General features: G+C 41.8%; 3 protein-coding genes across 10 annotated transcripts in view; all 3 read left to right on the forward strand.

Annotated features, from left to right (window-relative positions):
• The window catches only part of LOC121871825 (cell division control protein 6 homolog), an 11,161-nt gene extending 9,052 nt beyond the window's left edge, over positions 1 to 2,109 (forward strand). Inside the window, exon 10 of the mRNA XM_042374342.1 lies at positions 568 to 2,109. Coding sequence (XP_042230276.1) covers positions 568 to 696 — 129 coding nt within the window. The 3' untranslated portion in view covers positions 697 to 2,109. The remainder of the gene's footprint in view (positions 1 to 567) is intronic.
• Positions 2,110 to 15,500: 13,391 nt separating this feature from the next.
• Positions 15,501 to 41,386, forward strand: LOC121871826 (transmembrane protein 64-like). 7 transcript variants are annotated; one of them, XM_042374344.1, is made up of 6 exons: positions 15,501 to 15,637; positions 18,922 to 19,059; positions 27,160 to 27,324; positions 29,629 to 29,893; positions 35,927 to 36,581; positions 36,666 to 41,386. In XM_042374344.1, the coding sequence occupies exons 1-6, from the start codon at positions 15,542 to 15,544 to the stop codon at positions 37,681 to 37,683; spliced, it is 2,337 nt and encodes a 778-aa protein (XP_042230278.1). In that variant the 5' UTR covers positions 15,501 to 15,541; the 3' UTR covers positions 37,684 to 41,386. The 7 variants fall into 7 exon arrangements, with proteins under 7 accessions (XP_042230278.1, XP_042230281.1, XP_042230277.1 ...); XM_042374347.1 differs by having other exon boundaries at positions 35,927 to 36,203; positions 36,414 to 41,386; XM_042374343.1 differs by having other exon boundaries at positions 35,927 to 41,386.
• Positions 41,387 to 48,448: 7,062 nt separating this feature from the next.
• On the forward strand, positions 48,449 to 68,127 carry LOC121871828. Of its 2 annotated transcripts, XM_042374350.1 has the most exons (7): positions 48,450 to 48,668; positions 51,525 to 51,766; positions 60,255 to 60,323; positions 60,620 to 60,724; positions 64,927 to 65,076; positions 67,133 to 67,248; positions 67,863 to 68,127. In XM_042374350.1, the coding sequence occupies exons 2-7, from the start codon at positions 51,553 to 51,555 to the stop codon at positions 67,983 to 67,985; spliced, it is 777 nt and encodes a 258-aa protein (XP_042230284.1). In that variant the 5' UTR covers positions 48,450 to 48,668; positions 51,525 to 51,552; the 3' UTR covers positions 67,986 to 68,127. The 2 variants fall into 2 exon arrangements, with proteins under 2 accessions (XP_042230285.1, XP_042230284.1); XM_042374351.1 differs by lacking the exon at positions 60,255 to 60,323 and having other exon boundaries at positions 48,449 to 48,668.
• The last annotated feature ends 3,962 nt before the right edge of the window (positions 68,128 to 72,089 follow it).

Below are 72,089 nucleotides of genomic sequence, written 5' to 3' on the forward strand. Positions count from 1 at the left end.
CCCTCTCCCTCATTCATCCTTCTCGCCTCTGTATTATACTATTCCCCTCTAAATTATATACTTTTATCACCCATTTTCACTTTCCATGCTCTCAAAAAATTCCCAACCACCATAGCAAACACTGGTCAACCCTTAGCCTGACTACTCACGTTCATGTCTTGCTAATTTGTTATTTTATAGTACAGTATCCTGTTGCTCTTAATCATATCATTCTTCTTTGACAGTATTTGTGTGTGTACAGTACAGTGATTATTTATTTGGTCATTGTCATCACCAACACATTCCTCCCCAAAACTTCATACACTGTCGTGACTGTACTGTACTGTGAAGCCTCTGAAGACCAAAGAGTTAGAGAATTGTGCAGACTGGATAAACTAAGGTCTTAAAGGTCTTAAATGTAGACAAAGTTTAAAGATAGGAGACATATTTCTTCAGGGGACACATCTCTTGAGCACTCCACTTCCACCTCAACCCCCCACACACACAGCTTCCTTTTACTATACACCACCATCACCTTTATAGCACATCCTCATTGACTTGCCGTTACCTTTTGATATCTTCTTTCAGATTAACCTGCGTCTCAATGCAGAGGAGGCAGAACAAACCCTCGGTGACCGCACGCTCTTGGCCAGCACCTTGGACGACAGAGAAAGCTTAGGAAAGTTGTGTAAAGCCGCGAGTAGAAAGTTAAATTAGGAGGACGTGAAGTTACATTAGTCATTGTAACGTTACTTGTAAAGCATGAAGCATTCGTGTTAGTTCGTAGAGGCATTTGAAACTTACTTTAAGTTTTGATCAACACATCAGTTTTTCATTGTATATGTTCCCAGCATTATTTTTTTTAGATTAGTTAATGACAAATGTGTTCATGAATCACTGAATAATAGTCACTCATTTGTTTCATCATATTTTTTTTTTCTAGAATAGGTTTTAATAGAATTCTTCATTTTAGTTGCCATACTAGGAATAATACTTCCCTGATTGTGGTGATATAGATAGATAAATTTTAACAGATTTTCAGTGCTGTACAAATAATAAACCCTGGTGATATATTTTTTAATATTGTAGTTTTTTTTTTTTTTTTAAGTTTTTTAATACTGTAGTGCTTCAATTGATGACTGACTCAGCATGAAAGGATGTTTTTAATTTATGATTTATGAGTATTAACAGCATTGTGCTTATAAATATGTCGATGAATGATTTTGTGAATGTTTCCTAATACCTGTACCAGCCAAAGATGTTATTGTGGAGAATGTTAGTGTTGTTGTAGCATCTCCACTAGAAGTGAGACCTCTTTATAACTTAACGGACCTATCTTCCTCCATATAATCGGTTAGATAGTTTCATAAATAACGAAACCCTTGATATAACGGACTTTCACATCTATATAATTCATTAGATGGAGGTTTCACATCTAACAGACCCTCGATGTTACGGGCTTCCTCTCCATATAGTAGTCCGTTAAATAGAGGTTTCACTGTTGTTTTAGATTTATAACTATCTCTCTTATGATAGTGTTCGCTCTTCCGTTTAGTCATTAAATTGTCTAGTGAAATTTGATCAGATTGAGAACAATATTTTTACACATCTGATACATATTTACATTTACTTTGAGGTCAAATAATAAAGTACAGGAATTCTTTTACACAATTATACATGTTTACTTTATGAGGTTGAATAATAAAGTACAGTAATTCTTTTATACAATTATACATGTTTACTTTATGAGGTTGAATAATAAAGTACAGTAATTCTTTTACACAATTATACATGTTTACTTTATGAGGTTGAATAATAAAGTACAGTAATTCTTTTATACAATTATACATGTTTACTTTATGAGGTTGAATAATAAAGTACAGTAATTCTTTTATACAATTATACATGTTTACTTTATGAGGTTGAATAATAAAGTACAGTAATTCTTTTATACAATTATACATGTTTACTTTATGAGGTTGAATAATAAAGTACAGTAATTCTTTTACACAATTATACATGTTTACTTTATGAGGTTGAATAATAAAGTACAGTAATTCTTTTACACAATTATACATGTTTACTTTATGAGGTTGAATAATGAAGTACAGTAATTCTTTTATACAATTATACATGTTTACTTTATGAGGTTGAATAATAAAGCACAATAAGCCTTTTATAATATACAGTACTGTAATTTTTATTTTCCTAAACTACTGTAAATATTTGTTCTACCATGTGATTTTGGATTGATTTGCATAGGGTAGGAGGAGGGAGGTATATTCGATAGGTATAATGAGAGGCCTTGTTGTGGGCAAGACAGTGAGAGTGTATGATTTTAGTATCAAAGCAGGTACAGTAGAAACTTTAAGGAGAAAATTAAAGACTTGTGACATAATTTTATGTTATACATTGGGGCATTCATGACAGATCAGTAGTTCTTCGGCATTAAACAGGGACGATGTTAATCTCTTAATTCAGTGATGCAATGTTACCAAGGCAAAATTTATTAGATCACAGGAAGTATGTCAAGTTACTGGTGAAACGTCGACCAAAGCACAAGAAGAGGTTATGGAGGAACTCTTGTTTAAATTTTTTACGGGGATTCAAGTTTATTAATTTTCCCTTGTTGTTTGGAGCAATATTCCTTCCATTACCTGCAAGTGAAGGTGTGGAATCACAGATGTAGTCATATACAGGTTTTGTCTTATTTTGATACGTATAATATAAACTATTTATGAAAAATAAATTCCCCAAACTACTGTAATTTGATGTTCATCGTGTAGGCAAACCCGGTAATCCTTCTCCTGAGGTACAGTAGCCCATGAATCTTCATCTTTATAAAGAATTATGGTGTAAAATTACCGGGTAACTGGCTAAGACCTTTTACCTCACTCACCCCATTAGGTAAGTAGATCTGGGAAAATAATTTGTTTTTTGTCCCCAGAAAAGAATGAATTCACCATATGCCTTGTGTTGTAGAAAATCCACAGATACAGTTATTAAAACCCAATTGACCTAGCCATCAACCAGTATGCTGTGTATTCATGAATTATTGAGAAAAGACGCTTCTTCTAGCCGCCCATTCTCGTTGAAGAAGTGTACAGAGATGTCATCCCGATGCCTCGAACTATCAGACACCAAAAACGTAAAGCAAACCCTCCAGCAACACCAAACAATAGTGTGCAAGTTTACTGTAACAGGACTTTACTGGCACAACTCAACCAAAGATTTGATCCTTGACTCAGGAGTCTACTGTTGGAAAACCTTGCTTCCCTCTCTGTACTGTACTGTACGGTACTGTACGGTAATTGAGTTTTATGGAAAATGTCTTGGGGGAGATGTAGCTGTCATTGAAGCTGGATATTTGCTCTGGCAAAATTATAGGAAGAGACAAGAAATTAAGGAGAGGCCGGGAAATGTTCTTGAATCATTGTTGCATCAAGATTGTCCAAATGTTTCTACTTTACTGCAGATATTTGCAACACTTCCCAACACTACTGCCACCAACGAGAGTTTCTTCAGTGCTTTAACATACCTGGAACCAGACCTTTGGAACACTCTCGATGCTGTATGTCCAGACCTTAAGTTAAATCATGATAAAGATATTGATGAATTTTCGAATGGAAAAAATCACCTTGGCTGCCAATAATGTATAAAATCATAGTTATTACTCAGTAACTGATTCAGCGATTGTCTCTTATTTGTTTTGTAATAAATTCCTGATCAAACGACTAATTATACTTGAATAGTAAGCCGTTTTATTCTGAAAATCTTATAAACAAAATTCCACACCTGCATGTACTCTGGCTAAAGTTTGTCTGGTTACTGCACAAGGGAGATAATAAAGTACTGTACAAGTTACATTATCGAAAATAAGAGCTAATTCTCATATAGTCATTAGATACTTTAGATACTGTTTGCAAAGACAAAAATTAAGAATAACACCTCCCCTCCCCCCTCCCCCCTTTGTCAAGTTCTGGATGCGCCACTGGGGCAAAATATTGACTATTTTAGTACAGCAATTAATAATCATATGTACTGTACTGTACTGTGAAGGATCCAGGTTTGCACTATCCTAACACATTAAAAATATCGGGTGCTGACCTGACCTGACCTGACCTAACATAATCTAAACATCTTATAGACCGCACGCTTTAGTAGCACCAAATATCGTCTATATAATGTTAACAAGTATGCTATAGATAAGATATAAATTAAGATAATATGTGAAATGTAAACATTGTTCTATTATGAAGGTCGTGTATTCCCCAGAGCTACGTGTAGGTACAGTAGATAGTCACTGTGGCGGGAAACACCTGTGGCAGACAAACTATAAGTTGCCACAGAGACTATATCCTCGTTAATATTTTACGTTTCATCACTCTTTAAACGTATCACTGTATTCCTTAGACCTTGCATAAGATGGTAAAAAAACTAGAGGCAAATATTTAACCTTCCCAGGCATTGATTTAACTTGTATTGTAAAATTTCCTGTTCGGCATCTCACCAAGCTCCCTCAGCACGGGGGGAGGGTGTCCAGGTAAACCTCAGTGGGTGGTTGGCCGTCGTGGTGGGAGGACCTCGGGCGCTGACCGTAGCGGTGTGTAGCAAACGTGACGTGGTGGTTATTGGCTAATATTAACACTTAGATGGTTTAGTGTTATTATCGTGAAAGAAACTTATAGTCATGATTACTGCTCGAATGAAAAATAAACTTTCTTTAAACTACATTGTTTTCGTGGTCTGACACTTGAAAATTGGTCAAAATAGATAATTGATTGAAAAGTAATGAACCTAGTGAGTGTTTTCCCATATCACTAAGGTGATCAAAACGTTTCAAGAAACACTGGACACAAGTAATACTGTAACTCTTAAAATACATTTTATAACAATAATAAGGACACTCCGTAAAATACACGAGCAACACCACAAACTTTTAGGTTAACAACTTTGTTAACGCCACCACCGTCAGGGCTGTGGCAGCGCTCTGTGGCTGTGTGTACATTTGACTCGTACAGGGAGAACACTTACACGTACTGTAAACAACTGTAGTAGAGTACATTAAGATCTCTACCCACCAAGAGCTGTAGGCTACTGTTATACATGTGAGAATATATGTTAGGGAATATTATTACAGGGATGATGAGGAACATTAATATTTCGTAGATTTTGATGTGTTGATGGTAAGAGAGAAATTTTAGTTGATCAGAGTGAAAATACTTGTAACGTGTGTGTGTGTGTGATAAGTTACTCCTGATAACCGCCCGAACTTCCTCCCTGGAGACCCGCCACGCCATCCTCTCGCAGAAGGAACTAGCATACAAGTACTGTGTCTGGAGCAAAGTTTTAGGAGTTTCTGGGCAGTGATCAGTGGTCCTTGGATATAGGGAGGAGTTGTCTGTGATTATAGTGGATCTGAGACAGGCAGGAGAAGATGCAGGGGCGGATCCTAGAATATCAAAAAAGGGGGTCCAAGAAGTTGTGGGTGGGGAACATGGCGAGCACAGAAGCCCACCCAGTTGGGGGCTTTGGGTGGACATTTTGAGGCCATATGCACTAGATATTAAGAGATATTCTGAGGTCAATAGCAATTACTTTTTACGATACAAAAACGCCTGAGTACAATACTGCATTAAAGAAAAGTATTGGACCCAGCCCTCCTGGATCCGCCTCTGAGACATAATATAAAAGAAAAATCTACTATTGTTATTATTATTATAGACACTGGTATGTGTCAGTACCTGTATGCATGAACTATTTTAAACATAATTCAAAGATATTCTCTTTAGGTGAAACAGTTTGTGATTGGAATTTCAGGTTTGCAATACATGAAGCTGTGTCTTACGTTACTGGCGTATATGAAGAGCAGACGTAAACAAACAGTGATAAACCAACAATAAAGACATAATGTGTGATTGTTAAGGCAAAATTATATAATACATCTTTGAATTGATAAAGAAACTGAATATACATAGTACATGCATTTTACCTAGACAACAAATACTGAGACCAACTGTGCATTCGAGTTTGACACCAAAAATTTCACACAAGGTTTCCGTCGCTGTGACCACCAGATATGTAGGTGTGATGCAGAGAGTTGTCTGATCCAGAGTGACTGAGTGAAACCTCCTCCATAATGCGTCTCTTACCGAACTGGTGCCTTAAAAATCCCTCAGTGAATCCCTCCGCTGAGAACAATGGCGTGGCAGGAGGAGGAACAGAAGGAGGAGGATCGGTCTTCCTCGGCAACAGTACTCGGCTGGAGGCACTGGCAAACTTCACCAAGTCTAAAAGTACAAGGTGAGTTGTTGAAGATGGTTGTTATTACCTGAAGATTAGACACCCCAGTTTATTTTATCTGGTGATTAGGCAACGCTGACCGTCCATCCATCCGTTTGTATGCACACAAATTATTTATGGGTAATACATTCTACTGGCCGAGTTATAAACAAGCTTCATACACTATCGAGCTGGTACATATTATCAAGGGAAGCTATTAAGTTAAGTGAGTGTCGGTCACTAAGCAACACCCATAACAACACCTCATTATGGCCAGCCACCTCAGCGCTCACGACCCTGCAGGAAGGTGTAAAATATAATTCAATCGAGTATTCCATCTCTTCCCGTGTACTCTTCTTATCATTAGTAATATTATAAGTTCATAAAAACTACATAGTGTATTATGCTGTATTATAGTGTATGCGGAGGAATACACTTAGGTGAAGTCATTGTAACTACCTGTTCACTGTCATTGCTAAAGGTGGTAATTAATAACAGCATAATGACGTCTGTATTATACTTTAGTTAATATCGATAAATTAGATATGTAGTCACTCAAAAAATTTTCTATACCAAATTGTGTTGAAAAAAATATTTTACAACGGACGAAGGATTTTGACAACCCTACCGAGACAACAGGAGTCACAGTGTTCATTCTGGAGCTCATCACTCACCCCAAGAACAGAGTGTTGTGAGTGACTGTACAATAATCAATGTCACTTCACAATTATTACAATCACCCAGGCTTGTATTTAGTAAGTGTTTCAAGTTTTTGTATTATCTCTTGAGAACCACAACATGTAGTTTCATTCATTTGTTTTGATCTCTGCCTTCCTCCGCCTTCCTGCCTTCAGTTCTATTCATTTATTATCTTCCCTATTATCAAATTACCTCCAATTACATTAATACATTAGTAATTATTTAATGTTTTGGTCAAGATAATTAATATAGATGATTCTGGTTAGCCTCGAGTCACCATTATGATGACGTCAAAGGTTCAGTGGCTGCAGGTTGAGGGTTGTACTTCCTCCTTTAACTGATGACGTCGACGTGTTGCTTTATGTTGCTGCTCCAGTCCACTAACTCTCCGGGTCTTCTTTTACCAGATGTTTTGTTTATGTTTAACCTCCTTGTTCAATGTTTATCCAATATCTTTGTTCAATTGTTCAGTGTTTAACTAGTAGAATTATTATTTTTTACGATAATTCATGTTTATATACAAGGACGGTGTTATAGGTGATTATACTACAGATTATATTAGTGGTGGTGACCATGTTGTTACTTTTGTTGTTATGAATGGTGTTATACCACCGAGTTATTTAGTTTGATACGCTTCCTCTCCCACACAACAACTGCAACCACCACTAGTAACACCCCCGCACATCAACCACTGCATAACAACCACCCCACAACAACCAGCCCACAACAACCCACCCCTACAACCACACCCTTACTACCACACCCTTACTACCACACCCTTACTACCACACCCTTACTCAACTGCTCCACCTGTGTTTTTGTTTTTTTACGGTCATTAGCCCACCCAGGCACAGGTCATTTTTAATGACCCACATCAAGGCCAGGAGGGCGAAAATATAATAAAACAATAATAATAATAATATTAATACTAATATTAATACTAATACAAATTATGAATATTAATTATAATAATAATAATAATAATGATAATAATAATAACAATAAACCTTAAAAAAATAAAAAAATAAAAAAATATCAAGAGTGAGAAATGATATACAGTATGTATATTGTGTTGTTAACGTAAGAGCAACAATTGAGACCCTGCAATTGTGTGTAAATGAGGCAGAAAATCAGATCAGCAACCTGAGACTTGGTCACAATTTTCGTGATGCCATATGGCATCAGGGTCTACCATTAGACAACACATTATGCTTCCAATATCATCCCAGGCTGTAGTACCTCCCTGTTTGGCAGCTGCCTACTACCTACTGATACACCCTATCTCAATAACCACCCCACACCACCACCCCACTAACACACTCTCTCTCAACAGGACGCACTTGACCAACGCCCTGGTGACTGTCGTGGGAGTAGCGGTAGTGGGTGTGAGCGCTTACCTCTCCCGCGACTACGTCAGATGGGTGCTACTGTGGGTGGCGGTGCAGAAGGCCTGGGTCGTAGTGCTGGTCTTCCTCGCCCTCTTCACACTCGTCTCCCTGGTAAGGAAGTGTTGATGCAGTAAAACCTCTATTTAACGGACTATGTGGAAAGGAAAGTCCGTGACATATGAAACCTCTATATAACGAACCATATTGAGAGGACCCATAGGGGTCCTGGGGGTCCCCTTTTCATCAGATAATTCCAATATTTTTTCTTTAATGCAGTATTGTACTCAAGAGTTTTTGTACAGTAAAAAGTAACTACTATTGACCTCAGAATATCTCCTAATATTAACTGCACTTGGCCTCAAAATGGCCTGGGTGGGCTACTGTGCTCGCCATGTTCCTCCACCCACAACTTCTTGACCCCCCCTTTTTTATATTCCTGGATCCGCCCCTATAACCCTTTGAGGACGATGGCTTAATCCTCCAGCAGGACTCAAAAGGTTATAATGAAACAACTGTTGTGAGACATTCATACACAACAACAACAACAACAACTTGTATGTCTTACACGTTAATAGCTCATGAAGACCTTAGGAACGTGAGAGACAGATGAGACAGTGTGAGATAAGAGAAGATATATAAGACGGAAGGGAGACAGAGAGACAGGGAGAGAGACGAGGTAAGAAAGACGGAATAGAAAACAAATAAGGAAGAATGCGAGAGAGAGAGAGAGAGAGAGAGAGAAGTAGAGAGATAAGAAGAGAGACAGAGAAAGATAAATTAATATTCTCTTTATATTTCACAATACTCCACCTTTGTTCCCACCCCTTCAACAATATAAACATTTATTATACCGTCTTCCGCAAATCTCTCTCTCTCTCTTTCTTTCCCTCCGTTATCTCTCTCTCTCTCGCTCTCCCTCCGTTATTCCCGTCTACCTGTCTCCCTTTGGTCATATCGTCAGGGTCATCAGCTCGCCTCCATGATACCGTTACCATGAAGTTCTTAACGGTACTGGAGATATTGTCATGGTTGGGTTAAACTTGTGTCTCTCTCTCTCTCTCTCTCTCTCTCTCTCTCTCTCTCTCTCTCTCTCTCTCTCTCTCTCTCTCTCTCTCTCTCCAAAGTCTCTTGTCTTAATGCTTTGAGATTTTCCCCTAATATGAATTTTTTTACGTAGTTGAAATTTTAACTTTTTGGGGTTCGGAAAGTTATCTGGTTCTGTATATATAGATAAATATTCAGTGCAACCGGTATATAAGTTTATATTGATTCACCATGTATATATACACATTACAGGTGTAGAATGATCAAAAATTACATTGATTCGACCAAGAATAACCCCACCCCACAAAAAATATCACAGACAGGCAGACAGACAGACAGACAGACAGGCAGACAGGCAGACAGACAGACAGAGACGCAGGCAGAACGAGCAGACAGACAGACAGACAGACAGACAGGCAGACAGACAGACAGGCAGACAGACAGACAGGCAGACAGACAGACAGACAGGCAAACATATCATAAAAACCAGGAAGTGCTTATATGGCTTACCAATAAAAAAGTTAATAAAATAAAATAAAAGAGTAATGACTGTAAAGGTGTGCACGTAGACCCTCACAGCTGCCTCGCCCCAAACGAGGTGGGCCACTTTTTGTTGGTGCCTGACCGCGTTTCTGACCGCGTGTTTCTTGACCCCTGCGGTGTTTCTTGACCGCGTGTTTCTTGACCGCGTGTTTCTTGACCGCGTGTTTCCTGACCGCGTGTTTCTTGACCACGTGTTTTTATATTATTTTTTATCGTCGAGTCTTGATTGTTTTTACTAAACGAAAATTAGTATTACTTCCCGGGTGTGTTATGTGATGGGTGGAGAATTGTGATGTGTTGTGTGTGATGTGTTGTGTGTGATGTGTTGTGTGTGATGTGCGATGGTGGTGATGTGGATCATGCTCATTTTACTGGTATGACAACTACTACTACTACTACTACTACTACTACTACTTGAAACGTGGCCTCCATCCTCCCCCAATAACCACACCTTTGACGCCATTTTATTACCTTAAAATTAAATATCCTACACATAAGTAGCTCTCCTAGCTGTGTTGAGTTAGTTGAGCCGCAGATCTATGCGACATTCAGTGACTGTAGCCTCATAGTCAATATCTGCAGCAGTTGTCGGAGTAGGGCAGAAGCTCTCGTTCCCCTGAGGCAGAGCAAAGCCGACCGAAGGAGAGAGAAAGACAGTCGACATCTCATCCAGGCTGTAACATAACTTCTGCTGCTGCTTCTGTTCGGAGATCACCTCCGCGAGTCTGGCGTAGAAGCATCTTGCACTTGGTCCCATCCCACCAGAGGTTGTGAACACTAGAGGAGTGAAGCTGCCTTGATCAACGTTCTGAATTCTCTCCCCATATGCCCTTATCTTGTCGTTCTCGTTCCTCCTGTGTGCAGCACAACTACTGCTATTACTACTGCTATCAACAAGGACAAGCATCCTCAATCTACCTGTATATATAAGACATTAGTTGACAGGTGTGAAGAAAAAAATTAGGTTAGATTAGGTTTCGTACATTTTAAAATGTATTGTCTTCGAGTCCACTTGATAGAGTACATTCCTAGTAGTACATTTAATACAGTACATACCTGTACATAATGCAGAAAGAAAAAATATATGAGAGAGAGAGAGAGAGAGAGAGAGAGAGAGAGATAAAAGTATCTGTTACACCTCTCACTCCTCCCACCAGACACTCAGACACTCTATACAAAACCAACCCACAACTACTTTTATTTTACCTCACAAAGACAAAAACAAACCTAAAAAAAACCTGAGGAACAATAAGTGAATTCAGGGGACACTTTAAAAAACAAACAATAACAACAACAGCCCAGCCACACACTTTTAGGCGCGCTCTTAAACTAGGAGTTCAGACGTGGGTACATCCTCTTCAACACACCAAACACTCACTCACTCACTCTTGCTCTCACTCGTGGTCCATATAGTTCCCCTTCAATATACACATTGATATATGACGCATTCCTCCTTAGATATACACAAACATATACTAATCTTTCTTAAATATGAGTTAATATACATTCTTCCTTCACCATGTAACATCAGCATACAACATTCTCCCTCCATGGCTCCAACATACATAAACATACAACATATTCTCCCTTACATTAGACATTACAAGGTCATCTTTTCCTCTTGAATATTTCTGACCCGTCAACGTAAACATTTCTAACATAACTTGCAAATTAATACACAATATTATCTGCATCTAATAAAAATATAAATGAATAAGTTGAATAAAGTTATTTTGAAGTCTTGTTGTTCTAAACTGTCAAAGTAATTTTTTTCGAATGAGTTTAACATTCCTTTCATCTGTTCTAGTATCAAGCATCATATAAGTCATTTACATAAGAGTATTTTGCACCATTGTCTTATACACTGTTAAAATAGTCACCATAGGTCAATTATACGAGCGTTTACTGTAGGTGAGTCATGGGTGTTATTATTATTATTATTATTATTAGATATTATTATGTGTGTGTGTGTGTGTGTGTCTTCTTCTTCTCCTTCTTCTCCACCTGTCTGACATATCTCCCAGCGATTATCTCCTCGTAACTCACCTGTCTTTGCTAATCGATTATAGCAGATAGGTGACTTACCTCCTCGTCTATTCTGGACCCATCTACTTTAACTCTCTCTCTCTCTCTCTCTCTCTCTCTCTCTCTCTCTTTTTTTTTTTTTTTTTTTTTTTTTTTTTTTTCTCTCTCTCTCATTTACTCGTTTACTCTTTTTGTTCATCATCATTTAATTATCTAACTATTTCACACTTATTTTCTTTGTTTTAACTTACTTTAAAAAATTAATTCCTCACATTCGAAAGATATGATCAGTTACGTTCTAAGACATTAAAGAACAGCAAAACATAATTATCAGTTTGAAATAATTTATATATATTCCCCATAAACTCACAATAAACTGAACTACATAAAAATAATCCCATAAAGTGTGTTGCAGATCACAGACTTGTATTATTTCTTGAGTTAGGCCGAGAATAGATGGTCGATGCTGCCTCGTGTAAACAATGGTGTAGGTCTGTGTATAACTTGATGGTGAATTGATTTGTTTATACCGAGACTTAAACTGACTTGACTTAACCTGTTGATGAATTTATTTGTTTATTCCAAGACCTAACCTAACCTAACCTAACCTAACCTAACCTAACCTAGCCTAACCTAACCTAACCTAACCTAACCTAGCTAACCTAACCTAACCATTCTCAACTCCTAACCTAACCTATCTTAACCTAACTACTGTAATTTATTTGTTTATACCTACACTGTAATGATCAGCTCTCTACATGTTCACTATACTAAAACATATATCAGGGTCTGTTTATTATAGTGAAACCTCTATATAACGGATTTCTCTCTCCTTATAGTTCGTTAGGTGGAAGTTTCACATTTAACGGACTCGATATAACGGAATTCTATCTTGAGTTCGTTAAATAGAGGTTTCAGAGTAGATGTATCTTAATATATGAACATGAAGGCCTTGGATATAACAATATAATAACTGTTCAATGATTTCTTTATATATGAATGATATATAGTATAGGTAAGTATATGTTAAGAAGACTGAATTATTTATTTTTATATACTGTATCCTCCCCCTCCCCTCCCTCCCTCCCTCCCCCTTCCCCTTCACCCATCATCATACAGCATCAATCATTCTGTTCACTAATGTTCTCGAGGGTGTGGATGAACAGTGAAGTAATTGAGGATGAACAGTCATTCTTGGCGGTACTTTTGTTATTGTGAACTGGGAGGAAGTGCTCAGATATTGTCAATAACAAAATTTAAATAGTAAATAAATTTCTTCTGCATGCTGGGTTTCATTAGGTTAGGTTAGGTTAGGTTAAGTCTCAGTCGCAGATATTGTGTGTTGGAGTCACATGTCCAGAAGAATGTTGCATAAGTACACTTATACATTATTACAATCCAATTATTGATTTAGTGTTGCCGGAAAACCAGAGTGGCGATGGAGCTCAAGACCCTAATAATGTTTATAATAATGTATAATTATATTTCTACTGCTTCTAATATACTATAGGACTAGCCGTGTGTCTGTCTGTCTGTCTGTGTGCGTGTCTGTTCTGGGCAGCCGAAACGGCACAATCGTTTTTCATCAAACTTGGTGGAAAAATCGCAAAAAATTCGTTGAGTGGAACAAACCTGGTCCCATGTCGATGGTTTCTTTAGGAAGGCATTAATTAACCATTTTATTTACTATGGAAAACGATGCAAGTCTACAGACTTGGCGCACCCTAAGTAACCATGCAAGTCTACGGACTTGGCGCACCCTCATTCGCTGTACGCTAGCCAAGCACGAGCGTTCAAACTTTCACTGGGCACGAAGGGCCCGCGATCACTTGTCATAAACTAAAAGCCTTCACACATACACAGTAAGTCAGTTCATACAGGAAACATATATTGTGAATGATAAGTCTTTCTCAGTTCATGGTGGTGTGGACACGCTCGGTACAGTTATTGAAGCAGAGACGATAGCCGCTATAAATATAGACAGTTAACAGTTGAACCTGATACTTCGACCGCCTGTGTCCTCAACACCCGTCTAAAACACCGTCCATTACTGTCCTGAGCTAAATGGCATGTCAATTAAGGGTGTGTGTGTGTGTGTTAGTAACGTTGGCAAGTGGTAGACTGATGGTGAGAACAATGTGCCAGTCTTTACAGTTGTGGGTGGCAGTGTAGAGGATGTTATATTTAGGGAATGTTTCCAGACAGTGAAGTTAACTGATGTTTACTGACTCTTCACTGATGTTTACTGACGTCACATGTTCAAGCTACGAGGAACATTTGCTCATTTGTTTTGTTCATCGTCAAAAAGTTTCACGTTTTCCCATTTAATATTATTAACGGGACGAATAAAATCCTCGTCTCTTGCCACTACGACCTAGATTCGACGTCGGATAGGATGTGAAAAGATTGTTGGCTGAAAAACTTAAAACTGAAATGACACCTTGGTTACTTCACCTGTGGTCTGTGGAACATGATAAACCGAACACTTTCTCCCGACCAACACTACGTTAGACCATTATGACTTGTTAATAGTTTTCTCGTGTATATAAGACCAAGATGGCGAGCCTGTGTGTTCACGTGAAGTTCGTCTACGGTGTGGTGGTGAACGGTCTATTTTAAAGATCCGGACAGGAGTTAGGCTTCAAACCGGATAATATTCTAAGGATTCGGATAAATAATCAAACTCAATTACATGTAGAACTTAACCAAATTTAACCTTACTTAACTTAATACAATGTAATGTAAGCGAACTTAACCTAACGTCATCCTCCTAGCTTTCACTTATCATCTCTCACCGACCGTTCTCCCCCCTCAGCCGTTCTCCCCCAGCCGTTCTTTTCCTTCATAATTTCTCACTCTCAGTTCTCTCCTCAGCCTCACCACCTCTCCCTCAGCCGTTCTTTCCCTCACCACCTCTCACTCACCGACCGTTCTCTCCCCTCCTGCTTCTTTCCCTTCACTACCCCCCCCTCAGCCGTTCTCTCCCCTCACCACCTCTCACTCACCACCTCTCCCCTCAGGCGTCCTCCCCTCACACCTCTCCTCACCGACCGTTCTCTCCCCTCAGCCGTTCTTTCCTTCACTACCCCCCTCAGCCGTTCTCTCCTCACCACCTCTCCTCACCGACCGTTCTCTCCCCTCAGCCGTTCTTTCCTTCCACCCCCCCCTCAGCCGTTCTCTCCCCTCGCCACCTCTCACTCACCGACCGTTCCTCCTCCCTCAGCCGTTCTTTCCTTTACTACCCCCCCCCTCAGCCGTTCTCCCTCACCACCTCTCACTCACCGACCGTTCCCTCAGCCGTTCTTTCCTTCACTACCCACCCTCAGGCGTTCTCTCCCCTCCACCCACCTCTCACTCACCGACCGTTCTCTCCCTCAGCCGTTCTTTCCTTACTACCCACCCTCAGCCGTTCTCTCCCCTCACCACCTCTCACTCACCGACCGTTCTCTCCCCTCAGCGTTCTTTCCTTCACTACCCACCCTCAGGCGTTCTCTCCCCTCCCACCTCTCACTCCTGCGACGTTCTCTCCCCTCAGCCTTCGTTCGTGGGGGTACATCGTAGTGAACGTCTCAGCCGGGTATATGTTCGGCACCTGGAGAGGGCTGGCTGTCACTCTCTCTACAGCCACTGCTGGAGTCTTCCTTGCTCACATCCTCATACGCGTCTGTCTCAGGGAGGTATGTATAGCCCTGTCTGTCTGTCTGTCTGTCTGTCTGTCTGTCTGTCTTTACTGTCATTTATTTGTTTGTGAGAGGTACGTAGTTCTTTCTGTCTGTGTCAGTTTATATTTACTGTACCTGTGTGTGTCTGTGTGTGTGTCTGTGTGTGTATGGATGTATATATGCGTACGTGTTTGTCAGTCACTTCTTTTACATGCTCATCCACCTCAATCTAGTTCTTTTACCCAAAACGATAAACAATATTAATATTCTAAATTACAGCCAGTCATTGTGTGTTGTGTGTCTGTGTGTGTGTGTGTGTGTGTGTCTGTGTGTGTATGGATGTATATATGCGTACGTGTGTTTGTCAGTCACTCTCTTTTACATGAGTTCATCCACCTCAATCTAGTTCTCTTTACCCAAAAACGATAAACAATATTAATATTCTAACATTACAGCCACGTCATGTGTGTGTGTGTGTGTGTGTGTGTGTGTGTGTGTGTGTGTGTGTGTGTGACAGTTAACAGGTATTGTGAATAATTACCAGGTACAATCATCAACACCTCAACCTAATTAGCACAGGTATATTGAGACTTTAACACTAATTATCAAGTATTTCAAATATTTCTAGAACGTAAATATTTGCTTAAATATTATAAGAATATCTCCCAAGGTACATTAACGTTATAGGTTAGGTTAAGTTAGACTATAGTTTAATGTAGAATCGATTAGGTTATAATAGGCTACATTAATATAGAATTAGATTAAGTTAGGTTAGGGTACGTTGGGTTAACTAAGGTTAGATTAGGTTAAATGACCTTATCTTAGGTATGGCCAGTTATATTAAGTTAGCTTGAGTTAAATTATGTTATATTACAATTAATGAATAATAATAATAATGATGATGATGATGATGATGATGATGATGATGATGATTTTGATGATGATGATTTTGATGATGATGATGATGATGATGATTTTGATGATGATGATTTTGATGATGATGATGATGATGATGATGATGATGATGATGATGATTTTGATGATGATGATGATGATGATGATGATGATGACCCCAGGTTTATAACAATACACCGCACAGACTGTTGGTGACGGTGGTGGCTGTAGAAGCTTCGCGTCATTGATTGGAGGCAAACAGTACCATGCATTATTAACCTGTGTATATATCACCGCTGGTCCTTACTCACACCTCTCGCGGTCTAACACTCTCTACCCTTCTGAACACCTGATGATTTGACACTCCAGCTTATTTTACCTGAAGCTTAACCACCCTAATGTTAACGAGTGGTTGGGTCCCTTAACGTGAATAAATAACGTGGTTGGGTCATTTAACGTGAACAAATAACGTGGTTGGGTCATTTAAAGTGAACAAATAACGTGGTTGGGTCATTTAAAGTGAACAAATAACGTGGTTGGGTCATTTAAAGTGAATAAATAACGTGGTTGGATCATTTAAAGTGAATAAATAACGTGGTTGGGTCCCTTAACGTGAATAAATAACGTGGTTGGGTCCCTTAACGTGAATAAATAACGTGGTTGGGTCCCTTAACGTGATGTACTACCACTACACCTCACCTGCCAACAGTAATCAATATATACTTAAAAACACAAGACATTATTTCTTTACAACCTGTATCTCTCAGCACCTGGAGGCCCATGGTGTTAGTGTGGGGTCCAGTACAGGTGTTAGTGTGGGGTCAAGTACAGGTGTTAGTGTGGGGTCAAGTACAGGTGTTAGTGTGGGGTACAGTACAGGTGTTAGTGTGGGGTCCAGCACAGGTGTGTTGTGGGGTCAAGCACAGGTGTTAGTGTGGGCACAGTACAGGTGTTAGTGTGGGGTCCAGTACAGGGGTGGGGTCCAGTACAGGTGTTAGTGTGGGGTCAAAGTACAGGTAAGTGTGTGTGTGTGCACAGGTGTGTTAGTGTGGGGTCTGCACAGGTGTTAGTGTGGGGTCCAGTATACAGGTAAGGTGTGGGGTCCAGCAGGTGTGTGTGGGGTCCAGTACAGGTGTTAGTGTGGGGTCATACAGGTGTGTTAGTGTGTGGGGCATAAAAGGAATCCAAAGGTGTGGGGGTCCAGTATGTCGTGTGGCATAGTACAGGTAAGCAGGGGTCAAGCACAGGTGTTAGTGTGGGTACAGCACAGGGCAGAAAATTACACACAGGTGTTAGTGTGGGGTCCAGTACAGGTGTTAGTGTGTGGGGTCCAGTACAGGTGTTAGTGTATCCCAGTAATAGTACAGTGGGGTCGTATACAGGTGTTAGTGTGGGTACAGTACAGGTGTTAGTGTGGGGTCCAGTACAGGTGTTAGTGTGGGGTCCAGTACAGGTGTTCGTGTGGGGTACAGTACAGGTGTTAGTAAGGCTCAGTAGTTAGCTCAGTACAGGTGTTAGTATGGGATCCAGCACAGGTGTTGAGTGTTAATTACATCACCAGTTACCTTTAATCTTTCCATGAACTTTAAGATCACTTATTTTCTTGTTAGTCATGTTTTATTTATAATTTGAGTTAATATAAATTATAATCTAGTTTTTGTTAATTCATCTGGATTCTTGCTGTTAAATTATTCTGAATTTTGTCAATAGTATGAGCCTCAAGAAGCACACGATATCGGCTTGAAGAGAGATGGCGTCAGTGGGTCAGTGAACAAGATACCCGTCATTAACCGTCATAACCGACATAACCGTCAAAACCGACATAACCGTCATAACCGACATAACCGTCATAACCGCCATAGCTGATATACTGATATAGCTGTCAATGTCTGAAAAATATAAAATCATTTGGACTTATGATCTCTGTAAAATTATGACGTAGCGTCGTTCCTGGGTGTGTGTTGACGGACACACCCACGCACACGCACACACACACACACACACGCGCGCATACATACACACCTTATTGTCAATTGTTTCATCAAAATCGAATTTATTCTTCCTTTATGTAGCTCAAATGTCACTTCAGTGTACCATCCCGGTCAACACAGAGCGGCAGACAACGCCCCTCTTTTCTTATCAGCCAAAAAACATCCACAGTTTTGTTTGTAGTTTTGTTACGGCAATTATCTCTGGTCTGTGTGGTAACATGACACCATTTACAGGGAAACAAAGGAGGTGGAATGACGTAGTGAAGTTATGTACAATCACATGACCTTCAGTGCTTGTGTTTCATCACACTGTGGCGCCTCACCCCTCACCATGGCATTATTATTATTATTATTATTATTATTATTATTATTATTATCATTATTATTAATCCGTTTCATTTGTCGTTCGTGCAGGTTGTACACCGTCGAGTTGTGACGTCACGACTGCTACGGGCGCTGCTGGCGGTGCTGGGAGGTCCTCAAGCCTTCAAGGTAGTGTTCGTCACCCGCCTCACGCCTATACCATTCGGCCTCCAGAACGCTGTCTTCGCTGTGAGTACCTAATACACGTCACTGGCTCAAAGAGTGTCCTAAGACCTTCTAACATTATCGTGCACTCTTGATGATTATCGTTCATCGGCAAAGTGTTGTGTCACCGCTGTAAATACAACAATTATCGTGTGTACTGTATAAACAAACGGGTTAGTGAGTTAGTAAATAATTATAACCCATTACTCTATTTTATTTTTCAGAGTCATCATCAGGCATTTTCGTATCACAATGTCATTAATGAATTATTAATGAGCATCAAAGGAATTATGGCGCGTTAGCTATTGCATCGTACCCCTTTAACTATTGTTGTACACCATTACCCTATATTTCCAAGGGTCACTTTTCCTGAGTGTCTAGTAATTACCGAACATCATCTGTATTACTGTACGTCATTTTATCTTCTTCAGTGATAATTATCGTACGTAACTAGACATTATTGTGCATCTTTGAAGAGGTAATAAGTGTCGTTCATCACAAGTATTATCATAATTGTGTCATCACGTTGGTATAGATTTATCCAGCATATTCATTAAGCCTGTATTAAACTCACACACACACACACACATGTCTGTTCACATGTGCGTGCGTGTTTGACAAGGTATATACTGCACAATGCAAGGTCACCTTGATAGTGATACACAGACACACAGACGGAGAATTTCAGACACTACTGTACAGCGGTGGTGGGAGCCGACAGCTTCCTCAAGGACGAGAAAATACCACTTGTTGGTGATAATATATCATGTGTGTGTCGCCTCTCCTGCTGCTCCACGAACCACAAGATTCAGACTCGTGAACCCGAAGCAGTAGACTGATACATTATTCTGTCCATATATGCTTCAGATTCACGAGTGTCAGTCCAGGGATCCGTGGTTCAGGAGGAGAGGCGACAGAACCTTGTATGTGACCTGTACTTGTGTCACACTTATACCGGAGCACAAGGTATAACTCGAGGCCAGCAACCTCCAGGACACAGCAGCGACAAGACTTACTGTATTGTGGCCTGTACCTTGTCCTGCCCCTCACCTCCCCCTCTCCCCACCCCTCCTTCCTCCCCACCCGCCCTCCGTCACCCCTCCCCCCCTCACCCTTTCCTCCCTCTCACTCCTTCCTCCTCTTCACCCCTCCCTCCTCCTCACCCCTCCCTCCTCCTCCCTCCCTCCCCCCTCACCCTTTCCTCCCCTCACCCCTCCCCCCCCTGACCCTTTCCTCCCCTCACCCTTCCTCCCCTCACCTCTTCCTCCCTCTCCTCCTTCCCCTCCTCCTCCCCTCCTCCCTCCCTCCCCCTCCCCCTCCTCTCCCCCCCTCCCTCCCCCCTGACCCTTCCCCCCCCCCTTCCCCTCCTCCCCCTCTTCCTCCCCCTCCTCTTCCTCCCTCTCCTCCTTCCTCCTCCTCACCCCTCCCCTCCCCCTCCCCCCTCCCTCCTCCTCACCCCTCCCTCCCCTCACCCTCCTCCCCCTCCCCTCCCTCCCCCACCCTTTCCTCCCCTCACCTCTTCCTCCCTCTCCTCCTTCCTCCTCCTCACCCCTCCCTCCCTCTCTTTCCCCACCCCTCCCTCCTCCTCACCCCTCCCTCCTCCTCCCCCCTCCCCCTCACCCCCTCCCCTCACCCCTCCCTCTCCTCACCCCTCTCTCCCCCTCACCCCCCTCCCCCTCACCCCTCCCTCCTCCCCTCCCCCTCCCCTCCCCCCCTCCCCCTTTCCTCCCCTCCCCTCCCCCTCCCCTCCCTCCCTCCCTCCCTCCTCCCCTCCCCTCCCTCCCCTCCCTCCACCCCCTCCCCCCCCCCCTCACCCCTCCTCCCCCCTCACCCCTTCCTCCCCCTCACCCCCTCCTCCCCCTCACCCCTCCCCCCTCCCCCCTTCACCCCTCCCCTCCCTCCCCCCTCACCCCTTCCTCCCCCTCACCCCTCCCTCCCCTCCCCCTCACCCCTTCCTCCCCCCCTCCTCCCTCCCCTCCACCCCTCCCTCCCCTCACCCCTTCCTCCCCCTCTCCTCCCTCCCCCTCACCCCTTCCTCCCCTCACCCTCACCCCTTCCTCTCCCCACCCCTTCCCCCCTCACTTCCTCTCCCCCTTCTACATCCCTCCCTCTCCTCCCTTCCCCCTTCTGAAGATAATTCATACTAATATAGATTTTTGTACTTGGTGGTGAACCTTGCCGGTTTAAACCACACACACACACACACACACACACACACACACACACACACACACACACACACACACACACACACACACACACACACACACACACACACACACACACACACACACACACACACACACACACACACACACACACACACACACACACACACACAACACACACACACACACACACTGAGTTAACGTGTATTGATTCTCGGTGAGGGACCTTTGGCGACCTTAAATGCCAGGTGAGTGTATATGCATACCTGACGATCCCTTAGTCAAGTGTGGAGAGACAGGTGAGCAGGTGATGGAAGTGGGAGAGTTGAAGGGGAGGAAAAGAGATGAGTGGACGTCGGTGTATGAGGTACTATAATACTTAACTATGTCAGGACTTAGGCCAATAGGGTTTATCGGCGTCAGCAGGGAAGCGTAATCTCTCTCTCTCTCTCTCTCACGTCTTCTTCCCGTCTCTGACTCACTCGTTCCTACTCACAATAGAGCGCGGTGCACCCAGATCGAAGGACCGATAACAAAGACAGGCACCATCACTCAAAGGTCACATAGGCAGAGTGAAATAATGTATGAATTTAGTTCACCTCCTCCAGGCACCTTACACAGCCTTTGACATCCCCTGCAGTATGGTTTTGACGGCTCCTTCTGTTTCTACTTCTTTAGCAGTGGCGTGATTGTGTCTTTTGTTGCTATTTCAGGCAACATGTTGGGTTATTTCTAGCATGATTGATGCGTGTGTTCGATGTCCTTGATGTCGACTATGTTATTCTTGATGTCATTTACTATTCCTGATATCAGTTCATATATGACATGTGTCTCTGTGTATGTTTGATATCCCTTGGTATTTTTGATGTCATATTCTATTCCTGACATCACTTCATATTCCTGATGTTAAGTGATGTGTGTGACATCACTTTCTTCCTCTCATTTTATAATTTATGTCTCATGGTATTGGTTCGCGTGACGGTGTGTGTTGGCGTTACTCCTCCGTGCTTATACTGTGAAGGCTGTTTATGTTTCTCAGTGTTTACCAAGTGTCATAATATATCTTCTGTTTTGTTTGTTTGTTTATTTGTTTGTTTGCACTCTAGAGATTCACCTAGGTATTAGCTTATAAATTTACACACACACACACACACTCCAAAATAGAATACCATTACCTGAGATTCTACCTTCACTACGCACGTTCACTACGCACGTTCCCTCACAGCAGCTCTAAGATATAAAAGGTTCGTAGTGTTTGTTAAACATGTTCTTAATACTTACTTTGGTTCACCATGTTATAGCTCAGGCGGTTTATAAGCATCATGACACACTTATACACAACAGTCTATTAAAAAAACAAAATTATGTTGATAAAGTGTTAAGTAGTTTATAACAAGCTTTTCGTGTGTGTGTGTGTGTCATAATAATAATAACAATAATTAACGGCTTATTGAAAGAGCATGGCACTCGGAAGGCTGTGTGTGTGTGTGTGTGTGTGTGTGTGTGTGTGTGTGTGTGTGTGTGTACGTATGAACACTGCCGCACCAGGAAGAGCGAGAAGGCAAGGTTTAAATGTCACTACTCAATGCTGGGGAGAGGGAGGGTGCGTATACAACCAGTCAGTGTTGCGTTATATAGTCAGTCAGTGTTGTGTTATATATGGTCAGTCAGCGATAGACACAGATACTGTTGTGTTGTTGACTACAGCGGTATCGAGGCAACCTACCTATGGCATCACGCGGCCAAACACACACACACACACACACACACACACACACACACAGAATAACTTCACACAAAAGGTTCTTGCAAGTAATTTCAGCAACTTTGCAAATACTATATAAAACAACGAAAAAGGACAGTGAGACCTCTATTTTACGGATTATAAAGAGAGTGGTAAGTCCGTTATATCGAGGTAACCTTTATATATGAAATCTCCATCTAATGAACTATATAGATATGAAAATCCGTTATATTGAGGGTCCGTTATGTGTGAGAAGTCCATTATGTGGAGGTTTCACTGTAAAAACAACTCATATGAACTTATAAAATATTTACAAACAAATACACCCGACCCTGTAAACAAAACCCAAAGAGTAGCATAAGCATTACTATAAACACTACTGACAAAGCTAAACAACTACAAACAATACTTAACAGTCCTACAAACAAACAAAAAATTTCAAAAAACTAAATTATAACAACTAAGCCACACAATAGTTTATATAATCAAGGTAAACAACAAAAACTAACAAAAGTGGCTGAAAATCAACACACAATCGAGACAACAAACTTAAGCATATAGACAAACTTGACCAGAAAACAAATACCGAACGCCAGGCGAATAATACCACACTAATTAGAACTCTATATTAACACTAACTTCTTTTCCTCCGATCTACATTACAATCAATAGGACTCGTCAACAATGTAAATGAAACCGAGGCAAGAAATTTGGTTGTAAAATATTCAATAGAAATCTGCTTATCACAAGGACACTACTTATCAATACGTATACTAACAGACCGACGGACGGACAGCGACATGAATAAGCAACTCGACTTCACCAAGATCAATTGATAGTCTTTCGTAATGACGGCTAATCAGCTCCGTTTTGTTTATTATTGTAATGGACATATGAATCCGTATCTAATTAAGGTGTCATTAGATACTGTACTGGTTTAATTTGTCTATTTACAGGTTTAGGTTGAGTTAATCCACTAGGGTTAAGGTTAAATAGGACTGAGGCTCATTTAAACAATCACGTTTTTTTCCTAGTGTTGCCATGGAGGGAACGATATTGACGACAGAAAAAGGTGTTTAATTGTTGGCAGGTGCAGGCTGGGGCAGGTACAGTACAACACGTCACCATCCAGTACTGACAAAAACACGATCCCATCATAAAGGTGTTGTTTCTGAAGTTCAAGGGAGACGTGTGTGTGTGTGTGTGTGTGTGTGTGTGTGTGTGTGTGTGTGTGTGTGTGTGTGTGTTGCTTTTTATGACAGACGTTGGTGTTTTTCAGTACATATGTTGGTGGTTTTTAGTACAGGTGATGGTGTTTTTTAATACAGGCGTTGTTACTTTTTATTACAGGTGGTGTCGCTTTTGAGGTGAATGCACGTAAGACTTAGATTCTTTTTCAGCCTGCCCCTGGTTCAGCCACACCTCCACCATCCATCCAGCTTAATGGTACTACCCTCTCTAATGTTACCCACTTTCATTATCTTGGCTCCCACCTGTCCACCATCGCGGACATCGATGAAGAGATTCAACATCAGATCAGATATGGATCTCAAGCCTTTGGCAGACTCCGTAACCCGTGTCTTTAACTGTAGGGAGCGGAAATTATCTACAAAGTTGCACGTATATCGAGCAATGGTCCTCCCCACCCTGCTATATGGCGGCGAGATATGCGCTTTCATTTTTTTTTCGAATCTCCAGTTTTTTAAAAAAAGGCGAATTTTCCTATACACAGACCCACGAAACATGCAAACTGTGAAGTGCTAAGTGTTGGTGGTGGAGTGTGTGTGTGTACCTGGGAGACTATTGTAGTATATCATGCGTGAATGATGGCATGAATATAACCTTACCTGTGTTTGGGTTATATTCTATTTAGGTTAGGTTAGGTTTCGTTCCTCTTTCTCACCCTCACTTCTTTCTGCCCCTCCTCTTCTTTCTGCCCCTCCTCTTTCTTCCCTCCACTCCCCTGTCCCCCCCCCCTCTTCCTTCCTTCCTTCCCTTCCTCATCCCGTCTCGCTGATCAACAAAACTATAGGAAATCATTAGCCATAGGTAAATAAATCACGAGACTCAGGTAGCCCTTGTACACAGGTGAGTCAGGTGTAATCTACTGGTACCTGTGTAGGTTGTGGGATGATGTTGGGCATAGGACATAGAAAGACAGATCGATGTATAGATATATAGATAGTGAGAGAGAGAGAGAGAGAGAGAGAGATGTATAAGGCGTATCTAGTAGCCTTTCTATAAACGTAATTTACACCACCTCCCACTACAGGTAACTTTGCCAATGAACATCATAGGTATTCAGCTGTACCTCCGCTCAATACATCCATACTGCTGCTGCTTCCGTGGCCACAACACATCCTGTAGGCTCCATGCAGGGGCCGTGGGTATATACACATCGAAATTCACTTTTGTGTAAATTATTCACCACGAAGAACGATTTTCGAGATAGAGTAAACTTCGTGTGTGTGTGTGTGTGTGTGTGTGTGTGTGTGTGTGTGTGTGTGTGTGTGTGTGTGTGTGTGTGTGTGTGTGTGTGTGTGTGTGTGTGTGCAGGAACAATACCTCATCACATACATTTTTGATACAACAGACATTAAACACCTTGGCAGCAGGTAAAGGTTCTTCCTCGGTGAGTCAGTGGACGAAAATCAAACAGAAAATTGAACCAAGATGTAAAAAATAATAAAAATAAAAAGTGATAATTATATACAAATTAGTTTTCCCGCCTTAACAGCATCTGAACCTTTTAGAGAGTTGTTTTGGAATGCATTTGAGATAATGTATTAGGACTTAATGTTAATATAATGGTATAGAGTGTTGCCTGGTGGGGGGAAGAGAGGAGGGACTTAATTGCTTTGACTCGGTAATCTTTGAGGACGCTAGTTTGACCCTTTGAGGACAGTGGTTGAACCCTTTGAGGACGTTGATTTATCCCTTTGAGGACTATGGCTTAACCCTTTCAGAACTACTGTTTAACCCTTTGAGGACGATTGTTTAACCCTTTGAGGACGATTGCTTAACCCTTTAAGGTCGATTGTTTTATCCTTTGAGGGCGACTATGGTTTAACCCTTCGAAGACGATGATTTGAACCTCCAGTACTCAAAGGGTTAAAACAATCCTGAACCCTAGGTGACCCGCGCACCATCACTACCACAACATATCTCTCGTTGTTTCCATCTTACGTTTCTCAGAACCATTATTTTTTTTATCTATTTCCAAAGGTCAGGAGGTAAGGTAAACAAATTAATGGGAAAATAGACTTGATAATGAGTTTGAGAGGTAGTGAGGAAGAGGGACATGGTAAACTGGCTTCTTTGCACCTGCCATAGTAAGAAATTGTGTTGATTACCTTGTATGTGTTTGTGGGGAAGATCAATGGTGTGTGTGACTACCTGTGATTTTGTGGGGAAGGAAGGGGGGTAAGAGACATGTGTACACCTGTAATTTAGAAGAAGAAATGAGAAGTGAATATTAATTCCTGAATACTATGATTGTCCCACGAAAATGCTGTATTTTATCTTACTTATCTTGATAAAATCTCTCTCTCTCTCTCTCTCTCTCTCTCTCTCTCTCTCTCTCTCACATCCGCCTTACTACCTCTCCTATTCATTTCACTACTCATCCCCTCTCACTCCTTCCAACCTCCTCCTCCTCCTCCTCCTCCTCCTCCTCCTCCTCCTCCTCGTCCTCCTCTCCTCCTCCTCCTCCTCCTCCTCCTCCTCCCCTCCCTCCTCCTCCTCCTCCTCCTCTCCTCCTCCTCCCCCTCCTCCCTACCTCCTCCTCCTCCCTCCCTCTCCTCCTCCTCCTCTCCTCCTCCCTTACTCCTCCTCCTCCTCCCTCCCTCCTCCTCCTGCCTCTCCTCCTCCTCTCCTCCTCCTCCTCCTCCTCCCCTCCCTCCTCCTCCTCCTCCTCCCTCCTCCTCCTCCTCCTTTCTCAGATCACCACCATTGTGCATCATTCAGAGACCCCAAATGTCAGGTGTAGTCACGAGCCATCACACACCTGAGGTTAGGAGGAGTCTGTTCTCTGACTCACGGATCACGCTAATGTTCTCAGGTGGTCGACATCACACTGAAGGGTTTAATATTTTTCCCTTCTCGATACCATCTATTTGTGAACCTAACATAACCTAACATAACATAACCTTTAACCTACTCCACGCATCATTCACCCTATAACTACACACACACTTGTTCTTCCTCCTGCAGGTGTCACGAGTACCGACGTGGTTGTATCTGGCGGCGACAGTGGTAGGTCTGTTGCCCACACAGGTGCTCAACTGTTACCTGGGCACCACCGTCAGGAACCTCGATGACGTGGTGTCTCAGTCACCCTCCGCCAGTGCTACCGGCTGGGGAGTGTTCGCCGTCCAGGTGAGGGGTGAGGAGAGTAAGGGGTGAGAGGAATAGGGGGTGAGGAGAGTAAGGGGTGAGGAGTGTAAGGGGTGAGGAGTGTAAGGGGTGGAAGGGGTGAAGGGGTGTATTATCTTTATACATGCTGAGCTTTATACCTATATTGTATATGTACATATTGAAGTGTATACCTGTATTATCTCTATACATCCTGAACTGTATACCTGCCTCACCACCACTATTATTAGACCTCTCTTTAAAGCATCAAAACTCCCTCAAAGAAATGCTTCTACACTTTCGATGTACTGTACACACACACACACACTGACCTCACACAGAGACAACAAGGAGGAGGAGGTCATGTCTGGGTAAGGCCGCTGTACCTCCCTCCATTATTCACCGACTCAAGAACAGTGGCAGCTGGCGTCTGTTGTCTTATTCACCACCCTACCATACCTGGTCTTACCTGCTGGCTGGCGAGAGACACACCACCAACCCTTCCATCTTCAGTCCCAGCCATGTTTCTATTCCTGAAGATACAGTACAGAGATCAACAGCAGAGCCAGTTAACTATTGCACATCAGGCTGGGTACAGTGCTCAAGGTTCTTATTGGGAGTCATCAGATGTGGATTCCAATAGCTTCTTTGTGTTCTATTTAGAGGATTAAAGATGTAAAGGGAATCAATGATGTTACTTATGTTTGTAAAAGATTCTGTTTTCTCCCCATCAGAATTTCGGGAGATTTTATGGAGTTTGATATAGGTTGAAGATGGCGGCTTCTCTTAGTCTTCTGGAGGAGAGGAAATATATTGTTCTTCTTTAATTTGTATTCACACTTGGCAATTACATACTGTATAGTTGACGCTCGCACATAAACACATATCCACACGCTAGATAAAGACTGGAGAAACACACACACACACACACACACACACACACACACACACACACATTAATAGTGTATATCACCAGCTGAACAAAAAAACAGATAATATACATTTTGATGCTGACTGTACAGGTTAATGAATAAACTACATGCATAAGGAGTGCATTTAAAGACGTAAATAGTAGTAGAAAGTATCTCACCTTGATACAAGTGTTGGTAGTTTTGATTATACGTGTTGGTTGGTTTTTATTACGGGTGTTGTTTGGGGATACACATGTTGTTTTGATTACATTTAAAGCCGTATATAGTAGTAGAAACTAACTCATCTTGATAATCCTAAATGTCATTGCTTAATTAAAACACATGCTCTCTAAGACAATCTTTAACCTGGAGCTGATGACCATAAAAATGACTTCCGTATATCAGCTTGAGTGGATATATCTGTCCACGTGGTAGTGAATGGTTTAGCTGAACCTTGTCACCCAACCATCGCCCTGTGGCACCCGTTCCTACCTCTCCCACCTCTCCCACCCGTCCCTCCCCTTCCCACTTCCAGCATCTCTCGTACCTTCTCACACACCCAGTATTCAACAGTGGCGGGAACCTTACCTTCACCCCGTATGGAGGAGGAATATTGATATCCGTCTCGCCAGGGTGTAGACTTGAACCAGCTCTTGTACTATAGTCAAATAATAAAGTCCATTCGCCTCCCCTCCTGAACCACGAACCCCCGAGAGATTCAGACTCATGAACCCGAAGCAGTAGACTGATACATTATTCTGTCCATAAATGCTTCGGGTTCACGAGTCTGAATCTCTCGGGGGTTCGTGGTTCAGGAGGAGAGGCGACCAGCAGGACTTCAGTAGTTGTTGACAGTACTTCTTGTTGTTATCTCTTAAGTTGATTTTGTCCCATAAATCCCACAAAGGAAATATATTTTTACTTGACTCTCATCATAATATAAATGTATAGAAAGTCATTGTTGTCCATGGCGCTAAAACAATGAAAGAACGATCTTGTATATTGAATTACGATGAAATAAACAAAAATCAACATACTTATTTTTAGCATGAAGAAACTAGCCTCTGTTTCTTGTATAAATCCCCATCCATACACATCCACCTATTGAATACTCAGACATACACCCTGTATACTTATTTATATCATGTATACACATCTGCAACACATATATTTATAATATCACGATTTTTTTTACCGTTTTTTCACTATGTATGATTTAATATATTTAATTGCGTTCTTATATTCTTAGTCTTTGTCTAATTCTTCTATCCATCCTCTTATCTTTCTGTATTTCTTTATCCATGTTATTTCTGTGTCTCCATGTGTATATTATCTCTGTATGTATCTCTCTCTCTCTCTCTCTCTCTCTCTCTCTCTCTCTCTCTCTCTCTCTCTAACCAGATGACGTTGTTTACAGATCGTCATCAGTATCGGCTTGACTATGTGGGTAGTGAGACGAGCCAAGGCGGAACTTCACAAGACTATGGCCGCCCAACTCTCTGACGATACTCAACCCACCCTCTGCTCCCCCGCCCACTCCACCCGCACGCCCACTAACTCTGCCACGCACACGCCAGCCCACACACCAGCCCACACGCCCTCCCGTGCCTCAAGCAGGACTTCCAACGGCCATGCCAATTTCCCCGTGGATATTGCCAGTTCTCACCTAACGAAGATAACAGGTTAGTTCATGAGAGAGAGAGAGAGAGATGCAGAACTACAGTATAGAGTACTTTATGTGATATATCGGGTGTATTATAATCAGAAAGAATGACATAAGCAAGAGTAGGAATAGGTCTCGTAAACTACTGTATAATATTCTCTTTGGGTAAAGTTTAATCTTCATATTTTCAAGTATATTTTATTTTACTGTTAGCTTGATATTTCTATCTTTTTTTTTCTAAACTCAGATTCTATTGAGTATTATCTAAGAGACTGTTCTTCCCTTCCGTCCGCTGCAGTTTCCTCCTGTACCAACACTGGACAATAAAGATCATGACAAAGTGACAGACCAGACCAACCGCCCGAACGACTATAGTAAACTGATTAATGGCCAATTGATAAATATAAAAACATTTAGTTTTACCTTAGTTTCCCCTAAATATTTTCTGATATAACTGAGATAAATTTGTGATAATGTTGACTGTGTCGTACATGTGTATGTTAAGTCAGGTGATGAACTAAAACGCGACCGAGCAAAATAAAAGTAAAAGTAAAAGAATAAAATCGTATGTAATAGCTCGGAAAACAAAACACTCACTGTTATAAACTAAATCATCAGAGAAAACGGGACATTCAGTGATGGATGGCTGACTGTGTTATATATTTCTAGGCGGCTTTTGAGGTTATAACTCCGGTAAATAAAGATTTAAAACGGTACTATTAACCTAGATATTCATGATGTAAATTAGCGTAACGTTACACAAGTTGTTGAATAAAGGCGACACTGTATAGACAGATTGATGAAAGTGAAATATTTAACACTAATAAGACGAAACAACCTCTAAAGTGGTCGTTATTGTGTGAAAATATAAAATGTGATCGTTGTGTGGTTCTGGTGTCTTAATTATCGTAAAAAGAAGTTGATTTAGAGACAACAAGGGCACCTCGTTGTCAGGCTAAGTTAGTTATTACCTTGACCCGTGTGTGTGTGCGAACGGCTTGTGGATGACAGTGAACTGGAACAGGTGACACGACAGGCGGGTGGTACTCTACCTTGAAACTGATACTAAACACTGTCTGTACTTTACGTGAGAATTTATTAAAATACACCGCAACTATTTTATCGTTATTAAGCTCGCTTTTCCCAGGTAAGATGATCTATTTCACTTTTTTGGAGCATTAGTGAGGATATTATACCTCGGCTGAAGTTTCTTATTAAGAAAGTTCTGACAACATGGAAAACAAATTACAAGGGCGTCCATCTTGTATGAGTTAGTTCAGTAGGCGCGTCATTTCATCGTCAAACAAGTGCATGTAAGTTATAAACACATCATGTACGGTGTCGATGAGTGTTATAACGTCGTTTATTCTGAGAAGTTTGGGGGAACTACTTTGACGAGCCCTAAAACTCTCTCTCTCTCTCTACACTACTTACCACTTCTCCTCAGTGTTATGTGTTTATCTATGCGTCTCCTGCGGTCTTTGATTATTTTATTATTTTCTTTGTTTATGCACTAAGTTGCTGTCGTTCAAGATATTTTATTATTTACTGTTTTTTCCGTACAGTATTTACTTTTACCACCGTATACTGTATTCCCCGTATGAGAAGAGAACTTTACTTACTAATGACTTAACATCTACTACGAAACAACCTTGTAAAAGATTGCCAACACGGTTTTATGCCGGGGCGCTCTTGCTTGACACAATTGCTCAAGGTATTGGATATTTGGACCCATATTCTAGAACGGGGTGGTAATATCGACAATATTTACCTAGATTTTGCCAAGGCTTTCGACAGTGTACCCCACGAAAGGCTGAAAATCACACTGGAAGGTACGGAATTCGGGGAAATGTCCTAGCGTGGATAGAAGACTTTCTACATGACCGCAAGCAATGTGTGGTGATTAATGGCACGAAATCGTCATCTGTACCTGTAACAAGTGGGGTACCGCAGGGTAGTGTATTGGGCCCGCTGCTGTTTGTTTGTTTCATAAATGATATGCCTGACGTTGTACACTCCTCCATACAAATGTTTGCCGATGACGCCAAGTTATTTCGGGAAATTAAGAACCAAGCGGACTGTGAAGAGCTGCAGAAGGACCTCTGTGGACTCCAGGAATGGTCGAAGAAATGGCTGCTGAGATTCAATGTCACGAAGTGTAAGAGGATGCACCTGGGGCGTACCAACGGTAAGGAGGCGTACCATATGTCCCAACGGGATGAAGAAAATGTACTAGTTGAGACTGTGTGTGAGAAGGACCTAGGTGTGTATGTTGACAATGAGCTGAAGTTCTCAGGCCATTGTGAGAAGAAGGTAAATCAGGCAAATAAATTATTGGGTCTTATAAGAAGGTCGTTCAGATATCTAGACGGTCCGTCCCTCGTGACGATCTTCAGGAGTGAAGTGCTTCCCCATCTGGAGTACTGTCACCCCATCTGGTCCCCGAGATATGCTAGGGACTGTCAGTTGGTTGAAAATGTTCAAAGGAGGGCCACCAAGCTGGTGCCTGCACTTCGGCATCTCAGCTACCCTGCGAGATTGGAGCGCCTGAACTTGCCTAGCTTATACTACAGACGGGCAAGGGGGGACCTAGTTGAGGTTTATAAGCATCTCAGGGGGCACTACTCAGTTGAGTGTCCTTACTTGGAGCTGGCGGACGCTCGCCCCACAAGGGGTCACAGCTCAAGATTGAAGAAGCCGCAAGTCCGGAAAACCGTGAGGGCAAACTTTTTCGGAGTGAGGGTTGTAAACTCTTGGAACAATCTACCAGAGAGTGTTGTGACGGCACCGAGTGTGAGCTCTTTCAAGAGAAGACTTGACCAACACTGGAGCGGGTTCAGGTACATTCAGGAGCCGGTGCATGCCCAGTATTTGCCAACAGTGCGTGACAGAGACGTGACCGATCGCCCGGGCGGCTAGCGAGCCGACCTTTTGGTGAAGAATATAAAGGAAAAGAGTCGTGACCGATCGCCCAAGCGGCTAACAAGCCGATCAGTGGCGAAGAGGATAAAAAGTAAAAAAAAAGTAAAAGTTAACGCCAGGTACAAAAACGTCACCCTCAGAGTACAATGTCATCTTACTCAAGAGAGTAAATCAACGTAATAATAATAATAATAATAATAATAAATATTCAGTAAAATTGACATATAGGTTTACAAAAGGATAGGCATGAATATAGACCATGTAGGTATACGGTGCAGGTAGACCGTGGGTTACCTGTGTGCCGAGACAGTGCTGCAGGTAAACAACAATGGTAAACAGTAAGACAACTTGACCAAGGATATTCAACAAAGATGTCAGCTGCTTATTTCCAGGAGGGTCCTTTGTTTAATTTTATCCTCTTCGCCACTGATCGGCTCGTTAGCCGCTTGGGCGATCGGTCACGTCTCTGATTACTTTTCCTTTTCATTGTATCAGGGTTAGAACATCACACTCGAGGGTTTATCTTACTCACTGGTGCTCGGGGAGTTTGCATCGTTCAGTCATCGTTTTTAAAGAATTAAAAGTCATCATACTCAAACAACTGTGTTATCTTACTCCAGGGATTACTATTACAGCCTATTTACAGAGCTACAGTAATTCACTTTTCTTACCACTGAAACTATAAATCAGATTTTCAATCTATTTTAAATGAAGAAAACAAAAACAAATAAATAGTGTCTGATCTTTCACTCCCCGTTGTTGACGACGACAGAGGAACCCAGAGAGAGTGAGATTTTCTTGTGACGTCAACAAGGTGTGTCGAAGAAAACGGCTGAACATCAGGGGACAAGGGAAACTTGCTCTCTTCCGCTCCACCATAACCAACACTAACAACAGTTATAACTACTTATATTTCTCTTGACTTTTATGTTTTATGGAATGATGTAATTACAAACATTGTTAGGTATTTAAAGACAGCAACAACACTAACAAAGTAATGTTAAATGTTGAAAAAGTACTACGAACAATGCGTGAACCACATATTTCTTATACAGACAGTAGACGACAAGGAACATAACACAATTGACCTTAGCATTTCAGCAAAACTACTTACGGATGGTCTGGCTCGTTAGTATCGTTTCAAAATCTAGTGGCTGTGCAGGCCTGTTCGTGGTACGTTTTTAACACCTTAACACTTACGCTGCATGCTGAAATTCTTCATGATTTTTTTTTCACTTAAGTGTTAATTTATTTTCTAATATTCTCTTACCTCATATCTTATTCACTATTACAGTGTTAGTCTCAGTGTTATTTTTTATTATTATTTGGCCTCTTTATTTTTATTGGGTGCATCTAGTCAGAGTGACGTCATGAGAGATAAACTATTTTGTCCTGAATGTTATCAATTATATAAAATTTTGTTTTTGGTGTTCTTTTTTTCCTTGTTTTGATATTTATTTACTTTTATCCATCGCGTTTATTAATTCACAGAATCATTTCATTTCATTACACCACAATAATACAGTATACACGAAGGGGCCCTTGTGAGTGGGAAGCTAATTCTATACAGTAGTTGAGGATAGAAAGGCGATGGAATGTGGTACTGGACACACACACACACACACACACACACACACACACACACACACACACACACACACACACTGCCCGCCCCACAAAGGGTCACACCCAATGGTTGAAGAAGCCACAAGTCCAGAAAACTGTGAGGGCTAACTTTTCGGAGTGAGGGTTGTAAACTCTTGGAACAATCTGCCAGAGAGTGTTGTGACTGCACCGAGTGTGAGCTCTTTCAAGACCAGACTTGACCAGAACTGGAGCAGGTTCACATACATCCAGGAGCCGGTGCATGCCCAGTACCTGCCAACAGTGTGTAACAGAGACGTGACCGACCTCCCGAACGAAGAAGATAAAAGTAAAAGTAAAAGTTTTGGAGCATCGAAGGCTCAGTATTCAGTGCGCTATATCCACACTGACCCTGGTGGAATATCGGGTCAATGGGAAGCCTTTCACACACACGTAGTTTCAGCAAATGTTTACACTGTTACGGTTCCTACTGATAAGGTTGGTGTAGGTGAGACGAGCATACAGCCAGAGTGTGAGGGGGGTGCTCCTAGGGCCTCCTGGTGTCTGCACTAATTATATTACTCAACAATCTTCAGGGAAAATTAACTTGACACGAAAAAAACCTTCTGAGTTCTAAAAGAATCCAGCGATCGCCAGGGCAAGTATGTGACCCTGAACTTGAGTGATGGTCAGAGTGGGTATGTGTACTGTTCAGGGTTGTCGTTGCAGCTGGTGTGAGTGTGTGTATTTCATGTTTGGGGAACACATATTTGTACTGTCCATTTTAGTACAGCTTTATTGTGTGTCAGGTGTGCTAGTTGTCTTGATTTGTTTTATGTGAAACTTGTATGTTGCTTATGAGCCGGTTGATTAAGTAAATGGTATAGTTATACCTTAAAATATCTTTTAGAGAAAACGAAGTTTTCAGTTTATTGATTAAATGGGTAACTTTAATAAATGTTCATCGGTTATATAACTGTACAGTCTTAGAATTATATTAATTAAATTTCCTTCCCAAACTAAGCAGCATTGTCTCTTGGTCAACCATCTTAGAGTAAAGTTTCAGTCTCATATCTCCACTACCGCAGTATATCATCTCTCAGCCTCCCCCCCCCCCCTTTTGGGGGGCAATAACATGCAGTTCTCGCATAATCAAACTCACTCTCTTATTCAGTTTTGTTTGAGAATGTATATTTGGATCACATCTTAATTAAACACTGCAATAATATGATATTTACCGATGTTCGCACGAGCAAGTGATCCCATTCAAGATTTTCCAGTGAAAACAATAAAGAAATTAATGCTGTGAGACTAAATCTGTGTAGAGAAGCCTTGTTGTGTATAAGTGCAAGAGAAGTGATCATGTCTCTAATAATGAGGCAAAATTATTATTGTTTTTTTAAGTCAGCCCAAGTTTTAGGTAAGGAATAATAATGATTCTTTCAGGTGTTAATTATGGATATGATGATGATGATGTTGTTGGAGGTAATGGTGCGGACGATGAACTAATTCTGGCTGCTGGTGTCTCTCCCAACACCTCCCTCAGCACCTCTACCATCATCACCACCTCCAACACCTCCTCCTTCTCCCTCCGCACCACCTCCTCCACCAACACCACCACCACCTCTACCACCACATTCCGCAGGGACTCAGCCGACGACATCTTCATCCTTGTTGACAGCCCTGCGTGACGCCACCGCCATTGGGACTCGTCTCAAATCCTTCAGGAGGTTCCGATGGCAGCTCAAACACAACCAAGTCGTACCTGTTGGGAGAGTCATGGTCACCTCACCGTGGACCTCACCTGGCACACAGCTGGCCACATCTGACACACACCAAGTCAGCCACAACTCACAGCGGGCTACATCTGACACACACCAAGTCAGCCACAACTCACAACGGGTCACATCTAACACACACCAAGTCAATCCTAACTCACAGCGGGCCACATCTGACACACACCAAGTCAGCCACAACTCACAACGGGTCACATCTGACACACACCAAGTCAATCCTAACTCACAGCTGGCCACATCTGACACACACCAAGTCAGCCACAACTCACAGCGGGCTACATCTGACACACACCAAGTCAGCCACAACTCACAACGGGTCACATCTAACACACACCAAGTCAATCCTAACTCACAGCGGGCCACATCTGACACACACCAAGTCAGCCACAACTCACAACGGGTCACATCTAACACACACCAAGTCAATCCTAACTCACAGCGGGCCACATCTGACACACACCAAGTCAGCCACAACTCACAACGGGTCACATCTGACACACACCAAGTCAATCTCAACCCAGATACACACTATACCATAAAGCTTAAGAATAGCATGAGTGCCGAAGAAGAGGTCATGCACACACTACCACATGTAGCACCTACCACACACTACACTATGTCCAACATACAGCACACCACGCCTACCAGACAACACACCACGCCTACCAGACAACACACCACGCCTACCAGACAACACACCACGCCTACCAGACAACACACCACGCCTACCAGACAACACACCACACCTACCATACCTCACACCACGTCTACCAGACAACACACCACGCCTACCATACCTCACACCATGCCTACTATACAACACACCACGCCTACCATACCTCACACCATGCCTACTATACAACAAACCCCGTCTTCCATCCATCCTATCACAGAACAGGCTGTGCTCACAATAAACCCCAAACTGTTCTCATATCAGGACTCAGAAGTGACCTCCTCTTCCAACATGGTACAAAGCATCGCTACTAACACACAGTACACGTCTTCCCAGCAGACTATACCAACACACGACATAACAACAGAGACGATAGCAGACACGTCACCTCAAAAAAACAAAACCACACAGATCAAGAGGCACAATTCTCCTTCCTGTGTTGAAATTAACTCATTCATTACTCCAATAGCTGTAGATTCTGGTCGGGTCCACAATGTCATATCTCAGGAACCCTCAACACACAACACCAACACTACCTCACCGCTGACTACTTCCATACCCACAGCCATCCTCCCAACCACAGTACTCAAAACATCTCAAAGACCTTTCGTGCCGCCTACTTCGTCAGTAATAACCACCATCATCGAGCAACCTAATACTGCTACACCTCGACCACACACTGCACCCACCACCACCACAACGACCACCACATTACCGAGAGTAGGTACACCACCACCAACTACCACCATCACTACACCTACACTACCCATCATGGCAGCCCCACCAGCGGTCATACCACCCATAACACCTACGTTGCCAATTGCTCCTTCTTGACAGATATCTACACTCCTCTTACACCCCGTCACACCCACCAGACGTCAGATCACACCTTCCAAGTAACACTAACTCAGCCTGACCTATGAGACTCGTCTGCCTGTGTTCCAGTTCCTCGACTAAGCTACAACTCGTCCTCCTTCAGTATCAACCACACAAAGTCTATAATATTGTGTCACGTCTGCGAGGGAAGAGTATTTGTGTTCATAAGATGTGAATGAAGCCATTACTCACTTCTTAAAGTAATATATATATATATATATATATATATATATATATGTAAATAGTAATTGATTATTTTGACCAGAAGTGAATGTTGGATTATAGACAAGAGATGATCTTAGTAATTATGATTGACTCTTTGGGCCAAAATAATCGATGAACTCATTAAAGATATTTGTAAAAGATAATTTGATAATGTTGAGAAGAATTATTTTGGCTAAATTTATTTTAGTCTTGATAAAAAAAATTACATATATGTAAAAAATAGATGATATTACTGATGATAATCACCACTCAAGGTAATCCATCACCTCATAGTAAATACTTATCAACCTGAGATGTAGTAACAACGTTTTAGTATCAAGAATCATCATCATAATAACTACTGTCTGATCTTAGTCAAATTATACCTTAATTCTAGTACCTGTCTAGACCATCCTTGGCCTTGATGACTGTTACGTTGACCTGCTGATGGTCCAAGGATGATGACACACTGACCCATTAAAGATACGTGGACCAGTGAGTGTGAGAGGGGCATTAAGTTACCTTTTATGTGTTTTTTGTTGGTTTTCTCCACATTTAGGTGATTCAACTGCTAGGGTTATTAAGCGTTGTTCATGGGTGTTTTGTCTTAAGGCACTTCAACTGTCAGGTTTATTAAGCATCGTTCACAAGATCTTGACTTTCTTATACTCTTACTTAAAAAAAAATTATTAACTCGATCTTATAATCTTGTCATTTGTTTAGACATTTTGAAGACAATAATACAAATAAGAAATAAAGAACAATGATATACTTCAGTTTGGGAGCAGTGTAATATGACCTGGACATAATCATCTTCTTCATGACTCGAGTACAATACAACGATCATTATATCCGGGTCTATAACTAAGACTTAGCTGGTGAAAGGTTGTATATGGTTCAGCACCTCGAGGTATCCGGCTCGTCACCGTCCATGAGGATGTGCCTTTAATAAAATTAGTCCTTGGGAGGTTGGGGGGGAGGCCTTATGAGGAGCCGTAATGTGGACCTCTTTATGTTAATATCGTGTCTGGGTCTTTTTTTTTTAATGGAACCTTGAAAATCTTGCTTTTATTTACTTTTTTTTCATAATTAAGACGTTCCTCCAAAGGGCTTTATTTTTTTTCACGTCTTATTAAATTCTTAGTCGTATTAATTGTCTGTATGAGTTAAGTTTTAATAATCTCAACTTTGGGTGATTTTTTAAAAGTCTTCATTAAGGAAATATATGTATGGGGATTTTTTAAAAAGTTTTAATAGATTAGGAGAATAAATTTCCTTTTATGTTAAATATCAATGCAATAATTAATAGTAAAAGTCAAGTGTTTTTTGCTAGATATTTACCTCAGCGGACACCCTGACGTATAATCTGTTCCCTTCACCATAAACAAACATGTACTGTACTCCCCGGTGTAATGTGTCATACTAAGAAAATTCCATCACCGCTTCTTGTGTGTGATGTAAGCGTGGTTGACGTTTTACTCTTGGCGGCAGACTGTTCATAGCTCACGGCATCTCTACAACACATGAGGGATAACAATCACACTTGGACTATGGTAAACACGATGATTTTCTTGGGATGAACTTGTTGCCATCCATCCTTCCTCCTCTGTTATAACTATTGGCCATTAAGTCGCCACCCAGCACCAAGATGAGGAGTTATGGTGCTGTAATGGCGGGGGTGGAGGTACAGTCGGGGTCAAAAGTTTCTCTCCCTCCCAATATGAAGCAGTATCGACTTCAAATGAGATAAAACCACACACCCGCACCAAATAACAGTCATGGGTAAGTCAGTTCGGAGACTCATTCTGGGACTCGGTGTCACCTCGGGATCGAACTTTTGTCTGTGACTGAACAGTTGTGTCAGATTTTGTTAAGGAGTTGTCGTATCACGTAGCCTTCAGTATCTTTCAACAAACTGGTTCTGAGCTAAAAATCACTTGTGGTGGCAGACGCTGGCTGGCTGCTGGTCCAGGGAGAAGTGAATCAGGTTTGCTCTTGTGGGTAGGAAGGTGTTTGGCGTCTTTGTGTCCTGAAATAATCCACTTCTACATGGTTTAATTAATTGTTTTTGTTCCTTTAAACCCTAACTACCAGACAAGTGAGGCCCCAGAGTACTTCAGAACGTTTTCTTCTGCAACGTTTCTTCTTTATCCTAACTTGACTCTATCTCAACCTTTTTATACCTTACAACTTGGAGTAGAATATCTCAAGGTAGATCTGATGGTGATTACTGTGAGGATGATAATATGTGTAAATAAAACTGTTTACAAATCAAAAAAGTTTATGTAGTAGTTGTTGTATAGAAGATAATGTGAGACGTTCCTATATTTTTTACAAGTGACGTCATGTTCCTGGTTACTCATTGTGACGTCACTCATCATTTTGCCATTCCCACATCTTCTCTGTAAAATTAGATCTGTTTCTTTTGCTGATTATGTTTGATGATAATATCTTAAAAATTAATAGTTTTAAGGATCAACTAATACTGTGTAGGAGACATAAGATCCTGGAACTTCTTAATATAGTAGTCCTGATAGGCCCTCAACCTAACCTAACCTAACCGTTAGTATTGGGGCCCTATTAAAATTAAGGTTTATTACAGACTGCGGTAAGTTTGACGCTTTCCCATCACACACTAGAGTAACACTCCTCCAAATTGTGTGTGTGTGTGTGTGTGTGTGTGTGTGTGTGTGTGTCTGTCTGAGCGCCCGCACAAAATAATAATATATACGTGTGTGTTTATGTACTTTTATATGTGTTTGAGGAGTATAATGTTCACCCCCACTTAGCTCCTCCGGTTTACACCATTTTTTATAAAAAAAATGACGTTTGTATAAAACCACGACAGACATCACCTGACACTTAGTGCATCAGACAAAGGCTCATCATCTTCCAGTAGTGTGTGAGCGTCGCGGCCAGGTACACCTGAAGGACATGCTGTGTGTGTGTGTGTGAGCGTCGCGCGGCCAGGTACACCTGAACAACATGCTGTCTGGATTTTGTGTTTTCGTTTTTGATGATTTAAACAAAGAACCATCACACCAGCGAAAAATTCAATACCCAATGATGGAATTTAGTTTACGAAAAAGAGGAGGAAGATAGTTATTTCCTCTTTGTGCTGTAGTTACACGGTGTACTTGGCCAGTGACTTAATGATAACCAGTGGTGTTGTATGTTCATCCCCAGTAGTCATCATCACTCAGTCATCACCTTTGTGGAGCTGTAGCGGAAACTTTTTAACAAATTGTAAAGAACTTTTACAAAGATTGTGTAGACAGTATTTTTGTTATATGTTCTTTGTAGCGTTAGAATTTGATTAAACAGAATATATATATTGGTAAGATACATTATGGTCGGAATTGCAACTGCATTGAAGAGACTATCGTGCAATTATCGTGCTTTGGTACACTTCTTTATGTAGTTAAGAGAAAGACAATTATATAAAAAATTATGAAAATTATGGCGTTTCATTTCAACCTGTTTACCTATAGAAACACTGTACTTATAATTCAGGTATAGATGCATGAATAACACAAAAGACGATTACTATAAGAGGTGGATAGACTTTATGTACACAAGCAACACTTTTAAGTGATCAATTGTTTTAATGCTTGAGAGAAAGGGAGAGATAGAGAGATAAGAATATAGGGAGATAAGAAGATGGAGAGATAAGAAAAGGGAGATAAGATAGATAAAGTAGAGAGATATTTATTCACTGAAATCGCCATACAAATTCATGTTGATTCAGCAACTACCAAGACAGTGGAGGTATACACACAATATACATAGACAACACATATATACAAACAATGTACATATACGGTGTAAACAAAGGAATAAGGAAAGAAAGATACCTAACAGAAAGAGAGGAATAAAGGGAAAAAGAAGGAAAATCTGACAGAACTGAATAAGATAGAGAGGAAAATGTAAATAAAATAAAGGAAGACAGAAACATAACAGAGAAAGTACAAGAAAGAAGAAACAAAATATACTGAAAATAGAAAGCAAAAGATACGAAAGAATGTAATGAAGAGAAAACAATGAACGAAAGAGAGACTGAGGTGGTGTAGTTGGGGGGGAGGAAGGGGTTGTGTTTTAGGGGGAGGAGGGAGGGGTGGTGTTTTAGGGGAGGGAGGGTGGTGTTTTGGTGTTGTATGGGGTGAGGGAGGGTTGTGTTTAGGGGGAGGGAGGGATGGTGTTGTATGGGGTGAGGGAGGGGTGGTGTTGTATGGGGTGAGGGAGGGGTGGTGTTGTATGGGGTGAGGGAGGGGTGGTGTTGTACTACAAGCTCTGCCAATAAATTTGTTAAACTAAACTAAAAGAGAAACTTAAATTATCATTTCATGTTGCCAGTCCATTTGTATTCCTTTTGAGAATTGCGAACGAGCATAAATCGTTTCACGGGCACAGAAAATAATGAAGAATTTGATGAGAATGTACGACTTTTTGTGTGTGTGCGTCTGGGGGTGTGTGTGTGTGTGTGTGTGTGCTTCTCTGAGTGTGTGCGTCTGTAAGTGTGTGGGTCAATGAGTGGGTGTGAGTCTTTGATTGTGTGTGGGTCAGTGATAAGCACTCACAATGCACAGCTACTGTACTTACTTTAGTCACCTCGCATAGCAGAGTCATTTATCACCACTGAACCTTCCGTCACAGTTATTGTTGTTGTTGTTGTTGTTGTTATCACAGTCGTCGCAGTCATTGTTGTTGTTACTTGATGTTGGTAAATTGTTGGTGAAGTTGGCAGTGGTGGTGGTATAGTTGTCATTGTTGAGGTAGGTAGTAGTTGTGGTGGTTGTGGTTATCAGTGCAAAAGGTGATAGTGGTAATGGTGGTAAGATTGATTGATAGTGGTTGTGGTGGTTGTGATTGTTAGTGTAAAGATGGTGGTGGTGATGGTGGTAAGACTGATTGTAAAGGTAATATTAGTAGTAGTGGTGATGATTGTAGTTGTGGGTGGTGGTGGTTGTAGTCGTTGTTGATAGTGGTAGAATAGATGACTTAAACAAATTGTTAGTCGTTATAAATAGCCATATGTCTTGCCACACACACACACTTGGAGGACAGACTACCAGAGAGACACATAACATAACATAACATAACATATCCTTACTCTAGCGGCTACAATCCCTTTTGACTGGCTTCATATAATAGGCAGTAAGTATTAGGCAGCTACCAAACAGGGAGGTACTACCGCCTGGGAAGATAATGGAAGCATAATGTGTTGTCTGATGGTAGACCCTGCTGCCATATGTGACCAAGTCCCAGGTTGATGATCTGACTTTTTGCCTCATTTGCACACAATTGCAGGGTCTCAATTGTTTCTCTTTGACAACACAACATACTGGACATATATCGTTTCCCACTATTGATTTTTTTCCATTTTTGTATTTCTTTTTGGTTCTTTATTATTGTTATTACAGTGTTATCGTTATTATTGTTATAATTTTATTTTATTATTTTATTTCTATTAATTTTTTATTTTTTATTATATATGTTATTTACTATGACTTATTATTATTATTATTATTATTATTATTATTATTATTATTGTTATTGTTGTTATTATTATTACTTGTTTTCCTTATTTTTTTTTTTATATATTTGCCCCGAGAAAGCTAGTTTATTGGGCACCCCCTTGTCATCCTGTGCAAGGTGAAGTGCAAAACAGTTTACAGCGCCCATCTGGGAAGCATGAGTAGTTCATGCTTGCCTTCATGACTCATGTATTAAGGGCGTAAAAGCCTGAAGGGTCATGGGTTTTGTCAGCAAGTTACATAAAGTGACAGAATGATGAGTGTGTGGGGGAAAATTCCCGGTATGTAAGGGGGGAACGATCTTCCTGCTTGTTACCGCTGCTAACTCTCTCGTTTGCTGGTGCAGACGACTCTTGGGGCGGTTGGACAAAGGTGAGAACGTCAGAGACTATCTGGGTCACCGGCAGATTCACCCCAGCCGCCATACAGTCACTATCTAGCTACCCCACTGTTCATCAAATTCTGGCTGTGATCTCATCATAGGTCCTGGACTCGTGGGTTGTGTCCCCAGACCTTCACCTATCGACTGCCAATTCTCTGGTCATCTACCACTACCACGACCGTCAATTCATCTCATTCCGTCTGTGCCCCGGTGTTCTCCTGCCGTTTCAAGACAATCTGCTGCTGTGGCTGAGTGTGGAGTTGGATGGACGCTTCCCCACCCTGAGTGTGCATCACCGTGTTCCAGAACCTTCCCCCAGGGCCACTGCCGTAGGAAGTATCTGTTTATTGTTTGATTCCATTAATTGCTGACTCCCATTATTTGTTTGACTCCTTTAATTGTTTGCTTCCCTTAATTGATTAACTCCATTAACTGTTGACTGCATTAATTGTTTGACTCCCGAAATTATTTGATGTTGTTGAGTAGTGTCAGAGTTTTGTTATATTTTTTATAGTAAGGAGATGTCTATCTCAAACGGTTGTTTGCTGTTCCTCAGAAAACCATGGTCCTTGACTTTCTATAATTAAGAACCTGATTAGTCTGGTAAGGGATTTCTATCTCTAATTCCCAGGCCCTTTACACGGTACAATTTATCTGTTTATGGCAAAGCGTGGCAGGTCCCTAATAGTGTCAAGTGCCAGGCCATAGGCATTGACAATATTGAGGGACATACCTTTTAGTGTGATTGTGATGGCGTGTACGTCGGTAGTGTCGGCTTCAAAGGGAACGTCGAGAGGTTGGTAGGGGACGTCTTTCTTGGCGTAGATACGTAGTCCACTAGCATGTCCTCGTAGTGGTCAATTGATGTGGGGAACTGGAGTGGATGGGCCCCAGGTGCCGGCATGCCGGTGGGGGACGGGGAGCCGGGGGTGGTGTCCTCGGGTCCAATAGGGAGCCCTGGTGGAGACAGCTGAGAGACCTGAGCAGGCGCCGCTTGCGTTGGGTGGACAGAATGAGGCACCACGTGTCGTGGTGATGAGGCGGGACGTGGCACGGGGGCAGGCTTGGTAGGTGCCACGCCAGCAGTGATGCCAGGTGGTGGTGGAGTAGGCCGTAAGCTTGAGGGGCACACAAGCGAGCTACCAGCTTGTCAAACCAGAAGGGGGTGACTGGGCAGCAGCTGAAGGCAGGGGTTGTCTGTGTAGGTCGGACATGTCGGTACAGAGTGTATCTAAGAGTTTTTCAACACGGTTGGTAAATTTGTGGAAGAGGGATATGATCTGTGTCGTGTCATTGGAGGGGGGGTTGTGGGGGGGCACCGGTGGGAGCACAAGGCCTGACTATTACATTTTCGCCCCCCAGGCCCGTATGTGGGTCAGTGATCTGTGCGCGGGTGGGCTAATCCCCAAAATAAAAATAAAATACAAAATATTGTGTTAATTGATGCATCTCACCATGGTAAACTTTGGATTGAGTTTGTCCTTTTTTGTACTTCTCTGTTTGCTTCTATTTAAACAACGATTTCTTCCTGATCATTTATTTTTTTGTGATTCTGTTTGGATGAACTAGTGTGTGTGTGTGTTAGATGTGAGTTTGGTTATGGCATTAACTATGTCATGTTTACTGAGGCCTACGGGTGAGAACGGATCAATAACATTTATTCTAGAACATCATCAACAAGGTGGTGATAATTTAAGTGAAAGGTATAGAGAGAATAAGTACTGTAGTGAGGATAAGGAAGGTGTCAGTGATGGTGAAACTATGGTAGTGATTACTTATAAGTTTCAGGGCTGTGTTGAGTGGATATCCTGTGTTACGAGTTGGGGATTTAAAATATAGTTAAGTCTACCCAGATCCCAACAGGCAACAACAATAAAAAAAACAAAGACAATCGGACTATAAAAGGGTAGACAAAGGACGCGAGTTTTTGTTGTTTATTACAATTAAAATTTGACTGTAACAATAACAGCACTTTAAACCTTCCCAGCTGCTGTGTTTAGAGAGCCATCAGTGTTAAGTGGTTGGTAATTATGATAATGGTGGTGATAGTGAAAATGATGGGGGTGGTATTGGTGGGGGTTGTGTCAGTGGTGATTGTTTTTATGATGGTGGTTGTTACACGGATGGCCGCCACACCATTAGCCACTGCAGAAAATATAACGGGATAACTTAACTTCGAACAGATTATATGAACCAGAAATGAATCGTATAAACGGGGTATAAAGATTCGAAGCTTCGGAGAACTATATGAAACCGGAGTGAATCATGTAGGCGGGGCTTAAAGTGTGGGGGTATTGCCAAGACTGGCTGCAACAAGGCCACACCTGACTACGTTGTTCCTCGAACACTTTTACAGCTTAGGACCCAAATTCGCCGCAAACAGAGAGAAGCTCGGGAAGCAGCCATCCCCCTGGTCTCCCCGCCCACCTGGTACGATGTCCTCCGTAAACTTCTGACCTCTCGTATGTCTATGGGAAAGGGTCGCAGAAAAGGGACGTGATTGCTGCCCGTATCATCATTGGGTATGACTTTGCTTGGGAGATTGGTATCCCGGCATCCCCTGAGCAACGCTCTTGTGCATTATGCAGAAGACCCGACAGCCGCACCCTTATCCACTACCTCCTAAGATGTCCCCACACACAACGCTTCCGTGACGCCTGCTGGACCACCACTCCACGACCCCCTGACGGAGACACGATGATCCTCCCCATACTGGCCAGATATATGTAAATAACATGATTATGTGTTAAAGGAATATCCTTCCTTCCTGAGGCTTTAGTAAGCCCCTTTATAATACTTATACTGTATATACTTGTCGACCTGTGAAGGAGGGAGGATAGACATTCGCTGGGGTGTTGTGCTGTATGGACAGTCAGTCACCTAAGTTTTATTTATCATGTGGCCATGTTACTTTGTTAAGGTTAGATAGTGTTGTAAGGAAAGTTAAGGTAGGTACAGCCTGTATTACTGTACCTGGCGACCAGTTAAGAGTGTAGTGTGTTGATGTTGGCTGTTCAAGAGGGTGTACGAGCATATTGTATAGATAATGATGATGAATTGGTAGAAGGGGGGGGGGGGTTCTCCAGTATCCATCATAGCTAGAGTTGGCCAACAGCTACTGTACAGTAACCACCAGTCAACAATCGATGTTTTCTCAGTCCCTCGCCCTTCCACACACCGCCTCGAAAGACAATGACGTCACCCAAGACGCCATAATTCATTCTCTAAGAGTCATTAACGCTTTTCTTTTGTTTTACTTGGAATTGTCATCAATTAGTTGACAAAGTGGTTTTGATAAACGACAGTACTTGCCAAGAAATCGGACAGCGTCTTTAAAAAAACATTTAAAACATTAGTTACGTTTGTTTTGGGTTATCTACGTCGTCTGATTGATCTCTTTGGTGACGAGTGTCTTGGTAATAATTTTTGGAGTTAATCAGTTACTTTTCCTGGGTTTTCATGTCAAATTACACGGTTTTATAACCCAAAACTCTGCAACATTTCGGCATTTTGCACACCTCGGCAACCTTAACCTTAAATAAATCGGTAAAAATTCTTCAGGTTCACGTTTAACTTTCACAAGACGCGAAACTTTCCCCATAAGCCACATGACCAGCTGTTTCTGCACACAAACAGACACATAGACATGCACAGGTACTACGCAGGAATAAATGCGTATGGGGGTTCCTACCATTTCTCCGGTAATTTCCGTAACATGCAATACGCGTACAATGACCATATTTAACATTATTGTATCAAACACTATCTACTTATATGGATAATTCATACCAGACTTGATGTTTTTTTTTACGATTTATTATATTATGAAAAAAATAGTAATCTTAACTATGGTTACATTCTATTTATTCAAGTTTTATTGATTATTAGTTCTGACAATTATAGAACGCTTGGTTGGAGGAGAGACTCGTTGCTCTGTTTATTCGTAACTCTGATCAACGTTCCGACTGGTATGCACACACACACACCACCATATCATCATCACATCACCACCCCACCATCATCACACTATCATCACCACACCATCTAATCATCACACCATCACCACACCATCACCACACCATCACTACACCATCACCACACCATCACTCATCACTACACAGTATGGGTAAACAGACGGTAAAGCAGTTGGGTAAGGATAGTCAACACAGCCACTATATGCTTAAGTACCTTTTTATATCACCCTTGTTAGCCCTGACTTCCACTTGTACAGCTCGATCACGTCGCCCCTCACTCTACGTCTCTTCAGTTTCATAAGCTTAAATGACAAGCAAAACCAACAGATATAGATAGCGATCAGCCTTACAGTAGTTGGACGGGGGGGGGGGGGGAAACTGTTAAGCCACCCGTAATATTAAAAAGTTATATTCATATGTGGAAAGGTAGAAAGTGGGCTGACTAAAGGCAGCCTAAAACGGAGTAGAGTTATAATGTATATACGGGGAACATTCTTTGGAATTCTACCTTCAACAAATAATGATTTCCCTGACGAGGAAACAAGATTAATAATTGCTTAGAAATTTTCCGAAAATACTAACGGGAGTGTCATTGACACAGCCATGCAAAGGAATTAGTTGAATTGTTTGTGGTACCCAATCAGGAGACTGCAAGGTGGAGGGGTAGTGTACCTCAGCCAATAATAAGTTAACTGCGCACCGTGGGTGTGTGGGGGTGAGGAGGAGCTACGGTGAGGCTCGAGGTCTGGCTGAGGCACTGACCACAAAGTGACTGAGCTGTATTCAGTCACAGTCTTCAGTCACGGGAAAGTGTGTCCTCACTCGCTCTCTGGCCTGTCCCGCCCAGCTGTGAGTACTTCTGATTACTGTACTTGTGTAGCTCACTATATATATATATATATATATATATATATATATATATATATATATATATATATATATATATATATATATATATATATATATATATATATACTGATAACCACAAGGAAAGAAGGAAACACGAAGTTCCCAAGCACTTTAGTGTAATTCACATCTTCAGGGGTGAGTACAGACTAAGGAGAAGTACAAAACAAGGTAACAAGGTATATACTGTATATACAGAGGAGGTTGAGATCAAGTCCACAATGGTCAGGTATTAGGCAATGACCCTACTAATCTTCAAAAAGCATCTCTTCGTCACTGGGAACGAACTTGTTTTCTCAAGTAGGCTAATCGTTCCTAATGCATTTTCCTCTTCTGTTTGTTTAATAACACTGGGGACCAAAATTCAACTTTTTGTCAGTTGCATACATTTTGAGACCTGTTTCTGGGTAAATTGAGGTCACTGATTTCAAATATGGCACCGGTTTTTTTCTATCGGGTCTAGTTTTGTTGCGGTGAGTTACCTACCATTTACTACTATATATAGTTAGACTACCATATACTACTGCTAAAAATCTAAACCAGCACACAGAGAGGAATTACTAAACACGTAGAATTAATTTTTAATTACTTTTATTTACCTTGACAAGCATATTTTGGATTCATCAGTTGCTTTTGTGAACTATGCCAGATTTATTCAGGCACAAACTTGCGTTTAATGGACTGTCTTGAATATCGCCTCTCAGTGCAGTCTCGCTGAATGCTCCAGCAATAGTCCGCCATCATGTGAATGTCCCAGCGACCTTGATACCTGTCTTCCATGACTTTGATATCCTGGTGAAAGCGTTCACCTTGCTCATCACTCACGTCCCCCAAGTTTGCCGGAAACAGTTCAAGATGACTGTTCAGGAAATGCATCTTAATGCTCATGTTGCAACCTAACACATGGAAACTTTCCATCAAAGATTCAACGAGCTTTTTATAGTCCTCTGATTTCCTGTTTCCAAGAAAGTTCCTTACAACAGAAACGAATGCTCCCCATGCATTTCTCTCAACATCAGTCATGGATTGAGTGAAGGCTTGGTCTTTAATCAGCGTCCTAATTTGAGGGCCGTCGAAAATACCTGCTTTGAGTTTTTCTAGCGTTAAACCAGGGAACACTTCACACAGATACTTAAAACAGTCACTGTCAGTATCGAGCGCCTTGACAAACTGTTTCATAAGGCCCAGCTTGATGTGAAGGGGCGGGAAAACAATTTTTTCACGTTCCACTAGGGGTTCATAAATGATGTTCTTTTCCCCAACATTGAGGCTTTCCCTAACTGGCCATTCCTTCTGAATCCAGTGTCTGTCTTTGGCTCTGCTGTCCCAGAGGCAGATAAAGCAAGGAAATTTTGTATACCCACCTTGCTGTCCTAGCAAAAAATTGACCATTTTTAGATCAACACAGATGATCCATTTGTGTTCTTCATATTTGAGTAGCTCCAAAACCGTTTTGATGTGTTCATATTTTTCTTTCAGACTCCGCTTAGAGCTATCTATAAAGAGGCGCCACTCTTTCGGATCATAACCTGGAGCTCCCATCGCGGTGACTAATCCAGAAATATCACAACAGTAGACGAAGTCAAATTTAGAATCAAAGAACTGTAAGAGGTTCTTTTCTCTGTTGCGAAAGAATGTTACCTTTGTGTCTATTTTCAGCAAGTTTTTATCTTTTAACCGTGAAGCCAACAATTCTGACAGCTTTTTAGACAGACCCAGATCTCGAACCAAGTCATTGAGTTCTGCTTGGCTAAATGTTTGCGGTTCTATTGATATGCCTGCAAAATCTGAGTCACTATTTCTGTTAGTTGACTCCTCTGTGGCCTCAGTGTCATATTCACTGTCAGATTCAACGGAAGCAAGTTGAGTGAAGATAGGCTTTGGAACATCAGCTGAATGGGGCACAGGCCTGATTGCTGAAACTAGACCTGATCTGCACAAACGAATGCCATTTTCAGAATCGGTGACCTCAAATCTACCAGAATCAAGTGTCAGAACTCATGCAACCGAAAGTGTGTTCCCCAGTGTAATTATTATCGCCGTAAGTTTAATGCGTGTGGTGTGGAGTCGTTGCTTACACGCATAAATGTGCACTAAAAGCGCTGCTGTCCATTGCCCCAGTTAATGTACTTTAATTATTGTTAAGTATCACCACAAATTCTGCTGTTTTTGTCCTCGCTTCTCATGCTGTCTGACTTTCCTCGCATGTTTAAGGTGTAGACTCGCATATTTAAGGTAGACAATGATACATTATTCTTCCCATAAATGCTTCGGGTGCATAAGTCTAAATCTCGGGTGTTCGTGGTTCAGGAGGAGAGGCGACAGGGCCCTTGTGGGTGACAGAAACTGTAGGTGGTCTTGAGTAAACTCCTCCTGAGATTCTGGGAGCATAATTCAATTGTACTGAGAAATGTAGTAATCTCTTTGCCACATTAAACATGATATACTTCATGTTTTACACAGAGGCAGAATTTCTACGTCTCGGAAGAATCATGCTATTCCAGTCAGGCAAACTCGGGCATTTGTAGGAGAAGGAAGCTTTTATTGTTTCATCAACAAATCAGACAAAACTGGGAAGATATTTTTGTCGTTCACTGTATATAGACAGTACAGTTATATGAACAATGTATAGAGACAGTGCAGGTATAGAAAGTTACAAACAACAGTTAACAGTTAAAGAAGAGCCTAACCATATAGGATCCCATCATTAGTGTCCAGAAAGTAGCCTAAACACCATTGTATACTGTGTAGAATGCAGCTTACCTCTCTCTCTCTCTCTCTCTCTCTCTCTCTCTCCAGTGAGTGTCCTGCCCTACCATCAGTGAAAATGAAACCAAACACCGGGACGAGGCGTTTCACTGTTGCCAACCTGTTACTCTTGAGGATGGTGCCCTTAGGAGTGTCCCTGAGTTCCCTGTTGCAAGTGTTCCTGGTGGGGTTGGTGGCGAGCGTCGTCAGTGGTCAGTTAGTGATGACGTTCCACCAGGATGCCTCTCTGCCCGACAGCTCTATCACCAAGGTTCAGAACGTCGCCAAACGCTGTGAGTATGTCGTGGTCTCTCTCTCTCTCTCTCTCTCTCTCTCCCTCTCTCTCCCTCCCCTTCATGTTGTCTACCTTCCCTCATATTGTCAACCTCACTTAACCTAACCTCCCCACTCTACAAGGCAGAGTAAAGGTCAGTGATTGGGACGTACTCATAATACAGCTATATAACGTATGTAGAGCAATTGGCCACATCAAGAATAACTACTGTAGACTGGATACAGCTCTCAATGATATAATGAAGAAATAAAATTACTTATCTATAATGAAATGTATAATGCATGCTTAGACTCAATGAAGCACACAGAGTCATGGCAAATTTATTATTATTTTGGCATATACTGTAACAGTTCGTGTGTGAATTAGTTTGGTTACTGACAGGGCTATGCATGGCCGATTAACCTCTCATCCCTAGTACGTTATGTCACTAGCCTCTTCAGATCAAGGAATGTTTAACAGTATATTCTACTTTGGTGACACAACGAAGCACATTATATATATATATATATATATATATATATATATATATATATATATATACAAGGAAATCACTGTAGGTGCGCATGATCCAAGTATATGCTGATAACCACAAGAAAACATGAAGTTCCCAAGAGCTTGAACCTAAAGTACCCTAGGTCTTTTATAGACAAATGCCTTAACATTACCAAGAAATCTTTTAGAACTGACCCTAAGCCAACCCATGACAATAAGAATTTCTTAGTATTGCCATTTAACACAAATTTCTCTTAAATTCCTATACAACTGAAAACCTGGAACGTTAATGTGGCATTTAAAAACTCATGCACTGTAAAACAAATGTTAATCAAGAACTCCCCCAACAATGCAGGCGGCTGCACTTACAAGGTTCCTTGCAAGGAATGTAATTTGTTTTACTTAGGCCAGACAGGTAAAGATCTTATAGCTAGACTTAAACAGCATAAATATGGTGTTAGGACGGCCAGGAATCCAATGCTCTGTTCATTCATATGGGAGATAATAAGCAATGCATTGACTGGGATAATGCCTCCTCAATATTACCTTGTAATTCAATTGTCAGTAGGAACATTATAGAATCCAGTTTCATTAAACATACCGAATCTGTCAACATGAATTTGAGTAATGGTATGAACAAACTGGATAATTTTGTGATTAAGAAGATTTGTAACCAGGTGAGAAGGTTGGGTCTTCTTACCCTATGACCTGACTACGGACAGCTGCTGTGCTCAGAGATGGCATGGTCAATTGTTTTTAGTAAGATTAATAAGGGTCCCCTGTACTGTATATTGTTAAGAGTTGTGGCATATAAAATGCACATTCCAAACTGATATCATATTTTATATATTAGACTATCTAATTCTGTCATAAATCGTACATAATTTATAACCCATTTAGAAATAATGATTTTTACTCGGCCCGCCCACCGTACTGCACTAGTGGTAGCTGTAAGCTGTGGTTACGATTTGATATGTGCTAATGTTGTGTACGATTAGTATTTCTCTCGGTAAATCAGTAACTTCGTGCTTGGTAAATGATTATTTATTTGTACAGTACAGTACATGTGTATATCATAACGGTATTTAGTACAAACAGTATTGGTAAACAGTCCCAGTGTTGTCCTCACCGTCTCCGTTGAATTACAAGATATTATTCTACATTTGTCATAGAACGTCAGGAAGCATGACGATTAAAAATGTGTTTATTAAACGTATTTTGTGGACAGTGTGTGATGGTGCTTCGCAAAATATGCCTGTTGATTTCGTTTTCTAAGCTAATGCTAGTCATAAATTAACGTGGTTATTATTGTAGTAACCAACAAACACCGTCACTACAAATAAAGAAGTTTGCAACACATTGAAAAAAATCATTGATTTATCTGAATCAATAGTAATTACCGGTCAAGTGGACAAAGAGAGCAGGGAGACACACATTCCTGAACACGGAGTGAATATTGCAGTGCTTTTCTAAATTACATCCTCAAGAAGACTACAGGCTTTGGGTTGTAAAAGTTATCCCTCGGATATAAATAATTTGATATCCAAATTGTGAACCGCAGCTCCCTCATAAATATAGCAGGCCTTGGGTGTGGGAATATTATTACTTCCCACAAGATCACTTTGTTGGGGTGTGTGTGTGTGTGTGCGTGTGTGGGAAGTATTACAATATCAAGCTGTATCATGACAACAATAGGACTCCCGACGTGTGAGTTGCAGGTTTAAGAACATTAAGTGCTTGAAATATATCGATCACATTCCTACTATCAGGCTGTCACTGTGTTGGTAAGAATGCGTCAGAAAATAACACCAATTCGTATTCGTGTTTTATTCTACATAGCAGTAGAAATAATAGTGACTGAATTTAAAGCTGCACCAAACTTGTAAGTATCTTCACTCTTACGAATTACTTACCGACTTCCTGTCAACCATCATAATAGCTTTTAAGTATTTTAGTCCAGGAACTCCGTTGCCTTTACATGTCTTGTATGGCACTCCATCACACCTCCCTCCGGGCCCTCGGCGATTGTTTTTGTTTAAACTTTTATGACCTAGTGAATCATTTTAAAGTTATTCCCACCAAACCTTTTTGTGTTTGCGCTCACCCTGGGGGAGGAGCGCAGCCAAGGAATATCTAATAAGGAAATTCAACTCGACTCACACTTTCCCATTATTTTCAGAAAGGTCCCAAAAATTTACTACAGCGCTACCTGTTACTTTGGGATGTACTACTCGGAGAGACGGTAAAGAGAATGGCTTGGGTAAATAAAAAAAAATGTAAGACGACAAGGCAGACGCAGGTTTCATTCTCTTGCATTTCAGCGTTGTACCTTGCTCAGAGAGAATGATATAAAACAACTCGCTAACTAAACGCTAAGTGACACAAGGGTAAAGGGTGGAGGGAAGATTTTTTTAGATTGTCCCCGAGGGGGCTAGTTTATTGAGCACCCTCTCACATCCTGTGCAAGGTAAAGCTCAAAAACGTTTACAGCGCCCATCTGGGAAGCATGCTTAGTTCATGCTTGCCTATATGACTCGTGCATTAAGGGTGTAAAAGCCTGAAGGGTCCTGGGTTTTGTCAGCAAGTTACATAAAGTGACAGAATGATGAGTGTGTGGGGGAAATTTCCCGGTACAATTTATCTGTTGTGGCAAAGCGTGGCAGGTCCCTAATAGTGTCAAGTGCCAGGCCATAGGCATTGACAGTATTGAGGGACATACCTTTTAGTGTGATTGTGATGGCGTGTACGTCGGTAGTGTCGGCTTCAAAGGGAACGTCGAGAGGTTGGTAAGGGACGTCTTTCTTGGCGTAGATACGTAGTCCACTAGCATGTCCTCGTAGTGGTCAATTGATGTGGGGAACTGGAGTGGATGGGCCCCAGGTGCCGGCATGCCGGTGGGGGACGGGGAACCGGGGTGGTGTCCTCGGGTCCATGAGCATGCGCGGCTTGCAGTGGGTAGACGGGGGGCAGCAGGGCACACCGGGGCAGGCTTGGTAGGTGCCACGCCAGCAGTGATGCCAGGGGGCAGTGGAGTAGGCCGTGAGCATGAGGGGCACACAGGGGGGCTAACAGCTTGTCAAACCAGAAGAAGAGGGGGGTGACTGGGTAGCAGCTGAAGACAGGGGTAGTCTGTGTAGGTTGGAGATGGTGGTACAGAGTGTATCAAAGTTTAAATACGGTTGGTAAATTCGTGAGAGAAGGATATAATGTGTGTCGTGTCACCGGAGGGGGGGTTGTGGGGGGACACCGGTGGGAGCACAAGGCCTGACAGCGTGAGAGAAGAGATGGGAAGGATGTCCATCCAGTAGTTGAATTAGGAGACAGCCGGGACTGCTGTGTTGCACCAGGCTGGGGCAGGTGTTGTTGAAAAAGGCGTTGCCAGAGGAGAGGAAGCAGAGGGATGTGGCCAGGTAGGCTGGGGGGGAGGTTGGGGTTGGCGCAGCCTTCGGGGAGGCTTTTCTCCTGGGACAGGCGGACGTTTGGGGCATTGCCGTGAGTCAGCATTGTGCCAGCCACCACAATTACGACACCTGGGGTCAACAACATAGCCCACACCACCCCCATTGAGATGGTCTTTGATTTTCTGGGCACAAACGGAGGAGTGATGGTTATATGAACAGAAGCGACATCTGGGACGATCACGTTGGCACCAGGCAGTGAAGGTGTGACCCCAATGGGAGCAGATGACACAAAAAGCAGGCCTGGGGTGATCTGGTTCAGCATACAGTGGAGGGAGGACTGGGTGTGCCTCAACAGTGGTTGGGCACTCCCTCCCCTTCCATTTAACTATGACAGCTGCTTGTGGGGTCTTCCCTCGGTAGTGTCGACATATACTGAGTGTACATGGATTAAAGTTACGAGCATCTTCGATTTCAATGTATAGGGGGAATTGTTTAACTAGGATGTGGCAACATTCCGCTGCGTCAGCAGGTGGAGGCATGAGAACAACCCCGTCTTGTGGGGACCGGTGGTAGAAGCGGTACCGTTCTTGCCTCGCAAGCGAGATGTCACGGGTTCGATTCCCGGGCCAGTGGAAGTTGTTTGGACTTACTTCCTAGCCCCCATTTGTCCCTGTTCACCTAGCAGTAAAGTAGGTACCTGTTGTAAGTCGAAAGTTGCGAATTCGTATTCAGGGACAAGTTGTTGGAGCTTCCAATAACTTGATGACATAAACCACTGACTCTTCAGGCCTCTACGCCCTTGACTGTTCAGGCTTCTACGCTCTTAACTCGTGAGACATAAAGGCAAGCATGAACTTAGCATGCTTCCCTGTTGGACGCTGTAAACGCTTCTGCGCTTCACCTTACACAAGGGTGTAGGGGGAGGCCCAATAAATAATAATAAAAAAAATAGAATAAAACGAACAACCCCGTCAAGTCCAACAGTACTGAGTGTTTCATAGACCTCAGGTGTCTGACACTTGATAAAGTTACGGTTCTTATCTTTTCGGAATTGAATGGTGAGACCGTGTTGTCTCCAATGGCGCGAAATCGTCATCTGTACCTGTCAAGTGGGGTACCACAGGGCAGTGTATTGGGCCCGCTGTTGTTTGTTTGTTTCATAAATGACATGCCTGACGTTGTACACTCCTCCATACAAATGTTTGCCGATGACGCCAAGTTATTTCGGGAAATTAAGAACCAAGCGGACTGTGAAGAACTGCAGAAGGACCTCTGTGGGCTCCAGGAATGGTCGAAGAAATGGCTGCTGAGATACAATGTCACGAAGTGTAAGAGGATGCACCTGGGGCATACCAACGGTAAGGAGGCGTATCATATGTCCCAACGGGTTGAAGAAACTGCGCTAGTTGAGACTGTATGTGAGAAGGACCTAGGTGTGTATGTTGACAATGAGCTGAAGTTCTCGGGCCATTGCGAGAAGGTAAATCAGGCAAATAAATTATTGGGTCTTATAAGAAGGTCGTTCAGATATCTAGACGGTCCGTCCCTCTTAACGATCTTCAGGAGTGAAGTGCTTCCCCATCTGGAGTACTGTCACCCCGTCTGATCCCCGAGATATGCTAGGGACTGTCAGTTGGTTGAAAATGTTCAAAGGAGGACCACCAGACTGGTGCCTGCACTTCGACACCTCAGCTACCCTGAGAGATTGGAGCGCCTGAACTTCCCTAGCTTATACTACAGACAGGCAAGAGAGGACCTAGTTGAGGTGTATAAGCATCTCAGGGGGCACTACTCAGTTGAGTGTCTTTACTTGGAACTGGCGGACGCTCGCCCCACAAGGGATCACAGCTCAAGATTGAAGAAGCCGCAAGTCCAGAAAAGTGTGAGGGCAAAACTTTTTCGGAATGAGGGTTGTAAACTCTTGGAACAATCTACCAGAGAGTGGTGTCGACACCGAGTGTGAGATCTTTCAAGACAAGACTTGACCAACACTGGAGCGGGTTCAGGTACATTCAGGAGCCGGTGCATGCCCAGTATTTGCCAACAGTGCGTGACAGAGATGTGACCGATCGCCCAAGCGGCTAACAAGCTGATCGGTGGCGAAGAGGATGAAAGATAAAAGAATACTTTGTTGTCCAATTAAACCATTCCTCGATGGTTTTCAGCGAGTCCTTGGGGAAGTGCAGATTCAGCTTACTTGGTTGGTTGGCAGAGGGGTGGGTGGTGAGGGGTTAGCTCGCTGCCCTTGGTATTGGTGTTGCCACTCCAGCAAGCGTTTCCCATAGAGACATTACTTTTACTGTCACTATCACTGAGGTCTGACTCTTGCAGGGTGTGGGATGCAGTATGAATATCCGTATCAGAAATGTCTGTATCCATGAGAGAGGGGACACCTCTTCTGGGGCGTTCGACCCCCCCTCATCGCTGGCAACACTTGCCGGTGAAAGGGAAGGTAGAGACTGAGGTGGACTTTGTGTGATAATCGGGAGGACAGGAGCACCTATGGGCACATGTCTGTCCCCTTACGTGTGGGAGTTGTAGTAGAAAAAACCCACCAGGGGTCGCACCCCTTCAGGTTTCAGCAGAGCCAAACAGGCTCCATGTTCTGACTCAGCGGGTGGGAAGTCATCTCGGGCTGTCTCCCATATAATGATCGGCTTTATAATTAATATCACATTATATGAAGAAACTTTCATTTATGAGTATCCTCATATTATTACCAATATGGCGCCTGTTGTCACAGGACCGGCTCAGTCAATTAACCCATGGCCCTTCAGGCATTTACGGCCGATGCACGAGTCATGAAGGTAAGCATGACTTCCGCATGCTTTTCTGTTCAATCACCGAGTTGATCATCACAATAAAGATATCGATATCGGTTCATATCGGTTTCATGTTCTGGTTGGTACTGAGACAGTTTATGAAGAACAAAAGTAGATTGGTGGTAGAGTTGTTTGGAGAAAGGTGACTGTAAAGTTTATGAGCTGACTCTGCCTTATTCGCCGCGCTGACTATCAGTCACCCGGCAACCTTGCCACAACGCCAACAATTTGTGACGACACACTCACGGACCTGCCACGCTTTGCCATAAACAGATAAATTGTACGAGGAATTTTCCCCCCACACACATCATTCTGTCACTCTATGTGACTTGCTGACAAAACCCATGACCCTTCAGGCTTTTACGCCTTTAATGCAGTCGTGGCGTGACCACATAAAGAGACAGACATGCCCATAGGTGTTCTTGACTTCCCGATCGTCCCACAAAAGTCCCCTCAGAACCAACTCCCCTCAGCCGGCAAGTTTTTCCCAACATAAACGTCCCAGAAGAGGCTCTCTCATGGACGCAGACATTACTGATGCCATCGCCAACTCGCCTGGTCATACTGAATCCAACACCCTTCAAGAGTCAGACCCCAGTGATTATGACAGTGAACACTACCTGAAGTGGAAACACCAATGCCACAGACCCTATCACCTTGCCCTCTTCCTACCAGCCAAGTAAGCTGAATCTGCACTTCCCCAAGGACTCACTGAAAACCTTCACGAAACAATTTTATTGGATGATGAAGTATACTGCAGAAAACAACGTCTCCACATTTAACTCGGACAAGGTAAGAACCGGAACTTTATCAAGTGTCAGACTCCTGAGGTCTATGAAACACTTAGTACTGTTGGGTTTGATGGGGTTGTCCTGGCCCCCCCCCCCCAGTAGATACTGAAGAATGTTGCCACATCCTAGTGAAACGATTCCCCATATATGCTGACATCGAAGATGCGCATGACTTTAATTCTAGTATACTCACTATACGTCGACATTACCAGGAGAAAACCCCACAAGCTGCTGGCATTGTCATGTGGAAGGGAAGAGAATGCCCAACCACTGTGGAGGCCCACCCAATACTCCCTCCACTTTATGGAGAACCATATCACCCCGGGTCTGCTTTTTGTGATACATCTCATTGGGGTCACAGCTTCACTGCCTGCTGCCAACGTGATCGTCCCAGATGTCGCTTCTGTTTACCACCTTAATGGGGCTGGTGTAGGCCATGTGGTTGATCCCAGGTTTTGTAACTGTGGCGGCGAACACAATGCTGACTCGCAGCAAAATAAAAAAGATCAATTTACAATAAAATGTTGTCGCCGCCTTTAAAATACTAAAAATACTTATTATAATGATAACGTCAATGGACAAAAGTAAACGAAATCGAACAACTGCTGGTGGTCGTTGTGTTCTCGGATATTACCACCAATTTCACCCTGGGGAGCCCAAGTGCTCTTTATTTAACACGCCAAATGTCACTCAATACATTTATTATATACGTTGACTTGTTGTGTTTTAGTGTGTAGGTATAAATTCCCTGGAAGTAGAAGTGATGAGGACAAGATCACGTAGGAAACATTCTTGGTAAAAAAGGAGGTGAATTATCCGGAATAGCAGAAGCGCCTCCATATACTAGTGATGATTCTAGCAACACACAGAAGGTCTAAGTATAGTATCTGGAAGGAACATAATAACAAACACAACTGATTCTGATTCTGTTGTCATCCTGTTATGTTGGGAAGATAGACAGTGAAGTCTTCCCCCCTCAGGTACATGCAAGATGATGTGCTTCTCTCAGACCGCCTGCACGGCCGTCACCATCATCCCGCAAAACAATGGTATGTCCCTCTGCTGCTGCTGCTTGTCTTGTTTACTATACACCAAACACCCACAAACATGTCCTCTTACTTTTTGTTTTCGCTTGCAAACACCTTTTATGTCTTGACGGATATAAATCATTTCATTATGTATAACTTAAAACACATCCCTACTGTATGTCTAGCTCACAAACACATCACCTCCTTTTGTATTACTCACAAACACATCCCTACTGTATCTAGCCTAAATCATATCCCTTACAAGTGCTTAACAAATGTCGATATTAAATTAATGGATGATGTGTATCCTTGACCAGACAGCTTCTTGTGTCAGCTCACCAACGCAGACAGTCCCGAGAGCCTCCTGCAGACCGGCAAGTCTCAAGTTATCACACTGACCAAGGGTTCAGCAACACCTAAAGGTCAGTCAGTGTACAGTATCACTAATAGGTCATTTTAGTCTGACATTAGTTGTTCCTCGGAGAGCAATGCCTCTTCTCACTTGTCACTTTTAAAGCATTTTGGAGGTACAGTAGGCTCTCGCCAATAACGACTTCCACAATAACGTTTTCAACAATAACAGTAAGTTACAATAGATACCCATTTTCGATAATAACGTCTGGATTCTCTTGAATAACGGAGATTTTGCGGGAAGCGTCCGAGCGCATCAATGATAGCGTTTGTTTGCCGCCATGTTGATGACGTAGCTGTCCGCTCCGCCTCACTCTCACTCCGTGGAATACATTACCGAGAACAAATTCTGGCTTGAATGTCATGTACACTAATACTGACACGTTCCTTGATAAGAGGGAGGAGTTTGAAACACTACTAAGAGTACACCAACCAGATATTGTAGGAGTTGTAGAACTGTTGTACAAGAACAGGAGAATCGACCCAGAGGAATGTGAGTTCAGTATTGCTGGATATGACTCATTTACGAACCTAACTCAAGAATCCTGCAGGAGGGGTGTGGTTATCTACGCTAGGCAAGACCTTAGAGCCAGCCAGGCGAGGGTACAGGGAGAGGATGTTTTTGAAGAGTCCAAGTGGTGTAAAATTAAATTAAAGGGAGGGGACTTACTTATCGTCGGGTGTATCTACAGATCCCCGAACTGTGGCCCACTAAATCAAAGGAACTTAAGAACCTTAATAAACAATGCGGCGATGCTCAACCCCAGCCACCTCCTTATCATGGGGGACTTTAACTATGGCGACATCGACTGGAGAAACGAGTCAACCCCGAATGACTTGAATAATCCTGCTACTCTTTTTGTAGAAACTCTGAGAGATAATTTTCTGTTCCAACATGTGAGAGACCCGACACATTACAGAGGGGAGCAAACACCCAAGCCACTTGACCTCATCATAACAAACGAGGAGGGTATGGTGGCCAAACTGGAACACCTTGCCCCAGTTGGCACCAGTCACCATACAGTGTTGTCATTCAGATTTAACTGTTACCTAGTTCAAGATAAGGCCAGGCCAAGGTGCAAATATTACAAGGGAAATTACAATGGGATGAGGGAAGAGATGAGGGGTATCAACTGGCCTGACTTATTAAGGTACAAGAACGCAGACACTACGCTGAATATCATAACTAGTAAAATGACCCATTTGATCGATAAATATATACCCAAGACCAAACCCAGTGCTTCTAGGAATACGAGGGGATCCCTACACATGAACCATGCGGCGGTCGACAAAATTAAGAAGAAAACCCAGAAATTCAAGACGTGGGTTGGGTCAAACGATGAGCAAGACAGGAGGATGTATGCAAGAGCCAGAAACCAAGCAAAGATAGAGTGTAGGAGGGCTGAAAAGGAGTTCCAGAAGGCTGGTTGCACGCGAGGTCAAGTCAAACCCAAAGGCGTTTTACCGCTATGCAAAGTCGAAATTGAAAACGCGAGTAGGAGTATCAGACCTGAGGCTTGAAGATGGTAGTTACGCAGATTCTGACCAGGATAAAGCTGAGGCATTGAACAGCTTCTTTTCCTCAGTGTTCACAAGAGAGGATGCAACTAACCTTCCTGCGTTTGAGGACAGACGGTTCGACACAGCACTGACCCACATTGTGTTCACAGAAGAGGGTATTAGAAATAAACTGTCCAGGCTAAAGGTCCATAAGAGTCCTGGACCTGACATGGTGCATCCTAGAGTGCTAAGGGAGCTGTGCAACGAGCTTGCAGAGCCCCTGAAGATTCTGTTTTGTAAATGCCTGGATGAACAAATGGTCCCCAGTGAATGGAAAGTGGCTTATGTGAGTCCTATCTTCAAGAAGGGCGATAGGCACTCCACGAACAACTATAGACCGGTGAGCCTGACCAGCATAATATGTAAAGTACTTGAGAGTATTATCAGAGATGCAGCGATGGAACATCTACTACGAAACAACCTTGTAAAAGATTGCCAACACGGTTTTATGCCGGGGCGCTCTTGCTTGACACAATTGCTCAAGGTATTGGATATTTGGACCCATATTCTAGAACGGGGTGGTAATATCGACAATATTTACCTAGATTTTGCCAAGGCTTTCGACAGTGTACCCCACGAAAGGCTGAAAATCAAACTGGAAGGGTACGGAATTCGGGGAAATGTCCTAGCGTGGATAGAAGACTTTCTACATGACCGCAAGCAATGTGTGGTGATTAATGGCACGAAATCGTCATCTGTACCTGTAACAAGTGGGGTACCGCAGGGTAGTGTATTGGGCCCGCTGTTGTTTGTTTGTTTCATAAATGATATGCCTGACGTTGTACACTCCTCCATACAAATGTTTGCCGATGACGCCAAGTTATTTCGGGAAATTAAGAACCAAGCGGACTGTGAAGAGCTGCAGAAGGACCTCTGTGGGCTCCAGGAATGGTCGAAGGAATGGCTGCTGAGATTCAATGTCACGAAGTGTAAGAGGATGCACCTGGGGCGTACCAACGGTAAGGAGGCGTACCATATGTCCCAACGGGATGAAGAAAATGTACTAGTTGAGACTGTGTGTGAGAAGGACCTAGGTGTGTATGTTGACAATGAGCTGAAGTTCTCGGGCCATTGTGAGAAGAAGGTAAATCAGGCAAATAAATTATTGGGTCTTATAAGAAGGTCGTTCAGATATCTAGACGGTCCGTCCCTCGTGACGATCTTCAGGAGTGAAGTGCTTCCCCATCTGGAGTACTGTCACCCCATCTGGTCCCCGAGATATGCTAGGGACTGTCAGTTGGTTGAAAATGTTCAAAGGAGGGCCACCAAGCTGGTGCCTGCACTTCGGCATCTCAGCTACCCTGCGAGATTGGAGCGCCTGAACTTGCCTAGCTTATACTACAGACGGGCAAGGGGGGACCTAGTTGAGGTTTATAGGCATCTCAGGGGGCACTACTCAGTTGAGTGTCCTTACTTGGAGCTGGCGGACGCTCGCCCCACAAGGGGTCACAGCTCAAGATTGAAGAAGCCGCAAGTCCGGAAAACCGTGAGGGCAAACTTTTTCGGAGTGAGGGTTGTAAACTCTTGGAACAATCTACCAGAAAGTGTTGTGACGGCACCGAGTGTGAGCTCTTTCAAGAGAAGACTTGACCAACACTGGAGCGGGTTCAGGTACATTCAGGAGCCGGTGCATGCCCAGTATTTGCCAACAGTGCGTGACAGAGACGTGACCGATCGCCCGGGCGGCTAGCGAGCCGACCTTTTGGTGAAGAATATAAAGGAAAAGAGTCGTGACCGATCGCCCAAGCGGCTAACAAGCCGATCAGTGGCGAAGAGGATAAAAGTATAAAAGTATTGCTGCGCCCACGTGTGAGATTTTCGCCTCTATAACCAGTGGTTGCTAGGGTCGGTGATCAATAATGGCTTCCGCATTTTTGCCTGTGGGGGTTAGGGGAGGTGGTGGAGGGAGGGATTTGCCACCTGAACGCCCGGGAACTTTTAAAGTGAATGAGAAAAAAGACCCCAAAGCTAAGAGACAAAGCCACAAGAAGTGTGCCTACTCAGTCAAGGATAAAGAACAGATTGTTGAGCTCATTGAAAGTGGTGCACGGAACATTGATATTGTGAGGAAATTGAACTGTCCTGAGTCTACAGTGCGAAATATTAAGAGGAACTTAGAGGAGACCAAGAAGAGTAAGTATTGCGCTGGCTGAGAAATATTTCGGTAGTGATGGAAATGCGAGGCGTGCTATGAATGATAAAAGTGATAGAAACCGGTTGTTTGTGATAACAGAGCATTTTCTTGTGAAATGGTTAGCTTGTAGAATGAAAGACAGTGCAAGTGTTAGCGGCCCTCAGATATGGAACAATCATCACACCAAGCACCTCAAAAACTCCCCCAAGCTAAGCATTATATTACTCAAACTCTTTATTTTGATGATTGAATAAAAATTCTTTTTATTTCAGCAAACGGTGTTAGGAGGGCTTCTAAGGGGAAAAATTTGGGTGAAATCCTTGGGGCAGCGGCACCAATAAACCCTTTTTACATGTATTTTAATGTCACACAAATAACGTTTTCCCTAATAACGGCGTTTTTCAGGCACCAATTAAACGTTATTGGCGAGAGCCTACTTTTATAGTATTTAGTAAATATTTTCTTTAGGACAACAAACACTTCTGAAAACCCTTAAAGTCACCATGTTTTATCTTGCAGTGCAGCAAGTTCTGCAGCCGTACATATCCAACCAAACCCTATCAAGTGGAGCAATAGCAGGTATGAAGACAGCATGTGAGGGAGGATCCATGGCCATTCTTAATACAACGGAGCTCATTGATGGACTTATAGCATCAGACACTAATGGAGGTTGGTTTGGCAACACAACGGGATGAGGCTATGAGATGAAGCATGTTTGAAAGAAGGATGGTTGATGTGATGGTACAGTGAGTTCTGCTATAACGCGCGTTTTGATAACGCGAATTTGCTCTAACGCGATTTATGAATTAGGAACGATATTTGTATAACGCGAACGCTTGTTTGCTATAACGCGATTTTTGCTTACTATTTCTCCAATTTTGTGGTACAGTGGGGTATGCTATAATGAATCTAATTGGTTCTAGAACCTTGTTCGTTATAGCATTCGTTCGTTATAGGATTAATCCGTTCCAGGCCCCCAAATACAACCACTTAACACTGAAAAATATAATATAAAATTGTAAAAATTGTAAAAAAGTAGGATCCGTTCGTTATAGCATACCCCACTGTATTAACTGTGAATATAGTAAAGAAGAATATCAACAAGAAGCATTCTGCTGATAGAATTCCCGGTGATGATCGTAAAAGAAAGGATATAACACTTGAAGAGAAGCTCGATTTTATCAACCTCAAAATCACCCTTCTCCCCCATCAAGTAAAGTGTTACATTTACTGTATGATTTCATTATTAGATATGAATGTAACATTTATTTAGACTGTGCTATCTTTTGTGTTAGGCTAACTACTAAATTTTTTCGATTTCGAGTAATCTGCACCTAACCCTATTTTCTCCATAAGCCCTGTTATTTCTATTACGCGATTTTCTATAACACGATATTTTACAAGAACACAATTATCGCGTTATAGCAGAACTACCTGTACAGTATTCCGTAAGAGTTCAGAGGATTGGCAAAACTTTTTTAATGGCTAAATAAAATGTCCCCTTACTGAAGATTGAAGATATTTTAAGCATTATAGGATGATTTGAACTGATTGAAGTTATATGACACATGATAAATACTTTGTTGCAGAGATTTTCACAGTGTGCCAGACAGGAAGTAAAACTTTAGTTTTGGTAGGTAGAGGTTCTGTAGAACCTCGGTGTCATCCTCGGTGGCAAGGATGACAGAAATAAAAGCATTACTGTTGATTATTTGGGTGGCTTCTTTTGCACATAATAAGAAAGCAAAGTGCCCGAACACCATATTCAGCCCACAGGTGACTAGAGTATTACATCTGAGAGTTCATACTATATCTTAAACAAATGGTTGTCAGTTGTCCATCATTGAAAAGGTGTCTTGGCTCTGAACAGTCCACATAACACTGAAGAAGTTACGGCTAAATTTGACAAAATTTGTCATTATAAGACTTGAAGCGAGGTTAAGACCTGAAATTCAATGTTGTTTGATGGTGTTGTGGAAAGTAATGTTGAAGTGTACAGTATCATGCCAGTTACTTAAGATTTTGTTTTAATACTCCAGTAATAATATGGAAGAGTATTATTCTTTTATGTGGTAATACTCGTCTGAACATTTACAGATATGACCTATTCTTTGAGAGACATTACTGTACAAGGATCAGTAATGTGCAAGATACTAAACAAGACATACTACCTCTGTTCATATTTGTCCACTGAATCTAATGATATGTCACGGGTTGAATCTACAAAGAGTCAAATTTGTGTACCATACCATGAATCATAGATGTGTATGTAATGAGAACCCTGCTGTGAATTACAAGGAGCAACAAATGTCAAACCTTGGAATGCTTACTGTGCTGTGCTGTACTGTACTGTACTGTACTGTACTATACTGTACACTCATCTAATGCAAGAGAAATTCCTTCAAGGTAGCTACCAGTAGTCTGTCATACCACCTCGGTGAACTGAATATGTTTGTCAACTTTATATGCAAGTTTAACAAAAATAATATTCCTCATGGTCTACTTAATGCCCAATTTCTGTCGTTCAATTATGCACAAATTTCAGTTTCAACATGTGCCATCCATGCCCGACCTACCCAACACAGACGGGTCTTTGGTTTTTATGTCATTTGTCCCACAATTTTGTTTCCATATCATTTGTTACCAAGTTTGTAAACTTGTCACTTGTTCTCAACACCAAGATTGTTCGCCAGATAGTAATAATACGTAAATTGCTTATCCACAGTTATTGATGATTTTGGGATCTGGGTGAGGCTGAGGTACAACCCTGACCTAAACCAGGCTTACTGGAAGGTGGGCTTCTTCTTTAATGACACTGAAGTCAAATCCACTTACACTGTGGTGAGTACTCTTAATGTTCTAAACCTTATGATAAGTACTGTGAGTTAGCTTTAGCACCGCCTCTGTCCATCATCATCTCATCCTGGTAGCAGATGTTATTCATACAACCCAGAGATGTATCCCCCAATGTTGAAGTTTCTCAGTCTTGCTGAGGCCACGTGATTACCTGCACATGCAACACAGTACAGTACACACTTAGGTTGGCAACATTTTGAATTTGCAATTTTCACCTATACATCTCTTGTATAGTGTCCCTCCTTTCACCAAGTTACTGATATACTCCCAACACCCATCATACAGGCAGCACCTGCCCATTCTCCATCATAGATCCTTCACCCACACCACTAAATGGTACTTTTATTCACACATTATTATTGTTATTGTTATTACAAATTCTATAGAAATAACCTCCTGGTATTGGTCCCACATTCACCACCACCAAGTACAGCACTGTACAGGCCAAAGAAGAAGTTAGGGCAGTCTGTACAGTACCGTACATCACAGTACATTTTACTCTTACTGTACTGTGTGTACAGTAATGCAATACTGTAATTTGAAACCATGATTGTGGAAATTGCAATTGGCTTTTTAAATAATGTTTGGTCCCTTTTAAGGTCACTCCAACAATTGTGACAGATGTCTGCAGCACCATCACCTCACAGAAAACGTTCGTCTTTAAGAACTGTAAACAAGACACTGCTAAACCTGTGGCATGCACCCGTTATGTTACACAGTAAGGTAAGTGTATTCAATAGTGATAGTACAGTAGCATGGTTTGGGTTTACTTAAAAATAATAAAATTGATGAAAATTAAAAGACTTACAAATTTTACAAGGAAAATGGTAGTACTTTGGAGGGGTGTTCCTGGGGGGTCCGGACTCCCCCTTGATATTCCTGGATCCGTCCCTATGCTGTACCTTTAAAGTGACTTGTGATATGGTACAGGTGAAACCATGTTTGGGTAGTAGCTGAGCAGTAGATATGATCCAGGTGGAAAAAAAACACTGATAAGTTTAACCTATATGGTACTGTAAATCCCTAACACAACCTCACCCTTTATCACTACAGTTGGCCTCTCCAACTTTAGCAGCACTGTACTGAAGAGGTTGCATATAACTGTGTCAATTTTTCCCATCATGATATTGGCTTAGTCAGGTGTGCTTTATTTTGGTTCCTTCATTTTAGAAAAATTATTTCTTGTAAAATTCTGGAAATTTTTTGGGAGCTTTTCAATAGACTGAAATTGTAAGGATATAAAATGCGAGTATTGTTGGGTGTATATTTTGGGTAATCATTGCAGATTTTTAATGGGCCAGTCAGCTGACGACACTGCAACTATGTAAGCAGTATAGCACAGAACCTTTCATTTAAATAATAAATAATAATAATACTGTAGACGGTTTATTAATAGAGTTGCAGCCGGTGGCTGTACACGGGTTGAAGTTAAGTGTTGGAGTTACTAAGTCTCTTGTAACATTGTTGTATTAAGGCCATTAAAAAGACTTTATGGATCACAAGCATACCAGCTGATTAATGATAACTAAAGGTTGATCTCTAATGCATTTGTTTTATCTACTGTTGTGTGTGCAGTACCTCCAAAAACTCCACATAGCTATAACCAAATTTACAGCCAGCTTACCCATTAGCTCACTGTCATACAAGGACATTCATTCAATCATATATGGAAATTGGAATCGGTGATTTTGTCAGAACCTAATTTCCTCTTGAAGACAAAGACACAGGGGTAACAATAGTTGTTAGAACAAAGACCTGTTGTAACTTTGTTCATAATTCTTATTCTAATTAACTATGACCTGTAAAAAAAGCTAAAGATAAAAATCCACTATCAGAAGTAGCCTTTAACTGTACTGTACATTTGGATGATAGTGACATACAGTAACTTGTGATACTGTGTTACTGAAGTGAGTTGGCTAACTGACTGGTTTAATGGACTTAGTTTACAAGGTTAATGTGTTTTCCTATGGTTTGGAAAATAAAATGTTATATTCTGTGTTCAGTAATAAGTGATTATAATGTTCATCAAGAGACAGTATTCTCTAGATCAGGGGTCACCAAACTTTTTTCACAGTGGGCCGGATAACTGAAAGAATGACGAGCATAATCATTCTGTTCAATACTTGCAAGCCAGAACGAAAGCTCTGGTAACGTCAGAGCGTAGGCGGAGCTACCACGACCCGGGGAAGGACTTGGGATCCGGCCCGCGGGCCATAGTTTGGTGACCCCTGATCGAGATGAATCATATATCTGCTACAAAATCATGGCATTACTGTACATGAGACCTGTAGTATTACTGTACTAGACAATGTGATGGTCAATCAAATTTGTTAATTAGCTTTTAGTAGCAAGGTTAGCTTATGAGCACGGTCAGTAATGACTTAATATAATATAAATAACAGTACAATATACCACACCTGGCCTGGGGAGTGATGCCTCTTGTAGTTCATAGCTTTAAGAACTGTATTACACTTTTCTGTGACTTACAAGTATCTTCATGCTCACATTTTCATAGAAGTGACTGAATAACTTCAGATGTACAGTGAAACCTCTATATAACGGACTTCTCTCTACATATAATCCGATAGATGGGGGGGTTTCACATCTAATGGACCCTCGATATAAAGGACTTTCATCTCTATATAGTTCATTAGAGGGAAGTTTCACTGTACAGCTACTTGTAATGGTGAACAAGAACCTCTGTATAAGACTAAACATAGGTTGAATAATGATTTACTGGAGGTCAGCATCTACCTAGCCATAACTTTCTTATAGAAATGGTTACCAAAGAGTGTGAACAAGATATGATCTAATTCAGTGGTTTTTAACCCTGTGGAGCTGCACCCATCCCACCCCTATGATCAAACTTGATTCCATAGCGCCACTACCCACCCCTCCCCCCAATCCCCAAAGAGTCTAACAACCTATTTTTTTTGTGTTCAAGTTCCACTGACTTTATTGCCTTTCTAGACCTAAATAAACAAAAAGGGGTTGAGTTGGCAGGAATTGGGTAGAACAGGGTTTGATTGATGAGGTTGGGTAGACTAGGGTTGGGTTAACTGGGGTTGGGTTCACCGGGGATGGGTTGAGTTGACAGAGTTGGATTGCCTGACCACCATATATATCTACAGGTATTTTGGAAGTGCTTAAAATAAATCGGGAACCCCCATACTATGGTAACATTGTCCTAGCTCAGTTAAACAAAATTGCAGCTGTGATAAGAATACAAATGCCAGCATTATTTTCGCATATCATTTTTCGTTTTCATGTTTGCCTTTCCATTACTTATTCTCAATCTCCAAAAAAGTCATACAATCAAACCTCCACATAACGGACTTCTTTTTCCATATAATCGGTTGGATGAAGGTTTCACATCAAACGGACCCTCGATATAATGGAATTTCCTCTCCACATAGTTTGTTAAATCTAGATTTCACTGTACAGTACTGTATTGTATCACCATCGTAGGGTACCCGATATAGAATGACATCACTTGCAATACTACACAAAGATAAGACTGAGATTAATGAATGGCAAGTTTTCCCTGGCCTATGTTGCCACACCAATTTTTTAATTATGAATTAATTTCATTGGGAATATTTGTTCCGAGTCACAAATGTGTTCAATCCTTTGTGCCCGCTGAGAGACTGAAACACCACCTCCCTTCCTCTAGGATAAGGACCACTGATTTATTTAAATGATTATTATTATACGTACATGCTATAATCTATTAATGTTTTTGTTTTAGTGTTCTGATTTCTATATGTTTGTTCCTTGAATAGACAGGTACTGTATGCATATTTTAAGGTATAATTGTCTGTGGAATTAGATGTGCATTACATTGTCTAATCAAATACAACCATAAACATTTTCAAAGACTTTGGTTTTCAATCCTTTCAATACTGTACAGTACGTATGCGTCTATGTAATTATTTCTAAATACTGTACTGTAATCTTAACATGTCGGTAAAATTTTGAATAACTTTTCAATGTTTAAAAATTTGATAATTGCATAATTACTACATGTAATAACTGAAAATTTTAATTATTACTGCAATGCTAATTATTTGCCACCTATGGATTTTCAATGACACTTTTTGGTGCTTTTGTGTTATTCTGGATGTACTTTAATCGTTAAACACAAAGTACAGTATACTTTTTCTATCCCCCTTCGACAGGAATGGGAGAATATAATGATAAATTTAAACAAAGATAGAATGAAATCAATTATTCTTTATTTCACTACAACTTACATCCACTAACATAGTTTATATAAATGAGGTGTATAGAGTAGCCAGGGTGTGTGTGTATGTCTATCTCATCAACTCGACTCAATTTTTATGGCTGCACTGCATGTTTTTTGCCCCTTTTTTATTATGAGGATTGTACCACTCTGGAGGTGTATCCACCTTACCTGATATCATTATCTATTGAGAAAAATACTGGGGATATGGAGAAATATAGAAAAGGGAAAATCAAACAATCCTGTGATACTCCCTTGTTAGTCTAAACACCTCATATATCAAACACAATATAGCTTTGTTTCCTGCAAATCCTTAGTTTAATTAATTATCTGAATACAGTGATCCCTCGGTTAACGAGCGCCTTGGTTAACGAATTACCTTCCATAAGATTCTTAACTTCGGTTGACGAGCAATCCCTCGATTAACAAATTCCTTACGAGAGCCCCTCAACATGTTTTCGCTTGCACAATAGCTGTCGTATTAGTCCGCCAATACGGTAATCGGTTCTAGGGCTTAAATTCCTTACTATTTTAGTAAATATCAAGAATTTTGTACTATTCAATAATTTTAAAAATCTTACAT

This window comes from Homarus americanus, unplaced genomic scaffold, assembly GCF_018991925.1.
Source record: "Homarus americanus isolate GMGI-L3 unplaced genomic scaffold, GMGI_Hamer_2.0 scaffold39675, whole genome shotgun sequence".
NCBI lineage: Eukaryota > Metazoa > Arthropoda > Malacostraca > Decapoda > Nephropidae > Homarus > Homarus americanus.

Coding starts and splice junctions, on each gene's coding strand:
- LOC121871826 (XM_042374343.1), top strand. CDS start 15,542: ATGTTCGGCACCTGGAGAGGGCTGGCTGTCACTCTCTCTACAGCCACT. Junction 19,060..27,159: donor TCCAGAACGCTGTCTTCGCT/GTGAGTACCTAA, acceptor TTCCTCCTGCAG/GTGTCACGAGTACCGACGTG. Junction 27,325..29,628: donor GGGGAGTGTTCGCCGTCCAG/GTGAGGGGTGAG, acceptor CGTTGTTTACAG/ATCGTCATCAGTATCGGCTT.
- LOC121871828 (XM_042374350.1), top strand. CDS start 51,553: ATGAAACCAAACACCGGGACGAGGCGTTTCACTGTTGCCAACCTGTTA. Junction 60,725..64,926: donor GGGTTCAGCAACACCTAAAG/GTCAGTCAGTGT, acceptor TTTATCTTGCAG/TGCAGCAAGTTCTGCAGCCG. Junction 65,077..67,132: donor AGCATCAGACACTAATGGAG/GTTGGTTTGGCA, acceptor GCTTATCCACAG/TTATTGATGATTTTGGGATC.